This window comes from Oncorhynchus clarkii, chromosome 4 (genome assembly GCF_045791955.1).
Source record: "Oncorhynchus clarkii lewisi isolate Uvic-CL-2024 chromosome 4, UVic_Ocla_1.0, whole genome shotgun sequence".
Lineage (NCBI taxonomy): Eukaryota > Metazoa > Chordata > Actinopteri > Salmoniformes > Salmonidae > Oncorhynchus > Oncorhynchus clarkii.
This window is the reverse complement of record NC_092150.1, coordinates 57,990,421-58,062,509: the sequence shown is the minus strand read 5'-3', so window position 1 is coordinate 58,062,509 and position 72,089 is coordinate 57,990,421. Positions and strand designations below refer to the sequence as shown.

Genomic DNA, 72,089 nt, shown 5'->3' with positions numbered 1-72,089 from the left:
ATGCAAGTATCAATATCATATTAGATGTTCTTGTCATCCAACAATGGACCTTGTAAAAGTCAAACAGCATGTGACTAATGTTGTCATTTATGTGATTTCATGAAACATCTGATGAATCTTCTGTTCTTTTTTCTAACTGGAATGGATCTAATCACATTTTAAATTAATAATTGGCTACAGTCTCCAGGTAACTAGTCTGTGCATTGCAATTGTACATCATGGACAGGGAAAATAAAATAAAACCACATTTACAGCAACATAAATCAGTTAGGCCCAATCCTCACAATAATACAGATCTAAACTGAAAATGGATCCATGCCAACAGGCAGGCAGGCTCATAGTCAGATAGGCCGGGCAGACAGGTAGACAGGCAGACAGGCAGACAGGCAGTAGGCAGACCAGGCAGGGCCATGGGCTGCAGATCAAATGGGCCTGGGAGAGAGGGCAGATGTTGCATCTGGATGGCTGTGTGGTGGGCTAGGCAGGCCCCGGGCAAGAAGCAGCACCAGCTGGGGAGAGCAGAGCCGAGCAGAGCTGAGCAGAGCCCAGGACCTAGCTGGCTGGCTGGAGTAGTTAGTTCTCCTCTGGCTGGGTTGTCTCCAAGGCCCCTGCCCTCGCCTTGCCCAGCCCAGGTACCCAGCCATCTCGCCTGGGGATGGATGGAAGGGGGGATGGAGGGTGGGATGAAAGGCAGCTTCACAGATGTCACCCCTGCTGGGGTTCACTGGCCCAGCCAGGAAATGTCATGTTCGGCATCTGGTGTGAAGAACCGACTGCATTGCACCTCCTCTTCCCTCCCCCCTCTACCCCCTCTATGTGTCCTCTCCTAAAACACAGTCCAACAGACTCACTTATAAAGACACACATAGACACTGACTGACATACATAACGAGCGCATGGACCAGCACACACAAATGGTTTGTTTTTCATTCACTTGAGTAAAGAAAACCTACTTACTTTACCCATGTATCCCGATCGCAGATCATGGCTTGCGTTGCTATCACGGGAGTCCCCCAGTGAGTGCGTTGGATCGCCATACAACACGCAGTGACACGAAATCCTACTGCTGCATATGACCAAGATTTGGGCCATAGGACATAGAACACCTGAAGAAGTACTTATTTTTTTACCTTTATTTAACTAGGCAAGTCAGTTAAGAACAAATTCTTATTTTCAATGACGGCCTAGGAACAGTGGGTTTGGCAGATTTGTACGTTGTCAGCTCAGGGATTTGAACTTGCAACCTTCCGGTTATTAGCCCAACACTCTAACCACACGGCTACCTTGCCGCCCCAGGGTAGGACTTGTCACTGTAGCAACAAAAACACTGCTTTGACATTGCATAGGGGGCTGTTCGACGCGTGTGGCGTGTGTCTCAGGGAAGTTAGGAGTTTGCAGTGTAGTTTAGTGTAGAGTAGTGTCATAGAGAGAAATCATGATTCATCAGTAGCGTAGCGAAGTGTAGCCTAGTGTAGTGTAACCGAGTGTAGTGTAGCATAGCATTGAGTAGTGTTGTGTAGGTCGTAGAGGAGAAGCAGGGCTCATCATTAGAGTGGCAGCTGCTCAGGCCAGATTCTCCACCATGCGTCTCACCCACAGGGAGAGAGCGAGACAGCATCTGTCTGCCTTTCCCCACGGACACAAACCTCCTGCTACTGTACCAGCCATACCAGCCGGGCGAATTCAGCCTGAAATGGTAACAAGGTCACCTTTACCACCCCCCCGCCCACCTCCTCACCCTGTTTAGTCTATTGCTATTATCTGAATCTGAAATCTGTTGCTTTGTAGAGCAGCAAGTGTTGTGTAGTAAATAAACTCAGCAAGGTCCCTTTTTCAGGACCCTGTGTGTCAAAGATAATTCGTAAAAAATCCATATAACTTCACCAAAAGAAAGATGCACGTCTGGGACCTGTTGGATCGGAGGGTGATGGAAGAACTGGCAAATCTGGTGCAGTCAATGAGGAGGAGATGCACTGCAGTACTTAATGCAGCTGGTGGCCACACCAGATACTGACTGTTACTTGTGATTTTGACCCCCGCTTTGTTCAGGGACACATCATTCCATTTCTGTCAGTCACATGTCTGTGGAACTTGTTCAGTTTATGTCTCAGTTGTTGAATCTTGTTATGTTCATACAAATATTTGCACATGTTAAGTTTGCTGAAAATAAACGCAGTTTCTTTTTTTTTGCTGAATTTAGGTAATCTCAGTTAACACAGAACTAAATCCAATAATTGCAAATCCAATAATTGTATCCTTTAAAAAAAAAAACGTAACTTTTAATGCAGTACTTTTATTGTACGCACATCACATTCTGTCGGTTTCTCTCTCTGGCAGACTGATGGGGTGTGAGAGGATGTTTTGTCTTTGATACTCCGCTCTTAACTCTGTGTCTGTGTTCTGTGCAGTTCTGCTACTCTAAAGCAGACAGCATCCGAGATGAGACGAGATGCGCATCTCTCTCTCTCTGCTGAGTCTCCCTTGAGTCCCCATCTGTTAGTGCCACAGCGGCACCAGCCTGCATAGCATTCAGACAGAGGAGAAAGAGAGACAGCTGGACTCAGGAACTAAACTCTTTCATGTTAGCTTCTGTTCATGTAGAGGTAAAGTCATACAGATCTGAAACATTTCACATTTCCAACAGTGAACAATTGCTTTGCAAAAAACTAAAAGAGACATCAGATGTTTTTTGAAGGAAAATCCAAGAGAATTATGCAGTGGATGTGAAATATCTCACTGACAACCTCAGAATGAGTATTAGTTGAGAGCCACATACTGTAGCCAGTGTGCACAGAATCACACGGTGTGGGGTTGGCAGCTCGTAGGCACAGTGAATCACAGAGGGGCTCGCCGTGGGCAGGGGGGATGAGGTGATGAGGTGGGGAGGATGGAGAATGAAGGGACCAGTGAGGCTGCATGGCTCCATCTGGAGCCGGGGCTGGTAATTATGGGTAAGAGAAGCGCCCTCAGCCTGGTACCATCTGCCAGGGGGTCGACTGAAGGAGTCTGGGGGAGGCTAGGTAGAGGCTGGGGGAGAATGGGGGACACAGTATGGGGGAGGCTGGGGGTGGTAGGGGGCAGCTGGGGGAGGCATTTGGAAGGCAGGGGGTGGGGGTGGAGAGAGGGAGACTGAGCTGCTTTACTGGGGCCCAGAGGAGGCTGAGATCGGGGCTCTGACAGGAGGACCAGCACCTGCCTTAGGGCCAATGGCCAGGCCCTCTCTACACTGCCTCAGACCAGCCAGCGGCCACCACACCAGGCCATCACCAGCAGCCGGACTAGGGGCTGCAGCACGGTGTGAAGGTACTGTAGGAGTGGGATTGACTATCTAACACTATACACTTTGACCTATTCACAATATTATTTATGAAAATTGATGAATGAGAGACCTGCTTCCCAGAGAGCGATTTACAGTGTGTTTGACTACCTGTCAGGACAATAGTGATATAGCCTATAACTAACTGTACATGTGTTAAGCTTAATTTATACTTCACATGACCGATCACATGATCAATCCGAGGAATATACATCTATCTTATAATTGAGCTATACATGCTGCAGGATTGCCATTTTGCGTAGCACATTTTTCAAATAAAATGTTATTTGTAACATGCGCTGAATACAAGCCCTTAACCAACAATGCAGTTTTAAGACAAATACATAAACAAATAAGAAATAAAGGTAACAAATAATTAAAGAGCAGCAGTAAAATAACAATAGCGAGGCTATATACAGGGGTATCTGTACAGAATCAATGTGCGGGGGCACCGGTTAGTCGAGGTAATTGAGGTAATATTTACATGTAGGTAGAGTTATAAAAGTGACTATGCATAGATAATAACAGAGAGTAGCAGCAGCGTAAAAGAGGGGGGGGGGGGCAATGCAAAAAGTTTGGGTAGCCATTTGATTAGATGTTCAGGAGTCTTATGGCTTGGGGTAGAAGCTGTTTAGAAGCCTCTTGGACCTAGACTTGGCGCTCCGGTACCGCTTGCCATGCGGTAGCAGAGAGAACAGTCTATGACTAGGGTGGCTGGAGTCTTTGACAATTTTTAGGGCCTTCCTCTGACACTGCCTGGTATAGAGGTCCTGGGTGGCAGGAAGCTTGGCCCAGTGACGTACTGGGCCATACACACTACCCTCTGTAGTGCCTTGTGGCCGGAGGCCGAGCAGTTGCCATACCATGCAGTGATGCAACCTGTCAGGATGCTCTCGATGGTGCAGCTGTAGAACCTTTTGAGGATCTGAGGACCCATGCCAAATCTCCTGATGGGGAAAAGGTGTCTTGGTGTGCTTGGACCATGTTAGTTTGTTGGTGATGTGGACACCAAGGAACTTGAAGCTCTCAACCCGCTCCACCACAGGTCCTGTCGATGTTAATGGGGGTGTGCTCTGTCCTCCTTTTCCTGTAGTCCACAATCATCTCCTTTGTCTTGATCATGTTGAGGGAGAGGTTGTTGTCCTGGCACCACATGGCCAGGTCTTTGACCTCCTCCCTATAGGCTGTCTCGTCGTTGTCGGTGATCAGACTTACCACTGTTGTGTTATCGGCAAACTTCATGATGGTGTTGGAGTCGTGCAGTCATGAGTGAACAAGGAGTACAGGAGGGGACTGAGCATGCACCCCTGAGGGTCTCCCGTGTTAGGATCAGTTTGGCAGATGTGTTGCTACCTACCCTTAACACATGGAGGCAGCCTGTCAGGAAGTCCAGGATCCAGTTGCAGAGGGAGGTGTTTAGTATAGTGGCCTTAGCTTAGTGATGAGCTTTGAGGGCACTATGGTGTTGCACGCTGAGCTATAGTCAATGAATAGCATTCTCACATAGGCGTTCATTTTGTCCAGGTGTGACAGGGATTGCAATAGAGATTGCATCATCTGTGGATCTGTTGGGGCGGCATGCAATTGGAGTGGATCTAGGGTTTCTGGGATAATGGTGTGGATGTGAGCCATGACCAGCCTTTCAAAGCACTTCATGGTTACAGATGTGAGTGCTACGGGTTGGTAGTCATTTAGGCAAGTTACCTTAGTGTTCTTGGGCACAGGGACTATGGTGGTCTGCTTGAAACATGCTGGTATTACAGACTCAGACAGGGAGGGGTTGAAATGTCAGTGAAGACACTTGCCAGTTGGTCAGCACATGCTTGGAGTACACGTCCTGGATGAGCGTTTTCCTGTTTGCTTATGGCCGTATACACCTCATTGAGGGCGGTCTTAGTGCCAGCATTGGTTTGTGGTGGTAAATAGACAGCTATAATAAAGATTATAGATGCAAACTCTTTCGGTAGATAGTGGGGTCTACAGCTTGTCATGAGATACTCTACCTCAGGTGAGTCAAACGTTGAGACTTCCTTAGATACAAGCTGTTGTTTACAAATATACACAGACCGCCACCCCTTGTCTTACCAGACGCTGCTGTTCTATCCTGCCGATACAGTGTATAACACGCCAGCTGTATGTTATTTATGTCGTCATGACGCCACGACTCGGTGAAACATAAGATATTACAGTTTATAATGTCCCGTTGGTAGTATATTTTAATTGTTGTAATTTGTCCACTTTATTATCCAGCGATTGAATGTTTGCCAATAGTACCGATGGCAAAGGCAGATTAGCCACTCGTCGCCGGTACCTCACAAGGCACCCCGATCTCCTTCCGCGATACTCCTTCCGCGATATCTCCTGTGAATGACGGGGATGAGGGTCTGTTTGGGTGTCCGGAGTAAATCCCTCTCGTCTGATTGATTAAAGAAACAATATTTGTCCAATTCGAGGTGAGTTATCGCTGTTCTGATGTCCAGAAGCTCTTTTTGGTCATAAGAGACGGTAGCAGCAACATTATGTACAAAATAAGTTACAAACAATGTGAAAAAACAAACAAAATAGCACGGTTGGTTATGAACCCATTAAAACCCATCTTCTTCTCTAATTGTAATTGTAGTTCTTTAAATAAACCAACAGTATGAATACGGTAATTTAATTGACAACCTTTATTCTCATTAGTACACTCTTAGAAAAAGTGTTCCAAAAGCATTCTTCGGTTGTCCCCATAGGAGAACCCCTTTTGGTTCCAGGTAGAACCCTTTTGGGTTCCATGTAGAACCCTCTATGGAAAGGGTTCTACATGGAACTCAACAAAGTTCTACCTGGAACCAAAAGGGTTCTACCTGGAACAGTCGAAAGAACCCTTGTTGGTTCTATATAGCACCTTTTTTTTCTATGAGTGTACTACATAACTACATTTAAAATCCTATATGAGGTTAGGGAACCACCTCCATGCCAATTGTCAAAATCTTTACTTTTGCTATAGTGTTGTTTAGTGTGAGTTATTTGAGCGCCGCTATTTGTTTCCCAAGACCAAATCCTGCCTCCATCTCTGCCCATGTGGGTTTTCTAATCCGGCTGGTTCAACAGATTGGTAGAATACAAAATGCAGCAAGGGGCTCTGTAGTGGAGATAAAATGCTCTGCTTTGATCTCTACTCACTTTGTCCCCCCCCCCCCACCCCCACCCCTCGCACATGTGCTTGTCAGAGTCTATGACAGTCAATGGCCCAGTTGTACCTCTGGCTGCTTGAACTCGGGCCAAGCCAGGGTTGTACTGGCAGACTGTCCAGTAGCTCCCTCCAGCAGCTCACCTGGGGATATGAACGAAGTCCCTCAGGTCCAGCTCTCTGCTCTCTCCTGCTGTTCAGCTGTGAATGTTGTGAGGGTTTAGTTGGAAGAGACTCTGCACATGGATGAAAGGATGAAAGCGAGAGATATTCTGTAAGCAGATTTTTTGTGAAAAACTAAAAGTTAACAGGCAAAACAGATACTCTTGATACTGACACAAAGTTAGCATCCATGTGAGCAATTGGGCACAGTATTAAATGCTGTGGTTTTAAGAATCCTAGATTTAGAATGCCCCCTTGTGGCCGTAAAATAGTCTTTCAGCTCACTACTCACAATCCTCAAAATTCCAATCAGTAGCCTACATTGAAATCGAGACGCAATAATCGCATCATTTCCTTGGTACCAGCATTGTCTGCAACATCTCTAGTATGATAACAACATGCAATCTAGCCTCTGATGGTGTGTTCTGTCATTCTGTGTGGACCGGAGTGAACATGGCAGTGCTGCTGTATTCCTGTGTGGTGTGTGGCCCAGGCCCAGACAGATGGCTGAGGTGGTCGGTGGAGAGGCACATGAATTGATTAGGCTTGGTGGTGAACTGTTGCCATGTGAGGCAGCTGCCCACCTGCCCCAGCTGAGTTCCCGTGCCAGGCCATGCGTGGTCCAGGGCGGCAGCACCAGATGCTGCACCCTGTGCCCCCTTTGCTCATGCCCGGTTTAGACCACATGCACCAGATGTTGCCACTTCCTGACTTGGTCTGGGGGAGCCTGTTCGTATCAAGAGGTCCAGCAAGGGTTTTGGTGTCCTCTTCAGATGACTGACTTTAAAGGCGCAGATGCTGGTGGTCTGTCTGTTTACTTTTCAGATGTGGTTATTTCCCAGGTATAAACTTCAGTCATACTTTACTCCAAGTGGTGATAATGTCGCTTTCATCAAGCATGCATTACAATGTTTGTGTAATATAGTCTTACTGTACATGATTTGTAGTCCCCCTGTAAATTGTGCTCCTCACTCTATGAATTATATTAGAGATAACTGCACTGAAACATCATCTTATCTTACTTTCCCTCTGCATCTGTTATGATCCGAAGCCTGTACAGTGCAGATAGCTCATCTCACATTTCATTTTCTGTAATGCCCTGTGGTCTCTCTATGTGAGACATGTGACTACCCCCTACACATGCGCAGGCATTAAAGTACGTGTGTTGTGCATTGTGTCAAACGTTTAACTGAAAGGTTTGTAAAATAGAGTATCTATCGCTACAGAAATACTCAGGCGCGATCAAGCTGGAACTGTGGTCTGTCCAGGAAAAAGTGGCTGTCCATCGGTAGAAACAAAAGCTAAGGAGTGACGAAAAGGTTCAGCAGGGTCTATCTAGGATGCAATGGCCTCATCTGGTCCTGATGATGGTAGAGGAGGACTGAGACTCACGTGCCCAGCCAGTAAGTGCCGACTAGTTTACTCTTGTTCAGTGGAACGTTAAAGGTTGGACGGATTTGAACTCTGAGCTAAGACAATTTACGCTACTTTCACTGAATCCTGACAATATATTCCCGAACGAGTCACATCTAACAGGTCAGCATTCAATTTAAATGGACGGGTACACTTGGTTTTGACATAATAGGAAAACGCATATAAGAGAGCATAAAGTTGAGTTAAAGGTGCAGTTAGACGTTTGTTTAGAAACAAGATACTTGAGTCTTATAAAGTAAATGTGACTGACAAATCAGTGGATGGCATAATGGGACTGAGCATCGAATCTCAGAAAACATTGGTTTGTTATTTTCTCTTCTTATTTGCCTCCTGACGGCTCTACATGGGGACGGGATTCTAGGTCTTTCTCTAGCCACCTGCTACCTAAAATGTAAACTTTTTCTGTGGGTGATGCTATTTACCTCTGTGGAGATTTAAATAATTTTAAACCAAAGAAAGCTACAGGAATTTATGATTTGTCTAATTTTGAAGTCACCTAAATTGTTCCAAATACTATTTGAACTCTTCCAGGCTTGTTTTCAGAATGGCATTATTCCATCTGTATGGTACAAATGGAACAGATATTGTCCTCTTCGTCTGAGGAGGAGTAAGGATCGGACCAAAACGCAGCGTGGTAAGTGTCCATATTGATTTATTCAAAAACACAACTGAACACTGGAACAAAATAATAAACGTGAAATATACAAAACCGAAACAGTACCGTGTGGCCCAAACACCCACGGAAACAAACACCCACAACCCAAAAGTGAAACCCAGGCTACCTAAGTATGATTCTCAATCAGAGACAACTAACGACACCTGCCTCTGATTGAGAACCATACTAGGCCGAGCACAAAACCCAACATAGAAAAACAAACATAGACTGCCCACCCCAACTCACGCAAACAAAGAATAAAATAACAGAACTATGGTCAGAACGTGACAACAAATCCATAATCAAGCCCGATCCCATTGAACTATAGAGGGATAAGTCTTATTAGCACTGTATGTAAATTGTATTCTTGCATTCTAAATAACAGGCTGTCTGGTCAGATTGCTGATGAAGAGAATGGCTATAGGAAAGCCAGAGTGTCACGCCTGCTCCCGCTCTCCCTCTCTGGGACTCGAGGGTGCCAGGCTGTTCTTCATTACGCAGACCTGTCACCATCATTACGTGCTTCAGCACTCATTGGACTCACCTGGACTCCTTCACGTTGTTGATTGCCCCCTCTATATCTGTCTGTTCCTCAGTTTTTTCCCCCATGTCAGCATTATTGTCGTAATGTCGTTTTGTTCCCCCCCTTCCAGACGCTGTTCTTGTTTTGTTTCATGTCCGTTTCCCCATTAAATGTTTACTCCCCGTACTTGCTTCTCGTCTCCAGCATCGGTCCTTACACAGAGTGTGTATATCAGTGCCTTTGGAAAGTATTTAGACCCCTTGACTTTTTCCACATTTTGTTAGGTTACAGCCTTATTCTAAAATCAAGAAAATATTGTTTTTTCCCTTATCAATCTATTTACAATACCCCATAATGACAAAGCAAAAACAGTTTTTTAGAAAAAAATCTAATTTATAGAAAAAAAAACGGAAATATCACAAAAACCTGACCTTTTACTCAGTACTTTGTTGAAGCACCTTTGACAGCGATTACAGCCTCAAGTCTTCTTGGGTATGATGCTACAAGCTTGGCACACCTGCATTTGGTGAGTTTCTGCCATTCTTCTCTGCAGATCCTCTCATGCTCTGTCAGGTTGGATGGGGAGCCTTTGCTGCACAGCTATTTTCAGGTCTCTCCAGAGATTTTTGATCGGGTTCAAGTCCGAGCTCTGGCTGGACCACTCAAGGACATTCAAAGACTTGTCCCGAAGCCTCTCCTGCATTGTCTTGGCTGTGTGCTTAGGGTTGTTGTCCTGTTGGAAGGTGAAACTTTGCCCCAGTCTGAGGTCCTGAATGCTTTGTTCATCTTTGCCTAGATCCCGACTAGTCTCCCAGTCCCTGCTGCTGAAAAACACCCCCACAGCATGCCACTGCCACCAACATGCTTCACCGTAGGGATAGTGCCAGGTTCCTCCAGACGTGATGCTTCGCATTCAGGCCAAATAGTCCAATCTTGGTTTCATCAGACCAGAGAATCTTGTTTCTCATGGTCTGAGAGTTTTTAGGTGCCCTTTGGCAAACTCCAAGTGGGCTGTCATGCTTTTTACTGAGGAGTGGCTTCCGCCTGGCCACCTTATCGTAAAGGCCTGATTGGTGGAGTACTGCAGAAATGGTTGTCCTTCTGGGATGTTCTCCCATCTCAACAGAGGAACTCTAGAGCTAGAGTTTCCAACCCCTTACGGTGTAAAGCAGAGAGACTTACTCTCGCCCATATTATTTGCTCTAGCCCTACAAATCAAACATGCTAAACTTGAGGCTGAAGTTGTGGATACATTCCTGGGCATCTTGTTGTACGCTGATTAAATAGTTCTTCTTCCTGAGACCGAAGATGGCCTCCAGAATATGTTGAATATTGTTAATTTATCGTGTACTAAATGGAGACCAGTGATAAATCAATAGAAGACCCAGATTGTTCATTTCAGAAAGAAGGGCGTGCAGAGAAGTGCACAGAACTTTTGCTTTGGTACAACTAGTGCTGTGGCAGTCAGCCGGTGATTGTCAAGCAAATAACTGCCGGTCTCACGATAATTGGCCTGTCAAATATCATAAACATGTTTAGCATCTCCTGGCTTCCACGCAGAGCCAACAAGCCACTGATGCAGACCTTTGGAACATATACATTTTAAAAAGTAGAATAAATCAATTTAATATAGCCTACACAGTCACAATAAATACATGATTTATTTTAGACAGGTCTAAAGAAACATAATATGAACAAAATATAGTCTATTTCAGAAGAACAGAATAGCATACTCTGAGTTGTCCTTATGTTAGATCCTGATCTGGCTATGCCAAATGAATGTGGGCTACACTAGTTAATTTAGCAGACAAGATTGGCTTAGAATTCCGTGGCATTATTTCACATTATTTTATAGTATGAAGAATACAATTGAACATAGCTGAATAAAATAGAAAGGATATTTTCTCCGAACGATTTCCGAGGGAGTGAGCACATGCTGCAATTCTGTGTTGAGCGGTTAAAGAAACAGGTCCTCCTATATCTTTAATTTATGCAACTTCAGTATTGAGAAAAATGTTGGTCTATATGTTTACATTTTTAAAACATTCTATGGCTGCATGATGTGACTGTAACGATGATTTGAAAAAAAAGTTGCATGACAGGCATGAGCCCGGGGGGACTTTTTATTTTTTGTTTCTTGTGCAGGCTGCACACACTTCATCAGTCTCTCATTCAAAATTTGACAAACACTTGATAATATTCTCACAAGCCTCAAATTTCCCAGCGGCATTCCCTTTGTGTGGCCATAATGCCCCCTAAAAACATCCATGCCTTTTGCGGCAAAGTGGCCGTTGTGCCCTTGGGATGAATATGATAATTATAATGCCCTTCTCCCGGCTGCCAATCGACCGTGACCTGAAGCACCTCTCACTCACATGGCTCTCTCAGATATCGCACTTCTTATTTGCCAATGCCCGTCACGTGATCAGGTCCTTCTCACCTGCATCTCAGCTCCAGAGTACGCTCCAAGTGAAGACAGACACAGCGGGGACGCAACTGCGTACGTCCTTCTTATCGAATTTCGAGGCGCATATTGAAGATGTTAGAAGAATTGTCCACATTTACTTTTCCTCAGCCAACAAGATGAGTAGGCATAACAAACAGGAAAAGCACTAGCCTATGTCAATGTACTATACCCCAATAGTACAAAAGTTGACCTATTCTATTGGTCAACTTGTCCTTCTGTGTGAGAAATAAATATGCCAAACACACTCTGGGACAGTTGTGGGATGCGATAGATCCAATATTAAAACAACCACTAGCATCAAAAAAACATTTTAAAAGCAATGAAGCTGCTGCAACAGATCAGCATGTAACAGATCAGCATGTTTAGCTTAAAATGTTGATACTATTAAGCTATTTTTCACATTATAAGCGCAGCAATGCGCACACGACAGTAGGCTATCAGCACAAATGTTCCAAAATGGGGGTATGCCAGTTAGGCTCTACACCGATTGTAAAGCGGATTAATTTGCTTAATTTTAAGAAGTTATTTGGCCACTTTAGTTGTGATACAAACCTTATCAAAACATATAGGCCTATGGGCTAGGCTAAATGAGGTGAGTGACTGTGATTAGAAAAAGTCCCCCCAAAAAGGCATGTGCAGTTTCTTGCCTTACTGCAGATGCTGGGCATCACTCCTCTTTCTCCTATAGAGCTCCATTTTTATGGAACGGTCTGCCTACCCATGTCAGAGACGCAAACTCGGTCTCAACCTTCAAGTCTCTACTGAAGACTCATCTCTTCAGTGGGTCATATGATTGAGTGTAGTCTGGCCCAGGAGTGGGAAGGTGAACGGAAAGGCTCTGGAGCAACGAACCGTCCTTGCTGTCTCTGCTTGGCCGGTTCCCCTCTTTCCACTGGGATTCTCTGCCTCTAACCCTATTACAGGGGCTGAGTCACTGGCTTACTGGGGCTCTCTCATGCCGTCCCTGGAGGGGGTGCGTCACCTGAGTGGGTTGATTCACTGATGTGGTCATCCTGTCTGGGTTGGCGCCCCCCCCCCCCCCCCCTTGGGTTTAGTCGTGGCGGAGGTCTTTGTGGGCTATACTCAGCCTTGTCTCAGGATGGTAAGTTGGTGGTTGAAGATATCCCTCTAGTGGTGTGGGGGCTGTGCTTTGGCAAAGTGGGTGGGGTTATATCCTTCCTGTTTGGCCCTGTCCGGGGGTGTCCTCGGATGGGCCACAGTGTCTCCTGACCCATCCTGTCTCAGCCTCCAGTATTTATGCTGCAGTAGTTTATGTGTCGGGGGGCTAGGGTCAGTTTGTTATATCTGGAGTACTTCTCCTGTCCTATTCGGTGTCCTGTGTGAATCTAAGTGTGTGTTCTCTAATTCTCTCCTTCTCTCTTTCTTTCTCTCTCTCGGAGGACCTAGGACCATGCCCCAGGACTACCTGACATGATGACTCCTTGCTGTCCCCAGTCCACCTGGCCGTGCTGCTGCTCCAGTTTCAACTGTTCTGCCTTATTATTATTCGACCATGCTGGTCATTTATGAACATTTGAACATCTTGGCCATGTTCTGTTATAATCTCCACCCGGCACAGCCAGAAGAGGACTGGCCACCCCACATAGCCTGGTTCCTCTCTAGGTTTCTTCCTAGGTTTTGGCCTTTCTAGGGAGTTTTTCCTAGCCACCGTGCTTCTAAACCTGCATTGCTTGCTGTTTGGGGTTTTAGGCTGGGTTTCTGTACAGCACTTTGAGATATCAGCTGATGTACGAAGGGCTATATATATAAATAAATTTGATTTGAAATTTGATTTGATCATTCACAAGTGATAATACATAATTTAAAAGTGAAAGGCTAATATTGTCACCCATCAGACTAATCTTAATTTATTATTGTCTTCACATATACTAAATAATATATGTGTGAAATTAGTTTTGATTTAGAATGGACCATTATCAGGCATCTGTCTTGGAACAGGGGCAGTGGGAAAAAATACATATATGCACTTATGCCAGCCAGTTAGGCTATACTCCTGTTGTTAAGCAAAGAATGGTGCTTCATATTAGCAAAGTTGAGAAATAAATGTAGTAGGCCTAGCCTATAGAAAGCTGATAGGATTCTCCTCTTTTTAACAGAGGCCATCAAAGCTGTTTTCATAATTGCATGCAATTGCATAGCCTATAGAAATATTGAACAACATGAGCTCATGGGCTCTCATGAAGTGTTTGATTCGATTTTTTATTACATTTGCATTGATGTCAGAGTGATTAGAGGGACAACATAGTGCTGAGTACCAGGCAGGTAGCAAGTTTGGTAGGCTACTAATGACTATCAGCAGCATCAAAACTTAGAGAAGGCAAGTTACCGTGACTAAATGGTCACATGGAATTTTACTGTGGTCATGACTTGTGACTGTCGGTGTCGGGGCAATAGGTACAACCGCATTATTCTACACTGGACTGTATAAATACCTTGGTTTCACTCTGGATGAGGACATGACCTTTGAAGATGGCATTAGATCACGGCAGATTCTGCAGGTAGCGCCTTGGGGTCAGTGTTTTGCAAAATTGAAATATGTAAGAATCTTGGTTACTGTGCTTCTTCTCAGCTTTATACTGTAGATCTCATGTGTATCCAGTGATGGACTGTACTGCTGGGGTATGGGGAGCTACGACTGGGACGTTACTTATAACTATCCGTGGGCTAGAGAATTGTTATCTATTATTAGTAAAGTAGTAGTATATATCCAGGAACAAATTACCATGTGGTGTTAACCAAATCAAGGCCAAGTTTTTTTCTGATGCACAAGGAAAAATTGGCAGTTGATGTTTAGTTTAAACCTAAACTTAAAACGTACACTCTCATCAAAGAGATCTACACCCCTGAACCATATGTCCGCCTGAACCTAACAAAACACCAAAGGTCAGTTTGTGCACAAGTCAGGTCCGGAACCCTTACTGTGACTATAGATATGGGTAAAATTAACAGGGTGCCTGGAGAGGAGAGAATTTACCTACTGTGTGATCTTGGGGAAATCAAAAACAAAATTGATTTTGATTTTCCCTCTGCGTGACGATCTGAGATGTTATTTTTTGAAAAAATATTGGTGATAACCCTGAACTATTCTGGTTAAGGGCCAAGCAGAGGCTTGAATTCTGTTTCAGACAGAGCGTGTTTGAGATTTCTCTGTTTGTTCACAATGCCTGGAGAAGGAGAAAAGTACTTTTGTGTAGTGTAGCTAGATGGTAGCTGTACTCATCATGATTATTGTATGCACATAGTTTGTGTAATTTATCAAATGTTATTTTCTTCTGTAGTGTCTTGTAAGCCCATGTGGGCTAAGCACCGGTAGGTGTAATGACACTTAAATAAATCATATCAATCAATCAATCAATCAAATCAATCAATCATATAGGCTCTCTGTCAATATAACAGCTTAGCTGAGGTTGGTTGTATTGAAGAATCTCACACTACCTCCCCTGACAATGCTAATCACCTCAGCTAACAAACCTCTCAAATCCACTATCAAGGCCTTTATTTGAGCTACTCAGGGACAGTGAAAAATTATATTTGTCATATTATTACATACAGTATGTAATGTTTATCGTATTGTATTCACAGTACTTACATTTATATTCTTAAGAATATAGATTTGGAGTGTCTTATTCTCATTGTTTATCGTTTATTGACAGTACATATGAGAAAAAGAATGATGAAAAAACCCACTCTCTGAGTTGTGCAGGTACAGTAAATGGTATGCTTATCAGTCTGCTACTTCCCTGAACACTGAGGAGTTAAATATCTAATCAAATAAAGCATCCAGGTCTAACTTTTCACCCCTCAGTAGACAAGTAGATTTGGGATTCTAAGGCCTACACCAAGGTTACGTTCCAAATGGCACCCTATTCCCTATATCATGTGTCACAGGTGTGGAGAATGCTTGATTCATTGAGTGATGTGATTGGCTCCCTGTTTTTCTGTCCCTTTTTAACCCTTGTTTCCTTTGTTTGAGGTGCAGCCATCCAGGGAAAGACGCAGGTGAGAGGGATGCGCCGTTTATGTGGCAGCTGTGGCAAAGCGCCTTTGAAGCCTTTAGTATTTGATTGGGATCGCCAATTGACCACTACCATGGCAGCGGCTACTCTTCCTTGGGTCTGAACAGGAAAAGAAACAACACATAACATACATAACATCATTTACATGTCACTACATAATAGTGATGGTAAACTAAGCTTCCTGAAGCATTGACGCTTTCCAGTCAATTGTGTCAAATAGGTTCATTACTCAAGGTTTTAATCAACAGTACACTAGTGGCAAATGTTGGTCAAAGTATTTTAGAGCAGGCAAATTATTATCGATGACGACCCACGTGCATTAGACTTTTTGTCTTCTACAGAAACCAATGCCAAGCCAATCAGGTGGTTGTTCGACGAAACAAAGCGTCGGACATCATTGATCACCTTATGATAAAGTGATACAGGCATCGGCACACTGCTTCAAAGAAAACTGCTTAGCAATTTCGACCCATGCCTCGGAGCTCTGGTATCCAACGTAACATCATTACTATATAATACTGCATACATAATCTCCTGCCTCTGCCTCACACTTCAGAAACAGGAGATTGCTCCTGCCCTATGAGACACTTTGGCTCGCACAAGCCAAGGCTCATCTAAGGCCACCCACTTACACAATACAATACAACATTTATAAAAATGGCTGTGTCTTCACAGTCCCTGTTATGCTGTGAGGTGTTCTTTTATGGGGTTTTATCTGTTTTTGTTGCTAGCTTGAGTCACCTGGGGTGGTAGAGATTTCCTTGAAGTCATGGCTCTATTTAACACTATGTGTTTCCCAGCCTCCACCTGGTGACTGTGAAGAGACCTCTGATTGCATGTCTTGTGTGGTACCGATGAGTGTCCAAACTATGTACCAACTGTTTGAACAGACTGTTCGTTACCTTCAATACCTTGCAATCAGAGTTCTCTTCACAAGACCAATAGTCAATCTCTCAACTTTGAGCCAGGAGAGATTGACATGCATGTTACTGACATGTACTGCTCTGTTCTAGACCAACTTCACTTCTTGACCTGTCACTCTTTGCGACATCTGACAACTGTGTGCGACAAAGCTAGGGCCTGTAGGACCTGTCTTCAAGAAAGCAGAGAAATGCCTTATCATGGACAGACCTCTTACCAACCATTGATTATATATGTTTTGACCATGACAGCTTGCTATCTAGGGTTACACCCAGTAGTTTAGTCTCAACCTGCTCAATCGCCCCATTATTCAACAATTGACCTAAATGAGGTTTGACATTGACTGAGTGATTTGTGCAAAAAACAATGCTTTTAATTATTGAGATATTTAGCACCAGCCTATTGCTAGTTACCCATTCTAAAACTGACTGGAGCGCTATGTTAAGGGTGTCAGTTATTTATCTTACTGTCATAGCCGATGTGTATACTGTTGAGTCGTGAGTGTACAGTGCATTTATAAAGTATTCAGACCCCTTGACTTTTTACACATGTTGTTACATTACAGTCTTTATTCTAAAATATATAAAATATTTTTTTCTCATCAATCTACACACAATAGCCCGATAATGACAAAGTGAAAACAGATTTTTTGACATTTTTGCAAATTGATTACAAATACAAAACAGAAATACCTTATTTAGTATTCAGACCCTTTGTTATGAGACTCAAAATTGAGCTCAGGTGCATCCTGTTTCCATTCATCATACTTGAGATGTTTCTACAACTTGATTGGAGTCCACTTGTGATACATTCAATGGATTTGACATGATTTGGAAAAGCACACACCTGTCTATCTAAAGTCCCACAGTTGACAGTGCATGTCAGAGTAAAAACCAAGCCATGAGGTTGAAGGAATTGTCTGTAGAGCTACAAGACAGGATTGTGTCGAGGCACAGATCTGCGGAAGGGTACCAAAACATTTCGGCAGCATTGAAGGTCCTTCAGAACTCAGTGGTATCCATCATTCTTAAATGGAAGAAGCTTGGAACCACCAAGACTCTTCCTTAGAGCTGATTGGGGGGGGGGTGGGGGGTGGGGGGGTGGCCTTGATCGGGGAGGTGACCAAGAACCCGATGCTCACTCTGACAGAGCTCTAGAGTTCCTCTGTGGAGAAGGGAGAACCTTCCAGAAGGACAACCATCTCTACAGCACTCCACCAACAAGGCCTTTATGGCCACAACTCAGTAAAAGGCACATGACAGCCAGCTTGTAGTGTCATACCCAAGAAGACTCAAGGCTGTAATTGCTGTATTTGAACTTAGTTCCATTTGGAACTAACTTAATCAATCCCATCCTAAGTTAGACTTTACAAACTACAAATTGGCTAGAAATTGAAGACATATCCACAGTTTTTATTTTATTCACTCAAAGCACAACCAAGACTCACTGCTACCAGAACAAGCAAAATGTTATTTTTTTATTCACAGTATAAAAGTGGCATTACAAACAAATGTACAGAATTTAAGCATCTGAACAGGAACCAAACGGAACTCATGTATTTTTTTATTTGTATTTATTTACTCTTCCTGGGGTCCAGCAAAATTAATGTAGTTATGCAATTTTAAAAACATTACAATACATTCACAACACATTAAGTGTGCCCTCAGGCCCCTACTCTACTACCGCATATCGATAACACAAAATCCATGTGTACGTGTGTGTATAGTGCGTATGTTATCGTGTGTGTATGCATGTGTCTGGGCCTGTGTTTGGGTTGCTTCACAGTCCTTGCTGTTCCATAAGGTCTATTTTTAAATCTAATTTTACTGCTTGCATGAGTTACTTGATGTGGAATAGAGTTCCATGTAGTCATGGCTCTTTGTAGTACTGTGCACCTTCCATAGTCTCTTCGGGATTTGGGGACTGTGAAGAGATCTCTGGTGGCATGTTTTGTGGAGTATGGATGGGTGTGCGAACTGTGTGCCAGTAGTTCAAACAGACAGCTTGGTGCATTCAAAATTTTATATCTCTCACAACTACAAATAGTGATGTCAATATCTCCTCCACTTTGAGCCAGGAGAGATTTACATGCATATTATTAAAGTTAGCTCCAAGCCGTGCTGCCCTGTTCTGAGCCAATTGCAATTTTCCTAAGTCCCTCTTTGTGGCAACTGATCACACAACTGAACAGTAGTCCAGGTGCAACAAAACTAGTGCCTGTAGGACCTGCCTTGTTGATAGTGCTGTTAAGAAGGCAGAGCAGCGCTTTATTATGGACAGACTTCTCCCCGTCTTAGCTACTGTTGTATCAATATGTTTTAAACAATGACAGTTTACAGTCCAGGGTTACTCAAAGCAGTAGTCACCTCAACTCTCTCATTTTCCACTTTATTCACTACAAGATTTAGTTGAGGTTTAGGGAATGATTTGTCCCAAATACAATGCTTTGAGTTTTTGAAATATTTAGGACTAACTTATTCCTTGCCACCCATTCTGAAACTAACTGCAGCTCTTTGTTAAGTGTTGCGGTCATTTCAGTCACTGTAGTAGCTGACGTGTATAGTGTTGAGTCATTCGCAAACTTTACTGGCTTTACTGAAAGCCAGTGGCATGTCGTTAGTAAAGTTTGAAAAAAGTAAGGGGCCTAGCCACCTGCCCTGGGGAATTCCTGATTCTACCTGGAATATGTTGGAGGCTTCCATTGAAGAACACCCTCCGTTCTTAGGTAGCGGAATTACTTCTGCTTCCCTCAAGGCTTAAATTGAAAATATGGCAAATTGGAGTGGCAATATCATCCACTATTATCCTTAGTAATTTCCCATCCAAGTTGTCAGACCCATGTCAGACCCTGATGGGGGTCATGTGCACAAATGCTACAGTAAGTTGTTCTTCGTGCAGTTTAAATGCAATATTTTTACACAAAACCCCCTAAATACAAAAAACACACATTACAGATGGTTCTGACCTAGACATCTTAAGGGATCATTTTGGTTGCATTTGTCTCACAATTGGGAATAAGCCAATTTGCCTATTCTCCCCCAACACACACTTCCTCACTGCTCAGATAAGTCTGCTAATTTGCATTGACCCAATTGCTGCTTTAATTTTGGACCAGGATATGTTGGGCCCATATTTGGAGTCTGATGCAATTGACCAGGTTTTGTGTAGGAATACCATGAAATGACCTGAAAAGAGCAGTACATTTCAAAATGAAACAAATAATGTCATGGTAATACCGCCATATTAATCTTGTTACCTCCGTATACACAAAACAGTGTGATAGAATACCTTTACACTTTTAAAACCCAAAATGTACATTGTCATGTCACAGAATTATTTAAAGTAAAGCTACTGTTCTGATAAGCAATTAAGTCTCTCTAAACATAATTGGTGTCAAGGGGTAACAGAACAATGCTAGTACATATGTAACAAATTGTAGGTTAAATAACAGAACATATTTGGAATGTACAATAATAAATAAGAGCATTTTGGTAAAAACAAAGGGAGTGTGAATCAATTACACTCATATCAAAGTAGACTGTAAAGGAATTTTATGGGACTTTGGCTACATCAACAAGTACATTGTCTAATATAAGGTAAGTTGAACTCATTCATTTAAGGGGTAAAGGGTTTCACTGCTAGAATAATGGACAGAGGTTGAACTGCTACAGAAGGGGTTATTTGGTGGACATTAAAGCTTGCTACCAGGGTTGGGGTCAATTCGTTTTCAATTCAGTCAATCGAGGAAGTAAACTGAAATTCCAATTTCAAATGTTTCCCATAGAGAAGCATTGAGTAAATTTGAAATTGGGAATGTTAACTTCCTAAATTGATTGAAATGAAATTGACCCCAACCCTGCTTGCTACATCTCGGCTGCCTGTATGCTCTGTTTATTCTACTGTGTTTGATAGAAATACTGAGAGATCAATGTTCTGTTCCCTCCAAATATACCAAACGTCTATTTGCAGGTCCACAAAACAAGAGCCAAGATAGCTACAAGACAACAAAAAAAACATAACCTTGAACCCGACACACATACATAATCCCATATTGAGAATATCTTCCTTCCAAGCCCTCTGAAGTAACAACCAACATTGATTGACTGGTGCTATGTTCGGTTCTCTCCTCTGCAGGCAGAGCCCTTCGTAACACATGGAACATCACAACAGAACCACAGAGTGAGTGCCCTCTCAACCCAACATGCTGGCTGTATTCCTCATCCACCTGCACTGCTCTGCCCCAGCGACCAATCCACCGATCCCTAAGAGTCCTCTGAGCAGGTGGGAGGGAAAAAAAACCCATACGGCGTGGATGACTAACCAACCACCAAGTTCACCAACAGGCCTGGTGCCCCTGTCTGTCAGGTAAGCTGGCATGACTGTGCCCAGGGTGGGGTTGGTTAGGTTGACAGAGGGTCGTCATCCCCTTTACTGCATTTACACTTGCAGCACAGAATGAAGGATGAGGCTAGAAGGAGGAAGAGAGACGCCAACAGCAAGAGCAGCACGAAGACAGCGAATATCCCCACCACCTGGAGAGAGATGTGGAAGTGTGCTTTTACTATATACCCTCTTCAACCCCAATATACCCTCTTCAACCCCAATATACCCTCTCCAACCCCAATATACCCTCTCCAACCCCAATATACCCTCTCCAACCCCAATATACCCTCTCCAACCCCAATATACCCTCTCCAACCCCAATGAGCAAGTACATTTATCGAAGACCTTTTTAGATCACTAGTTGTAAGATGGGATTCATAATGTGCTTGTTTTAACCCAAACATCACAGAGCTATATGAGAGAAGTGATGTACAGTACAATGGTGCACCAACACAACATTTATTCACTCTCATTTGCCTGACTATCCACAAGGGGGAAGTAGTTCCCCAAACATAAAACATAAAATGTACAGTGAGACAGGGCTGGTGTCCACAGTGTTTATGACACCGAATCATCTTTTTGCTTTTTCCCCTTTGATGTCAAAGATATATACATACATCACTTAGTGTCCATGACAATAAACAGCCATTAGGCAACATCATTGTGTTGAGTCTAATCGGAGCAGAGCTTTTAACAACCCCTTTAAAATATTGATGAAGCAGTTAGGGCATCCCTGTAGTGGCGTTAAACCTACGTAAGACCTACAGAGGAACTAGTGGGGACAGATATATTCACACACTTATCAATACTATTTTTTTTAAAGTTCATCCATATTTTGTCTGAGACTTTCTCCTAGACCTCCTTCCGTGACAGACATAACTTTAAATTTACATGAGTGGCTGGATTTTTTTTATGTCACTTAAGTACCCATTTGTGGTAATCATTTTTCCTTTTTCTTTTCAATGACATACAGGTCCTCATTTTCAAAATATCTGTAGCTGTACTATAGGACATATAGTAGATACTAGTAGATACTGCTGCCACAGCTAGCCCGTGTGACTGACTGGGTTCTAAACCTGGGACTCCAGCATACCAAAAGCCTGTGTTAACCCGTTGAGCTAAAGTCAACTAACGTGTCATTTTTACAATACAGTACCTGTGTCCGGTGCCAGATAACTGAAGCTCTGGAGAGGCCCAGTTTGTTTCTGCACGGCCCTTTGTCATAGTGGTTCAGGAGGAGGTCATCCTGGAGAGTGAGAGAAGAAATCACTATCATGGTTATATCCTGGACTAAATGTGTTATGTCATGGTTAAATGTGTGGGCAGATCCACTGGAAAAATTGACATTGGCCAAGATATATACATGTACTGTACGTAAGTAAGTTTATATAAAATCAGATTCTTAAAAAAAATAAAAATACATTGCATCATATGTGGCATGTGCTTCATAAACTTTGTTGCTTGGTCACTTTGTGCAGGTCCCAAACAATTCAATAGATCACTAGAGTGTTAGTATTAGGGTTTTCTATTGCAGGCTCAGGAAGTACCAGCAGAAGGGTGTGTGTGTCTGTTCAGTGTTGGTTGGTTAACTCACTTCAAGAGACCCCGGGCAGTACCAACAGAAGGTACGCTTACAGCTCTTGCACATCATCTGAGCACATCCCTTGTCCCTCTCGATGTACACCTTACATGATGGGCGTGTCGCCATTGCTCTTGTAGAAGGAACTGAAAGACAAGAGACAATAAACGTCAAGGTGGGACGTATATAGACCAGTACATACTGCACTGTCAAGAATAACAAGAGCAATAAGAACAGCTAAAAATCACCGCGTCATTCAGTCTTTGTTGGGCTGTGTTATTGAGCCCATTCAGATAGAACCTTCCCACTTCACTCCGTTTCGAAACGTTTTCTTCATACTGAACCTACCCTGTGTAGTCCTCCTGAGTGTTGTTGTATCAGTAGTCTACAGTAGGTAAGAATGTTGTGTTATCCAGTGTTGTAGGAAGGTGTAACAGTGTATATTGGTCAGGGGTTGGAACCAAAATTGTTCCGTTCCAAGCAGAACCCCTATTTCGTTCGTTCTGTTCCGGTGTTCCAACCAGAAAGTAAAGTTCTGAAACGGTTCAACCAACTCCCCCCCCCCCCCCCCCCCAAAAAAAATACACGGTTCTTTATATAGTTCCTTTTCATAAAAAATGTTACCTGTGAAATCAACAATGTTTTTACATTTAGCTCATTAATTTACTTCACCAATTTGCGCAGAAGCGACCAAAATTTCTCAGGTGGGGAGGGAGCAAGAGAGGGGTGGACATAGAACATCATGACATGCATTGGAATGCACTTAGGTTATTACTAGCTTTATACTTCACAGAATAACAGAATTATATACTAGACATTAGGAATATTTTTGTAATGAAAAATAATATTATTAACAGGTTCTCAAGATTTGAAAAAAATATATTCTATTCCAGAACAGATCATTTCCGGTTTTCTGTTCTGTTCCCTGACCGGTTCCAACCCCTGGTATTGGTGTGATAGTGTACAGTGTTAGTGTATAGGTATGTATAGTGTACAGGTGTGTTGCAGTAATATCCTACCTGGTCTCCCCGGGTCGGAAGGTGTTGTCCTGGCAGGCATGTTCTTTATGCCAGCTGTTCCGGCAGGCCGAGCAGAACTCCAGCCTGCACACAGAGCACTGGACCAGCTGTGGCAACTCCATCTCCACCTCCTTCAGCTGGCCCATTGCCTGGCACGACGAGGACGGGCACCAGGTCCGGCATGGGTCCGACAGCACCTCTGTGGAACACACACAGGGACCGGACTGTATTCATTACATAGCAAAATGTTTTGCAATGGAAAACTTAAATGAGGATATCTTATTGGACAAGTTCAGGTAATCCCTCTACCTTCAGTCCATTACTTACTTGTTCTCCCATCACACAGGGACAGAGCTGCCTAGCATCATAGAAATATAATTACTGGTACACTCAATATGGCCGCCGGTCCACTCATCACAGAACATACTAGTCATTCTATATCTACGGCTGGGACCTCATACCTCAATGGGGGAACATGGGAACGGAACACCCAATAGAAGTAGAACAAGACTACTAGCACAGCTTTTAAATACTTTTTCAATTCATAATCTTTGGCATCTTAATAAAAGCTATTCGGAGAGACAGTATGATTCTTTGTCCTGGTTTGATCTCTTTTATCACGATTATGCTAATTTCTTGGAACTCTTCTGGGGACAGGAGTCAAAATAAAAGCCTCACTCATCCAGTACAGGATACATAACTGCTGTGGGTGTGTGTGTGGCTCCACTGAAATTAGAAAGTGCTCATCCACCATTATTCATGAGCCAGATGTCTTGGGATTGTCTTTCTGAGGATGTTGCCAATTAAATCCAACACAAACCCGGTCAAACTGAATTTGATTAGTTAAGATGGAGAGAAAACGCTGCCAGCCTATCACTGTCTCTTCTTCTCTCTGAGAGCCTTATACCTTTTAAGAGAGGTTAAGGCAGGCCTAAAAAGTGGAAGGAGAAAGCTGAATAAACATTCAAGTGTCTCCATTCTCTCTACTTCTACAGCCTTTGTATGGTAAAGGTTAAGGTTCAAGGGTCACTGGGTCAGCAATCACAGCTGTGACCTGTCCAGTGTCCACTCTCAGTGTCTTCTATTATGTTTCAGAGGTTAAGATAGGTCTACAGTGAAGGAAGGAGGGAGTCACATTGATGAATAACCAGTGACTCCTCTCATCTATCTCACCACTCCCACAGCGTGTCAATCAAATGTATTTATAAAGCCCTTTTTACATCAGCAGATGTCACAAAGTGTTTATACAGAAAGCCAGCCTAAAACCCCAAAGAGCAAACAATGCAGATGTAGAAGCATGGTGGCTAGGAAAAATTCCCTAGAAAGGCAGGAACCTAGGAAGAAATCTAGGATGTTGCCTGTCCACTCACCTCACTCAAACTGCAGCCTCCTGTATCTCTGCGTGCGCTCTGCTGCCACCATGCATTCCATCTGCGAGAGAAATACATAGAGACAAACACAGATATGGATTAAGTCTCTCATCACCCTGCTTTATGGCTTCAAGCATCTGCACTCCTGAACTGTTGATGACCCATACAGGCTAGGCTGTATGGCGAATGGAGTCAAATAGCTACAGTACATGGGGATCTCCGTGGTGGTGTTCCAAATGGCACCCTATTCCCTATTTAGTGCACTACTTTTGACCAGGGCCCATTGGTCCATATATCACTCTGTTCTGGTCGAAAGACTCTGGTCAAAAGTAGTGGACTACGTATGGAAAAGGGTGCCGTTTGGGCTCTGGTCAAAAGTAGTGTACTATAAAAAAAAAAAGTGAAATATACAACGCTGGAACGTAGGTATCTAGAATTAGGCCTACTGTTGTCTAAACAGGGAATTAGGAATTAGAATAGTAGAATCGACCTGAACCTTCTTATGACCATATAAAATTTGTAAATTCTAGCCGTATAAAACTAGCTGAATTGAAATTTGTCAGTTAGCTTACTAGCTAGTTCCAACTTGTAACCATAACAACATGGCTACTGAGGCAGGCTAGCAGCCTAAATAAAAATCAGAGAAACGGAATAATCCATTTTAAAAACACAGAATTCAGAGGGAGTCAATCTGGCCACTGAGGCAGGCTAGAGAGTCAACGCGGTGGGTTTGGGCGTACTCCATTTGAGACTCAGGGGACTCGGCATTGACTCACATTTGAGTCCGAGTCGATCTCAAATGTGAAAACTTCCAGGATGTATAGACTACTTTAATTGAAAAGCAAATCTATAAAATAAAATGTATAATGTTAAATATTCTGTAGTATAATGTAAAACAACATTCTATAGGTTGAATGATCAGGGTTTGTTTCCAGCTGAACCCCATATCAAGTGATGTGCTCTGCAAGACATGTCTTATTTTTTTGTCTCTCCACCCTCAGCCTCTCTGATGGACTGTCTCCACCTTCCACCAAATACTCAAAATGTAAATCTGAAGGCTGGCACTCTGAGCCTAAACTGGTGTGGCTGGACAGTAAAGGAGAGTCTCAAAATGTGAAAACTGTTCAAGGGTGTGTAGCCTTTCACCCATTGATTATTTAAGAAAAAAAAAGTTATTAATACTTGTTGAGCTTAGTTGAACTGTTCTTCCCCTTCAGAACAAAACATAGGCCTGTTTAACTGAAAACAAACACTGTATAGCCTCAAAACCCGGTTAAAACTAATTTTAATATAATAGATGGCCAGTCCTTGCATCCTGAGCCGGATGTAACTATCCTAACCCATAACCCTTACCTTATACATAACCAAATCCCTTACCTAACCTTAACCATTTTAAAATGTCATCTTCAATGTCAACTGACCAATAAGCATAGTTCTCTCTCGATCTGTTTGACTGAGTGTTGAAATTCAAAACCTCTATGGTTGCTGAGTTGATGTGCTTCCTATTTGAGGTCTGGATTGTGAAATTAAGAAATCACCCTGATGTGTTATCACATTAATACACAGATAAGCGATGAACGGGTGGGATGGAGGGAATCTTACATTTGGAGGCAGCAGGCCCATTATGAATGTAGACTACCAGGCTGTCACCTGCAGTAATAGAACAGGAGCACTGAGAGGCCAACACACATTATATTCAGCTCTCATTTTTAAATCAATTTATCAACGTCTCCGTAGTCAAATTAATGAATGCTGTGTGTGTGTGCAGATGAAGGCTGCCCTGCTTAGGCATATTGGAATACGTTATTATGGGACTCATGTTATCCAGTAAAGTCATTATTCACTTTGCAAAGGAAACAGATTCACCAACAGCACAAATGGGAACACAGAACAGTGAGAACGAAATAGCAACACATAACGGTGTGAGAACGCAGAAACTTTGTTTGCCGACTGCTAACAACAGGACTGTTACAAACCTGTCATTTTACACAGAACACACTACAGCCTGACATACAGGTGTAACCAGGCATTTCAGCTATACAACAAAGAAAGTCCTCTGTAAGGGAAGGCAAATGCACATTCGAGGACAGTGAAAAGGACCAGGAAAACAGGTTCCAGAACAGCACTGTCATGGTCCAGGGCAGTGAGGCTGCACTCAACTCTTTTGTGCAGGACTTCTCCACCCTGGGGAGACAACAGCGGAAACGAAAGAGGACAAGGACAGCACCCCAACCTCTATCCTCACCTCAGCCACTCCAGGCCCAGGCCCAGATCCACGTCCATCCTCCCCCGCCTCCCTACGACCACCAGAGCCGAGACCACACCACCATCAGCCAGCTGAGAGACAAACTCGCTCTGCTAGAGATATGGTTTACTGAGGTAAAGGAGCAGCCCCCCCAGCTACACCATTTCCAGCCCAGACACAGAGCTTCTACAGAACCAGTGCAGGACCCAGCTGAAGAACTCTGTCCAGGAGCGGAGAGCGAGCCTGACCACAGTGCTTGAGGTACTGTGGAGCTAGCACAGATAAAGGAGGAGATGGCAAAGAAACAGTCTGTCATCAAGAGGGTCCTGCAGCACAGAGAAGACTGTAGATCCCTAGAGAAGCTGCAGTCCCTCACCACCCCAAACACCCTCCCCCAGTCAACAACAAGGCTCAGATGGGGACACCTACTCCAGAGAGAGCTCTCTGGACCGGCCCTGGCACATATTATTGTTCACACACACACACACACACCTGCTGAGAGGAGCAGGAGAGAGAGTAGGGCAGCCTGGTCAGCAGAGTCGTTCCCAAACTCCTGCATCACCATCTCCCCTCTGCTGCCCAGGAAAGACTTTCATCTCCGTACCATCCAGAAAGTCATTGCTGACATCACAAGAGGGTGTGCCCTACTCCAGAATGTGCACGTTGCGCACCACTCAACAATCACAGAGGACAGGAGAACTCCGTAGGATTAAGTGAGATTAAACAGCTCATCCAGTACATCTGCACTAAACTGCACACAACGTTTACTTGTTCAATTAATACAAATAAATAAAAGAGAACAAATGTTTGCTGTTATCCATTGTTTATCTCACTCAAGAATTTAGTAGTTACTGTATTTTTGTAACATGAAATTGCTATCATTTAACAAGTGGAAGATTCAGGGCCTGAACTCATCAACCTAAATGAAAAAATATGTTGATGTCATCATTCTGCAGGAGACATGGTGTAAAGGCGTCCGCATGCTTCCCAGCCGAAACAGTTCAGAACAGTTTGTGCATACATTAAGACAACATTTTTGCTTTTGTTCCACACAAACATTTTTCCTGAGACAAGCCGAAGTAGGTAGCCGAAGTCTACGGCTAGTCGTCTGTGATTGGTCAACAGCAGGGATTCTTCAGTAGTCTTTGTTGTCATTCAAGGAGAGAAGACTCATTTTCATGCAATTCTTTTCCATTTAGAAATACTGCACCAAACATCTTAGTTAGTGGTGACATATGTACAACTCATTTTAAAAACTCTACCACACTGTTTAAATTGATGCAAACGCAGGACAATGGCAAATTCATGAGAGGTTGAATGGATTGGAAAAAGCGATAAGAGGACAATCAAAATCTGAGCAAGAGCTCTATAAGAAACTTCCAATTTAAAAAAGCATGCAAAGTGATGGCATCCTAAATGAGATGCTCAAATTCACTTGCGCAACATTTCTATTGGCTATACCTATTTAATTTGATCCTGAGTGTAGTTTTTTTCCCTGACATCTGGAACCAAGGACTCATAACCCAAATCTTTAAGAACGGAGGAACATTTGACCCTAACATGCTGACCACACCGCCCGCGTCGCAAAATAAATGTACACATATATATTCAATCATTGCATCCATACTGCTCATCTGCGTAACAAGGCGCTAAAATATAACTTGGTTCTATTTGTGACGCATTGCAAGTCCCACCTCCCCCATCTCCTCATTGGTTTTTAGGAGCATATACCCACGTAGGTGATTGAAAGATGAACCGCCATATAAAGTCCAAAGAAGAAGAAGCCTGACGGAGGAGAGATTACTAGAAACTAACTCGGTTTGGTTCAGAGTTAGTTTTGATATTTCAACCTGCGTGTCCTGATCAGATCTGGTGTGGGTGGACAAAAGCAACATGTGTGTGCCCGGTTTAGTCAGCATGTTACAATTAGAGGCATTTGTGTATACAGTAACCTGGGGAATTTTTTTTGTAATATTATAAATGTAAGAGTTCTAAACTTCCTTAATAAGCACAATGTCTTCAGTAAAAGTCAAATTTGATTTGTACCAAAAACATTGCACGACCGATCATATTTAAATCCTGATAGATAAACATGTCCACCAAAATAAGACATAATTGTATGCTTGCTTTATTGACTTTGGCATATAGGACTGTTTTACAAACATTTTTTAAATTTAACCTTTATTTAACTAGGCAAGTCAGTTAAGAACAAATTCTTATTTACAATGAAGGCCTACCCAGGACGATGCTGGGCCAATTGTGCACCGTCCTATGGGACTCCCAATCATGGCTGGATGTGAAGCAGCCTGGATTCAAACCAGGTACTGCAGTGATGCCTCCTGCACTGAGATGTAGTGTCTTAGACCACTACACCACTCGGGAGCGCAAAACATATCACATAATTAAATCAATGTATACTGGCAATACATCCAGCATCAAAATTGTCAAGAAAAAAATATAATTATTTAACCATAACATTATGGCAGCAAGTTGTGGGGTCCACATGAGAAAAACTAGATTGCACCCCATGGGACAAACACCTCATTGAAACCCTGCATGCAGAGTTGTGTAAGGGCAGAATTAGTCTAGGCCAATGTTCAAGTTTAAATACGAATTTGTTCTTAACTGACTTGCCTAGATAAATAAAGGTTAAATAAAAAATAAAATACCAAGGGTGGGGCCTTTGCCAGCGTTGCTATCTCAGTCCCACGCTCTTCAATACTGTCGTTCTGCCCCTGAACAAGGCAGTTAACCCACTGTTCCTAGGCAGTCATTGAAAATAAGAATTTGTTCTTAACTGACTTGCCTAGTTAAATAAAGATACAATTAAATACAAAAAATACAATTGGCCACTATTCTAGAAAAATTCCCAGTCCCTGGTGTAAATCTCCACAAATCAGAGGATAAATGCATTTTCTTCGCAGATGACCTGTGCCTGCAGTCACCCCCAGCCTACACCAGAGCCTGGACCTGCTAGAGTAGTAATGTCAGTCATGGGCCCTGGCAGTAAACCCCAGAAAAACTAAAATAATGTTTTTTCCAGAGAAGATCCTGATCTCAGGAAATTAGACCAAAGTTCTCAAATGGTAAAAAAATATATCACACACACTACAATTACTTAGGGTTAAAAATAAGCTAAACTAGACGCCTAAATGAGGCAGCGAATGAACAGAGAACAGAGATTCTACACCAAACCAATTAAACTTTAAATGGGAGCAAGTTGTGGGGTCCACATGAGAAAAACAAGAGTATCCCATGTGGTGTAAACACCTCATTGAAACCCTGCATGCAGAGTTGTGTAAGATTTTCCCTGCATGTCCAGAGGAAAACTACAAACAATGCATGCAGGGCAGAATTAGGACAATAATCAAATTCAAAAAAGAGCAGCCTGCCATAAGATGAGGGACAGTGTCTGACAGACCAACCAACCGGGCACCTGTCCTCTATGCCTCTTGTTATTGTATGGTTCTTTTTTACTATTGATTGTCTTTTACTGATTGACCCATTGACAATCTTTATTATATTATTTTAATTGTCTTAATATTGTAAATTAATCAATTACAGTGCATATTACTTGTTATACAATTGCTCAGAGAAAAATGTTGTTTTAGTATATTATAATTTCTCCATTTTCTGCAGCATTCATATATTCAATTTCAAAGATTTTACTGAGCTACAGTTCATAGAAGGAAATCAGTCAATAGAAAAAAATTCATTAGGTCTTCATCTATGGATTGCTCATGACTGGGCAGGGGCGCAGCCATCGGTGGGTCTGGCTCCCCAGTGGGTGGACCTGGCTCCCAAGTGGGTGAGCCTAGGCCCTCCCCGGCCCACCGATGGCTGCGCCCCTGCCCAATCAGAATTCATTTTCCCCCACAAAAGGGCATTATTACAGACATAAATACTCCTCAGCACCCCCCTTCCCCCTTCTCAGACGATCCCGCATGTGAAGAAGCCGGATGTGGAGGTACTGGGCTGGCGTGGTTACACGTGGCCAATCATTTTGGTCGTGACTCTAGATAGATCGCTAGAGAGATCCCGAAGGAAGCTCAGCAAGAAAGAGAGAGGAAGTGCAAAGCGGGAGAGAGCGATATGTTACAAATGAGTGTAAAGCATAGAGAGGGACATAGAGGGACAATAATCAGATGAGGGAGGGGAAAGGAACTGTGTCTGATAGCTGGAGTCTGACCTACGCCAGTCAGAATTAACAAGTCTGACCTACACCAGTAAGAATTAACAAGTCTGACCTACACCAGTCACAGTAGCGGTCGGTGCAGTTCAAGATGAGGGAGGATGTTTTTTTTTATTTCTATTACTGCATATTAGATGACTATCATTCATATTACATTCACCCCCCTCAAATGTATAAATCGATAGGTTTAGGCTACTACTAGAATTTTCCTTGTACCCATCATGAGGTTGCTACAACCTAGCCTATGAATGAACATTTCCAACGTACATGTAGGTGCACAGGTCGATAGAATTTTGACAGACAGTGACACATTCAATACCTTGCACTGCATCTAGCCGATCTAGGGTGTAATCATTAGTCCATGAGTTGGGGGCGCTGTACTGCAGCGCCAGCTGTGCCATCAGAGACTCTGGGTCCGCGCCCAGGCTCTGTCGTAACTGGCCGTGACTGGGAGGTCCGTGGGGCGACGCACAATTGGCCTAGCGTCGTCCGGGTTAGGGAGGGCTTGGCCGGTAGGGATGTCCTTGTCTCATCGTGCACCAGCGACCCCTGTGGCGGGCCGGGCGCAGTGCGCGCTAACCAAGGTTGCCAGGTGCACTGTGTTTCCTCCGACACATTGGTGCGGCTGGCTTCCGGGTTGGATGCGCGCGGTGTTAAGAAGCAGTGCGGCTTGGTTGGGTTGTGTATCGGAGGACGCATGACTTTCAACCTTCGTCTCTCCCGAGCCGAGTTGTAGCGATGAGACAAGATAGTAGCTACTAAACAATTGGATACCACGAAATTGGGGAGAAAAACGGGTAAAATGTAAAAAAATATATTTAAAAAAAATCTCCAGTGTTCCAGTGATGGATAGCCATAGCCAATTAGCTAACATACAGTAGCATCCCTCTTGGTTTGAGCAGGGTGTTTGAGTAGGCTAAACTCACTAGTTGCATTCGATGCTAGCTAAGTAAGTGAAAAAAATATATACTACAAAATACAGCCCTCTCTCTTGCTTCTCCTTAATTTTGGAAGAAATTAATTTGTTAAAAACTATGGTCTTTCTCTTCGAGTTAACTACTCACCACATTTTATGCACTGCAGTGTTAGCTAGCTGTAGCTTATGCTTTCAGTACTAGATTCATTCTCTGACCCATTGACTGGGTGGACAACATGTCAGTTCATGCTGCAAGAACTCTGATAGGATGTCCTCCAACCTCTAAGTTGTCATGACTTACTGTGTAAGTCTATGGAAGGGGGTGAGAACCATGAGCCTCCTAGGTTTTGTATTGAAGTCAATGTACCCAGAGGAGGACAGAAGCTAGCTGTCCTCTGGCTACACCATGGTGCTACCCTAAAGGGTGCTGTTGAGGCTACTGTGGACCTTCATTACAAAAAAAAGCATTTTAATCAATTATTAGGTGACTTGAATATATCTAAAAACGCCAGATAAAAATGGTGAACCATTAAAGTTATTAAATTCACTGAGGACGATGGTCCTCCCCTTCCTCCTATGAGGAGCCTCCACTGACCTGGCAGAATTAACAAGCTGCCAGGCTAGCCAGGGCTTTCTAACCAATCCTACCAGTATCCCTTGAGAAAGGCAGCAGCTGAATTACCACTACACACAGTGTAAGTAGCTCCTTTCTGAATTATATTGATATCAATAACGGCAAAGACTAAGCAAGGACAAAATGTATTGTTAGGGTCATTCCATTCTATTTCAATCACTATTTGATCGCACCCCTTTCAGGACCCGAAGGCCAAAACATTCAGGAGATAAGAGGTGCCCAAAGTTCCCATTTGCTATACCCCACCATACCATGAGACATACCACACTCCACCACTGTTTTGAAAGACTCCCCTCTCAGCCTTTCGCTGCCAGAAGGCCCGGTTCAGGAGTTTCATCCCCACAGCTATAAACACACAACAGCTAATGGACTATATTCTACTGTTTATGTGCAGTCTTAGTCTTCGGTCTGTTTAATCTGCTGTCTTGGGCGTAGAGAAGTTTGGTTTGGTATTGTAAATATTATGCTGGGTGTATTGGTTTGTTGGTGGTCTCTATGTACGAGCATGTGGAAATGTATTTCCTCCCCAGAGAACAATAAAAATCCAGTCTTATCAAATCTAAACAATACCCCAGGGAGCTTCTCTATGTCTCTAGGACATCTGGACAATTTCCCAGAGCCTTACTAGCCTAGAGCAAGACTCCATTGACTTATTGCTGAGTACAGACTCCGTGCACAAAATAACCTACGAAGATACAAATACTAGAGGCAATTACAGAGAGACCATTTTAATTATAAAAGGTGTTCTCATCTCTTCTCTCGAGTCTGCGGGCGAATTGACTGCAATTGCTTTTTTTTTGCCTTTTCAGAGATCAACACAAATACAGTCATGCGAGATCTCTCCCTTTCTGAATCACTAACACACTGCAGGGAGTCTGTCCTTTCTCCTCAATCAAGTGAAAAGTTCAGCTAAAGTTAAAGCCTTTTGTACAGTAATACAACATTGTGTGCTGTAGCGTTAAGATGTCCCTTCACTGGAACTAAGGGGCCTAGCCCGAACCATGAAAAACAGCCCTAGACAAATATTCCTCCTCCACCAAACTTTACAGTTAGGACTACGCATAGGGGCAGGTGTTCTTCTGGCATCCGCCAAACCCTGATTCCTCCGTTGGACTGCCAGATGGTGAAGCATGATTCATCACTCCAGAGAATGAGTTTCCACAGCTCCAGAGTCCAATGGCGATATTACTCATGGTGATCTTAGGCTTGTGTGCAGCTGCTCGGCCATGGAAAACTATTTCATGAAGCTCCCAACGAAATGTTATTGTGCTGACGTTGCTTCCAGGGGCAGTTTGGAACTCGAGGTGAGTGTTGCAACCAAGGGCAGACATTTTTTATGCGCTTCAGCGGTCTCATTCTGTGAGCTTGTGTGGCCTACCACTTAGCATCTGAGCCATTTTTGCTCCTAGAGTGTTCAGGATTCAGCACTGGAACCCTGGCCTATCTCACTACTCATGAAATAAACATTCTTCAGCTCCATTTACACGAATACAGCTGCACTGCCCTCCTTCACTAAAGATACTCCACTTCCCTGCATGGTTGGTTGATGGTTGTTGGAGATACACTACCAGTCAAAAGTTTTAGAACACCTACTCATACAAGTGTTTCTCTTATTTTTTACTGTTTTTACATTGTAGATATCAAATCTATGAAATAACAAATATGGAATCATGTAGTAACAAAAAGTGTGAAACAAATCACAATATATTTTATATTTGAGATTCTTCAAAGTAGCCACCCTTTGCCTTGATGACAGCTTTGCACACTCTTGGCATTCTCTCAACCAGCTTCACCTGGAATGCTTTTCCAACAGTCTTGAAGGAGTTCCCACATATGCTGAGTACTTGTTGGCTGATTTTCCTTCGCTCTGCGGTCCGACTTATCCCAAACCATCTCAATTTTAGCTGAGGTGAGGTGATTGTGGAGGCCAGGTCATCTGACGCAGCACTCCATCTCTCTCCTTGGTAAAATAACCCTTACACCACCTGCAAGTATACTGTAGAGAATCACTGTACCATTTAAACTGTTGTGAAATATATTTTCCATAACCCCAAATATTGTATTTTCAGCTGTTTGAAGCTGGTGTACAAAACTCAAGGTGAAAGATGCAAAAACAAAACTTAAGCACTGTATGGGTTAAATGCAGAAGACACATTTCAGTTGAATGCATGCAGATGTACAGCTGACTAGGTATCCCCTTTCCTTCAATGACAACAGCAATAGGCTTACATCCTTAATGGAATAAGAAAAAAACATTAGGCTACATTCCGTTAAGACCAGAGACTCAAACATGCAAACCTATTCTGTAACATTTACATTGCAACAACATGTTATGTATCCAGGTTTACCTTGGATTCAGACTTTCGTTTGTCAATTTTCTTGAGGAATAACATGAGCCTTGTTTTCCATCCAGACTATCCTTTTCAAACGTCCTTTAATCGTTGCAGTTTGGCTCAATTATTATTTACATCACATTGAAATACTATCTCGCATTCAAAATAATTAATAGAACGCTCCAGGGGTTGACGTGCTCATCAAAATCAGCTGTTCTGCGTGAGTCTGGAAAGACGCCACTTGCATGCCTTTAGAGAGCTGAGAACTAGTGTTCTGCAAGCAGCACCAAAGATGACGAATCCTTCAAAATAAAAGGCCGCATTTCAAAACATTGCTATGTGGATAACTAACTCAAACGGTATTATATTTTAAATCAATGTCCATTTTTATTGTGCTTACAAGCAAATGCAAGATTGACTTTACGGAAAAGAAAATCACAAATATGCTTACATTTTTTTGGGGGAAAAATACAATGTTCAGAACATTGGGCTTTAGAGATAAAAACTATTATACATGCCGAAGTAAAAGTGGGGTTGGGATTACACAGTAGGGTCTGTAGAATCTATATATGGTGGCTAAAATACCCAGCAGCAGGGTAGCCTAGTGGTTAGAGCATTGGACTAGTAACCGACCGGTTGCAAATTTTAATCCCCAAGCTGACCCTGCCCCTGAACAGGCAGTCAACCCACTGTTCCTAGGCCGTCATTGATAATCACAATTTGTTTTTAACTGACTTGCCTAGTAAAATAAAGGTAAAAAAAGAAGAAAATGTATAGGCCCCAATAGTGTATTGCATTGGGACCAATGGGTGGAGTAGAAAGTGCTGCTGGGTATTTAACCCATACTATGGCAAAAATAATAGTTTTTTCTCTATAAGCCAATAAGTTACTCATGTACAGTGTATTGCATTGCAGACAATGGAGTGGGTGGAGTAAGGAGTCACAAGCACTCTTTAATTAAACCTGTTGGTCGTCACGAGACCATTTATGTTTTGCAAACTGTTGAGTAATTGTAATTACGTATATTTGTATTTTATTAAGTGTATTTCTTTAAATATAGCCTACACAGTATATTTCAACATACCAGTATGTGTGTAAACTTTCAAAAATAATGGTGGTATAGATAATACAATTTTGAAAATTAAAGTGTGTCAAATTATCCATTTATTTATTCAAAGGCAGTTGCAATACTGTGAAAAACAATTGTTTTGCACCATAGTGCTACAAAAACAACAAGCCTGCATAATATCCTGCTGCTAGCATAATGGTAGTGGGGCATCATGAATAGGGTTTTCCCTGACTATAAATTATGTAATTCTTTCCAGTGGTTGGATGGAAAACCCCCTAAAACAATTAACGTAACACTACTGCCACCTGCTGTTTAGATGGGGTCGTATTATGAAATAATTATCGTGTTTTAGGGTGAATTCAGACCTGAGTTACGTGCTGGTAAATTGAGCTTTACTGCCATTTTATGCACTTTTCTCTCTACAGAATTCTTACCTTGAACACAATGGTCCAATGAAGCCATTTTTAACTCAATATCAAATCATGTGATTGTTTTAATAAATAATAATACAAAAAAATTGCTTCTTAGCAAAGATACATTTCTCAAGCAAGAATTTTGCTAGGACTGTCTGGGAGTGGCCTGAGTGTGGAGGGGAAAACTCTCTTTTGGCAGAGGGGTATGGAACTCTCTTTCGTGTCACAAGGCAGGTCAAAACTCTATCCCACCAAAACAGGCTGAAATTCCAGGGGGTCTTTTCAAATAACTCTTACACTAAAAGGGCACTATCATCATTTTCATAATTTCACAGATTTATTCTAACATCATAGTGTGGAAATATAATGGGCATGTAAGCATGAGGAAACATGTGACAGCCAGCTATTAGTTTGGGACAGAGACAATAGAAATGGAACTGTGGGAGAGGTGTGTCCACAGATACTGTACGCCATATTCTGACCTTGACTTAATTCCCCTCATGATTCACCACCCTATGAGAAAGGAAACCATGAAAACAATTGAGTACCTGTCAGTTCCAAGTCGAAAAACATATACTATTTCCGATAATAAAACCATTCTCCATGCACTGTAATGTATGCATTGATAACAGCTAGGTAAAAGAGTAATCCGTTTGGAGAAGAGGATTGTAATTACAAATAGCAATTTAGACCATTTTTCCTTGTGATCGCTGCAGAATAATGTAAATCCAGTCATATGGAAGCAAACTGAAATCATATCAACATGACATCTATTAATTTGTGGCCCTTTTTCCACAGTGAAGTAGGCTATATATAGCCGTGCCATTATTCAGAACTTTAATTGTACGTCCTCATAATTTGCTGGTATGAAATTTGGAGACCCTATCTATAGGCTTCCGTAGCACTGAACCCACCAAGTTGATTTATGCTCTCTATGTTTTAATTATATGCCCAGGCTTTTCTGTTTTTTTTATTTACATTTTTTACAATTTGTATCATGCTAGATATTAGCCATTATTGGGAGCCACGATCACTGTAACACCCACATACAACTGTCACTTTTTTAGTTTCCCTTAATTTGTAGACTACATTTTGCATCATTCAAGTACATTATATTCCGTTTACCTTTCTTTCCTCAGTCACGCGGTGTAGTTGTTCTTGAGTGTCGCTAGCATTAGTGGATCATATTAGGCTAACATTGTGCAAACATTTGGTACATGTAGCTAGCCTGTTTGGTTCCTTATGGAACTCAGACTCGTAGCAGTTTAAACCTGGAGCTTGGCGCATGGTTCATGACGACTGGATCACTGTCATTACAGTTTCATGATTAGTGAGGATTAGGGTAGATTTATAGGACTATTATTAAACTCCTTTTGTACACTTTTCTCATCTTCCAATATTTAATAGAATGACAGAGTGATCTCCAGCCTTGTCCTCGTCAACACTCACACCTGTGTTAACGAGAGAATCACTGACATGATGTCTGCTGGTCCTTTTGGGGCAGGGTTGAAATGCAGTGGAAATGTTTTTGGGGGATTCAGTTCATTTGCATGGCAAAGAGGGACTTTGCAATTAATTGCAATTCATCTGATCAGTCTTCATAACATTCTGGAGTATATGCAACTTGCCATCATACAAACTGAGGCAGCAGAATTTGTGAAAATTAATATTTGTGTCATTCTCAAAAGTTTTGGCCACGACTGTACATATGAGATGAGTGATGTAGGATATGTAAACATTACTAAAGTGGCGTTATTTAAAGTGACCAGTGATACCTTATTAAGTCCATTTATTTAAGTGGCCAGAGATTTGAGACTGACTGACTGATAGCGGGGTGAACAGGCAGTGGCTTGGGTGGTTGTTGTCCTTGATGATCTTTTTGGCCTTCCTGTGAGGGCGGTTCGTTGCTCCAGAGCCTTTCCGTTCACCTTCACACTCCTGGGCCAGACTACACTCAATCATATGACCTACTGAAGAGATGAGTCTTCAGTAAAGACTTAAAGGTTTAGACCGAGTCTGCGTCTCTCACATTGGTAGGCAGACCATTCCTTAAAAATGGAGCTCTATAGGAGAAAGCCCTGCCTCCAGCTGTTTGCTTAGAAATTCTAGGGACAATTAGGACGCCTGCGTCTTGTGACCGTAGCGTACGTGTAGGTATGTACGGCAGGACCAAATCAGAGAGATAGGTAGGAGCAAGCCCATGTAATGCTTTGTAGGTTAGCAGTAAAACCTTGAAATTAGCCCATGCCTTAACAGGAAGCCAGTGTAGGGAGGCTAGCACTGGAGCAATATGATCAAATTTTTTGGGTTCTAGTCAAGATTCTAGCAGCCATGTTTAGCACTAACTTAAGTTTATTTAGTGCTTTATCTGGGTAGCCAGAACGTAGAGCATTGCAGTAGTCTAACCTAGAAGTAAAAAAAGCATGGATACATTTTTCTGCATCATTTTTGGACAGAAAGTTTCTGATTTTTGCAATGTTACGTAGATGGAAAAAAGCTGTCCTTGAAACAGTCTTGATAGGTTCGTCAAAAGAGAGATCAGGGTCCAGAGTAACGCCAAGGTCCTTCACAGTTTTATTTGAGACGACTGTACAACCATTAAGAGTAATTGTCAGATTCAACAGAAGATCTCTTTGTTTCTTGGGACCTAGAACAAGCATCTCTGTTTTGTCTGAGTTTAAAAGTTGAAAGTTTGCAGCCATCCACTTCCTTATGTCTGAAACACAGGTTTCTAGCGATGGCAATTTTGGGGCTTCACCATGTTTCATTGAAATGTACAGCTGTGTGTCATCCGCATAGCAGTGAAAGTTAACATTATGTTTTTGAATTACATCCCCAAGAGGTAAAATATATAGTGAAAACAATAGTGGTCCTAAAACGGAACCTTGAGGAACACCGAAATTGTCAGGACAAACCATTCACAGAGACAAACTGATATCTTTCCAACAGATAAGATCTAAACCAGGCCAGAACTTGTCCGTGTAGACCAATTTGGGTTTCCAATCTCTCCAAAAGAATGGAGTGATCGATGGTATCAAAAGCAGCACTAAGGTCTAGGAGCACGAGGACAGATGCAGAGCCTCGGTCTGATGCCATTAAAAGGTCATTTTCCACCTTCACAATTGCAGTCTCAGTGCTGTGATGGGGTCTAAAACCAGACTGAAGCATTTCGTATACATTGTTTGTCTTCAGGAAGGCAGTGAGTTGCTGCGCAACAGCTTTTTCTAAACATTTTGAGAGGAATGTGTCATGACGTTGTATTAGTTAATGTGACGACTGTTGTTCATCGAATGATTAAAGTTTCTAATTGCGTTATTAACTGAATCAAGCAATTATTAACTCATTAACCTGGGGCACCATGGGAAAACTAGTTTTTATTGAGTTTCTATTTCCCAAATTAACTCAAAGAATATCAGAATATCGATTTTACAACAGCCGCTAATTAACCAGTTGCCTCTACCAATCTCGTTCTGAACGTCGTATAGCCCATGAATCTGCACGGACCCGGGTCTCACCAATGAGTTCTTACAACACCAATCTTAGTTGAATATTTATTTCCTAAAAAGCTAAAATGCTGATAAAAGATACACATAGACAAAACACATTTTAGGCTATTGATTAGAACTTAGTACAACGAGCCAACACACTATGGCGCGTGTTACCCACTCTCTAAAGAGAGAGAAAAAAGAAAGTACACGAGAAATATACATTTGGGTGAATTTGTCAGCTATGCTATTCTAACCCTAGCCTTGCCCCAAACTGCCGCTCTTATGGGTCAGAATATAATGATGTAATTACGTGGGGATGATCTCAGAGGATTCTCTGCGTAGGCCTTCAAGCTGCTCGATGACGCACTACTCCGGCGCACGTCTTTGGTCGTCCTCCCGATGTCAGTGTCCTTTTGGCTTAGGAGTCTGTTCCCTCACCCTTTGCTCTGGAAGGGGTCTTCTGAGGACAGACAGCTCTGTAGCTCAGAGCTCACAGCATCGGAATGAAACCCTTTAGATACCACGATTCGATGGGAGATGGAGGCTAGATGGTTCGACTTGAATTCACCCGCTTAGACACAGCTACTCATCCGTAGCTTGGGTAGAAAATTATTTCTTTGTCTTCAAACTTGCGTTGCATTCTGGGTTCGTTGACTTTTTAGACCTTGCTGCTGCTTGGGTCACATAGTCTTCTCTGTGAATTCTTTACTCACAGGTTTTATACCCTTGGGTCAGAAGTGGGCGTAACCACCTTTAGGGCAATTCTCTGGGCGTACCAAGTTAATGAGGGCAAGGTCTAGATTTCACTAAAATCCAATTTTAGACAACTTAACATTTCATCTTCCCCCAAACATTGCCTTTGATTTGGAGATTTTCCACAAAAAGTACAATGTATAAACATGAAACATATACTAGGAAATCTCTTCATGTTACAATGTTTTCGTAATAACGTCATCTATTAACCTTTAATAACAAAACAAAAATGACATACATTCTCATATTCCATCTATCGTCATGACCACCATTGTGGCTGACGGAAACCATTGTTCCAAAGTCGCTTTATTTCAAGTTTAATGTTCTGGGGCTGGTTCTCCATAGTAACAGGAAAAAGGAATTTGTCTGTGGCCTGAGATTTACCAGGGGCGTGAGGGGTCATAAAGCCCCCCATATCTTCAGACCCCTAGATCTCTCCTCCTCTGTTGGGGTTGAGAGATAATCCGTAGGGTTGTGGTCTCCTGTAACCTGACCTGGTCAGGACAGTCATGACAAATGGAAGATTCGATATAGGCCAATTATTTTGTATATTTTCTGGGTCAAGGTTTGGCTTTTTCAAGAGAGGCTTTATTACTGCCACTTTTAGTGAGTTTGGTACACATCCGGTGGATAGAGAGCCATTTATTATGTTCAACATAGGAGGGCCAAGCACAGGAAGCAGCTCTTTCAGTAGTTTAGTTGGAATAGGGTCCAGTATGCAGCTTGAAGGTTTAGAGGCCATGATTATTTTCATCATTGTGTCAAGAGATATAGTACTAAACACTTGAGTGTCTCTCTTGATCCTAGGTCCTGGCAGAGTTGTGCAGACTCAGGACAACTGAGCTTTGAAGGAATACGCAGATATAAAGAGGAGTCCGTAATTAGCTTTTTTTCCTCAAAGAAGTTCATGAATTTATTACTGCTGAAGTGAAAGCCATCCGCACTTGGGGAATGCTGCTTTTTAGATAGCTTTGCGACAGTTTCAAAAATAAATGTTGGATTGTTCTTATTTTCCTCAATTAAGTTGGAAAAATAGGATGATCGAGCAGCAGCGAGGGCTCTTCGATACTGCACGGTACTGTCTTTATAAGCTGGTAGGAAGACTTCCAGTTTGGTGTGGCGCCATTTCCGTTCCAATTTTCTGGAAGCTTGCTGTATTCCAGGGAACTAGTTTCTTATGAGAAATGTTTTTATTTTTTTAGGGGTGAAACTGCATCTAGGTTATTGCGCAAGGTTAAATTGAGTTCCCCAGTTAGGTGGTTACCTGATTTTTGTCCTCTGACGTCCATGGGTATGCAGAGCGAGTCTGGAAGGGCATCAAGGAATCTTTGTGTTGTCTGTGAATTTATAGCACGACTTTTGATGCTTCTTGGTTGGGGTCTGAGCAGATTATTTGTTGCAATTGCAAATGTAATGAAATGGTGGTCCGATAGTCCAGGATTATGAGGAAAAACATTAAGATCCACAACATTTATTCCATGGGACAAAACTAGGTCCAGAGTATGACTGACAGTGAGTAGGTCCAGAGACATGCTGGACAAAACCCACTGAGTCGATGATGGCTCCGAAAGCCTTTTGGAGTGGGTCTGTGGACTTTTCCATGTGAATATTAAAGTCATCAAAAATTTGAATATTATCTGCAATGACTACAAGGTCCGATAGGAATTCAGGGAACTCGATGAGGAACGCTGTATATGGCCCAGGAGGCCTGTAAAACAGTAGCTATAAAAAGTGATTGAGTAGGCTGCATAGATTTCATGACTAGAAGCTCAAAAGACGAAAACGTCATTTTTTTTGTTGTAAATTAAATTTGCTATCGTAAATGTTAGCAACACCTCCACCTTTGCAAAATGCATGGGGGATATGGTCACTTGTGTAACCAGGAGGTGAGGCCTCATTTAACACAGTAAATTCATCAGGCTTAAGCCATGTTTCAGTCAGGCCAGTCACATCAAGATTATGGTCAGTGATTAGTTCATTGCCTTTGAAGTAAGGGATCTAACATTAAGTAGCCCTATTTTGAGATGTGAGGTATCACGATCTCTTTCAATAATGGCTGGAATGGAGGAGGTCTTTATCCTAGTGAGATTGCTAAGGCGAACACCGCTATGTTTAGTTTTGCCCAACCTAGGTCGAGGCACAGACACGGTCTCAATGGGTATAGCTGAGCTGACTACACTGACTGTGCTAGTGGCAGACTCCACTAAGCTGGCAGGTTGGCTAACAGCCTGCTGCCTGGCCTGCACCCTATTTCATTGTGGAGCTAGAGGAGTCTATGTTGCTAGATAAGATGAGAGCACCCCTCCAGCTAGTATCGAGTCCGTCACTCCTCAGCAGGCCAGGCTTGGTTCTGTTTGTGGGTGAGTCCCAGAAAGAGGGCCAATTATCTACAAATTCTATCTTTTGGGAGGGGCAGAAAACCAGCGATTTTCAACCAGCGATTGAGTTGTGAGACTCTGCTGTAGAGCTCATCACTCCCCCTAACTGGGAGGGGGCCAGAGACAATTACTCGATGCCGACACATCTTTCTAGCTGATTTACACGCTGAAGCTATGTTGCGCTTGGTGACCTCTGACTGTTTCATCCTAACATTGTTGGTGCTGACGTGGATAACAATATCTCTATACTCTATACACTCGCCAATTTTAGCTTTAGCCAGCACCATCTTCAGATTAGCCTTAACGTCGGTAGCCCTGCCCCCTGGTAAACAGTGTACGATCGCTGGATGATTCGTTTTAAGTCTAGTACTGCGGGTAATGGAGTCGCCAATGACTAGGGTTTTCAATATGTCAGAGCTAATGGTGGGAAGCTTCGGCATTTTAGATCCCGTAGCGGGAGGAGTAGAGACAAGAGAAGGCTCGGCCTCTGACTCCGACTCGCTGCTTAATGGGGAAAACCGGTTGAAAGTTTCTGTCGGCTGAATGAGCGACACCGGTTGAGCATTCCTACAGCATTTCCCTCCAGAAGCCATGAGAAAGTTGTCCGGCTGCAGGGACCGTGCGAGGGGATTTATACTAACGTTACTATCTGTACTTACTGGTGGCACAGACGCTGTTTCATCCTTTCCTACACTGAAATGACCCTTGCCTAACGATTGCGTCTGAAGCTGGGCTTGCAGCACAGCAATCCTCGCAGTAAGGCGATCGTTCTCCTGTATATTATGAGTACAGCGACTGCAACTAGAAGGCATCATGTTAATGTTACTACTTAGCTTCGGCTGTTGGAGGTCCTGACGAACCACGTCCAGATAAAGCGTCCGGAGTGAAAAAGTTGAATGAAAAAAAGTTGAGGGAAAAACAAAAAATATAAACGGTAATTAAAAAGTTACAACTGTAAAGTTGTCAGGTAGCAAAGTAAGGTTGGCAACAAAATGCACAAAACGCATAGCAACAAGTTTGCAAGTTGTGACCGGAAATGGCGTCCGGTCATATAAGAAGTGGGATAGGGCAGTGTGCAGTGTGGGATAAGGCAGTGTGATGCCGATTGCATCGTCAGTGGACCTTTTGGGGCAGTAAGCAAATTGGAGTGGGTCTAGGGTATCAGGTAGGGTGGAGGTGATATGATCCTTGACTAGTCTCTCAAAGCACTTCATGATGACAGAAGTGAGTGCAACGGGGCGATAGTCATTTAGTTTAGTTACCTTAGCTTTCTTGGGAACAGGAACAATGGTGGCCATCTTGAAGCATGTGGGGACAACAGACTGGGATAGGGATTGATTGAATATGATTGATTGAAAATGTCTGTAAACATTAGAGATACAGGCCTCAGAAATTGCAACCCAAATAAACGCTTTAGTGTTCAAGTAACAGACATATCTCAACATCAACTGTTCAGAGGAGGCTGCCTGAATCAGGCCTTAATGGTCGAATTGCTGCAGAAACCACTACTAAAGGACACCAATAATAAGAAGAGACTTGTTTGGGCCAAGAAACATGAGCAATGGACATGAGACCGGTGTTAATATGTCCTTTGGTCTGATTAGTTGAAATTTTAGATTTTTGGTTCCAACCGCCGTGTCTTTGTGAGACACATAGTAGGTGAACAGATGATCCCTGCATGTGTGGTTCCTACCGTGAAGCATGGAGGAGGTGTGATGGTGTGGGGGTGCTTTGCTGGTGACACTGTCAGTGATTTATTTAGAATTCAAGTCACACTTAACCAGCATGGCTACTACAGCATTCTGCAGCAATAAGCCATCCCATCTGGTTTGCACTTAGTCCCACTATCATTTGTTTTTCAACAGGACAATGACCCAACACACCTCCCGGCTGTGTACGGTCTATTTGACCAAGAAGGAGAGTGATGGAGTGCTTTATCAGATGAACTGGCCTCCACAATCACCCGACGTCCACCCAATTGAGATGGTTTGGGATGAATTGGACCTCAGAGTGAAGGAAAAGCAGTCAACAAGTGCACAGCAATATGTGGGAACTCTTTCAAGACTGTTGGAAAAGCAGTCCAGGTGAAGCCGGTTGAGAGAATGCCAAGAGTGTGCAAAGGTGTCATTAAGGCAAAGGGTGGCTACTTTGAAGAATCTAAAATATACAGTGCATATACAGTGCTGTGAAAAAGTATTTGTCCCCTTCCTGATTTTATTTTATTTTTGCACATTTGTCACAATTAAATGTTTCAGATCAAACAAATTTAAATATTACACAAAGATAACCCAAGTAAACACAAAATGCAGTATAAGTGATGATTTTATTTATTAATGGAAAAAAAGCTATCCAAACCTTCATGGCCCTATGTGAAAAAGTAATTGCCTAATAACTTGTTGTAACCACCCTCAGCAGCAACAGCTGCAATCAAGCATCTTTCACATCGCTGTGGAGGAATTTTGGCCCACAATTCTTTGCTGAATTGTTTTAATTCAGCCCCATCCGAGGGTTTTCGAGCATGAACCGCCTTTTTAAGGTCACGCCACAGCATCTCAATCGGATTCAAGTCCGCACTCCAAAACATTCTTTTTTTTAAAAGCCCTTCAGAGGTGGACTTGTTGGTGTGTTTTGGATCATTGTCCTGCTGCAGAGCCCAAGTGCGCTTCAGCTTGAGGTAACGAACTGATGGCCGGACATTCTCCTTCAGGATTTTTTGGTAGAGAGCAGAATTCATGGTTCCATCAGTCACAGCAAGTCATCCAGGTCCTGAAGCAGCAAAGCAGCCCCAGACCATCACACTACCATCACCATATTTGACTGTTGGTATGTGCTTTTTTTTCTGAAATCTTGTGTTAATTTTACGCCAGATGTAACGGGACGCACACCTTCCAAAATGTTCAACCTGTCTCGTCAGTCCACAGAATATTTTCCCAAAAGTCTTGGATCATCAAGATGTTTTTTGCCAAAAGTGAGACGAGCCTTAATGTTCTTTTTGGTCAGCAGTGGTTTTTGCCTTGGAACTCTGCCATGGATGCCATTTTTGCCCAGTCTCTTTCTTATGGTTGAGTCATGAACACTGGCCTTAACTGAGGCAAGTCAGGCCTGCAGTTCTTTAGATGTTTTTGTGGCTTCTTTTGTGACCTCTTGGGTGAGTCGTCGCTGCGCTCTTGGGGTAATTTTGGTAGGCCGGCCACTCCCGGGAAGGTTCACCACTTTTCCAAATTTTCTCCATTTGTGGATAATGGCTCTCACCGTGGTTCGCTGGAGTCCCAAAGCTTAAGAAATGGCTTTGTAATTCTCTCCAGACTGATAATGTCAATTACTTTGTTTCTCAGCACAACATGGAAGCAACAGAACATGATAGCAACACAGCATGACACCATCACAACATGGCAGCAGCTTAAACATGGCACAAATATATGACAGTTGTTGGTCAGAAAATGTCTCTGGAGCTACTGAGCTGAAGGAGCGTGTATCAATCCTGCTGTATGACTCATTGAGACAAGCTGCTCAAACGAATGACTAAAATGAACGAGTCACTCAGAAAAATGTATCATGACAAACTGCACTTAAGTAGTTCAGAATTTTTTTAATTGGCTAATAAACAACTCTAAGGTGGCCCAAATTATGTTTCATCAGCAAAAATATGCCTGGTTTTAGATTTTGTTTTGTTTTTCACTGTAAAAATGTAAATTGTTCATAGAAAAACAACGGAATTTGATCTTTTGAGTCCATGACAATGCTTAAATTCCACAAAATTGGGGTGGTCTGGAAGAAAACTGACACTTGTGAGATTTGTTTATGACCGATTGAAGGTGGAACAGGTGAAAATTCCATGTACTTTCAGATTTGTTTGGCGAGCTACTCGTATGTGTGCTGCGAGCTACTGGTAGCTTGCGATTGACCTGTTGGAGACCCCTAACATGATATACACTAGCTAGCTACTTCCCTCTCCTTACAGTCTGTAACAATATTTGAGTGGAAGAAAACTCTGTAGCAGGACTATGCAAGCAGCATAGGCAGGACTCTGTACTACAAGGACTGTCGTTTTACATTACAAAATGTAGCACAATCATTTATTCCGTTGCACTGCATTTGCAAAAGGTGTGTAGACCCCTTTAACATCACTACCTTATCCCCTTCTGGGAGAGCATGTCCCAACACTCCTCTTTACCAAGTTCCTTACACCTCCCCGATGCCCTCACGAGCACTTCTGACACCAATGTAGAGAATTCGTAGCCCCGACCGTGGACTGGAACACAGGTCCAGTGACGGTCAAGCCAGCACATTAACCGTCACGCCAAGAGGTCCGAACCTCTTGACGAGGTCCGAACCTCTTGACGAGGTCAATAGGTTTTGGGTTAAGGTCGCTTATCCATCTGTTAAACCTGCGAAATGCATTGGTTTTTACTTATGTGTAGTTTAGAGCGTAGTTTTGGGAGGTGAGCTTAAAACTTCAGAGGAAACATCTAATTCACAGTTTGTTGCAAATATCACATTTCGAAGTGTTTAGGGTTAAGGCATTAACTCAGAATTCTTATGGTTAGGCATTAACTCTGCATGGTTAAGTTAAGAGTTAAGGTTTGGGATAGGCTTAAAACTAAATATCAAAAACAAGTTTCTACCACTGGATTTGATTATGCAACCTTTGGAATCAGATGCTCACACCTATCCGCCTTCCCCTTCCACACTGCCTAGCAAACCAAAACCTACTTGAAGCTAACAGCGCTCACTGCCCCTAGTGACCAGTTTCCACATCATCTCCCGATGTCTTCAGACATGGATGGATGTGGAATACTGACTTGTATTACGGGTGACCTGCCAGGGACATAGAGCCGGGATCATGCCATTCTGCTCACCTGCATCCAATCTTCATTAGCCAAAAGCCTGCCTCACTCACCTGAATACCCTTGCTTAATCAACCACCTTCATATTATTTAAATGGCATCCATCTTCACTTCTTTGTACATCTGCCTAACAAGCAGTTCATACTGGAAGTTCATGCTGAGCCATTGGCGCACCACCCCATCGAGTTACCCACCAGGCTTCCTGCACAAAGGGGGGCCAGTTTAACCCCGGTCAATGACCGGGGCCTTCCCCGCCAGCAGGAGGGCCAGTACAACATCGGCCTACGGCAGGGGGTTTGCAACCGGGGTATTACCCTACTTGGAGGTCAGCTACCAACACCAATCCACGACCGGGGGCTGGCCTCCCTGACCACCATCCACGCCAAAACTCTCATACAAAAATCTACCAACTACTATCCCTTCCAACATGTTCATCAGATGGCAAGAAGCCAAACTCAATGTAAACAATAAAGAAGCCGTTTTTTCAACTTCTGACTGTCCTCCAAGACTTGCTGAAGTTAGGCTACAGAGCATTCTTAAAACTCTCCATTTTGACTTTAGGAATAGAAAGAAATGCTAGGGCTAGTTGAGTACTAGGAGAGATCAAAAAGTAAGCAAAAACATTCACCTTAAACACATACACCTTGAAACCATTTCTCCTGGTACATGTTTTCATAGTCATAGTGCCTCTGTCAAAGTGCAAAGTACATCAAACTATCTACTTTTTCTTTCCTCAGCCAACATTTTTACAGTGGCTTACCATCTGGCTAGATAGAGGTCACAACTTTCACAGACATGAACTTTGTACCCTGTGATAGACGACTCTCCTTCCCGGTCCTGACTTCCTAAAGAACATTGCATTGGTTCCCTCTCCTCCCATCACCAGAGGCTAACACTGTACAGATATGTCAGGAGCATCAAATGAATCAGACCAAAGCTGGAGAGTACTGTTCAGGGTGTATGCGTGCGTGTCTCACAATGCTGTCATACAGGTAATTATTGGTTGGTTGCATTTGCCTTTGGATTCACTCTCCCTGCTTGCATTCAAAATGTCACCCTATTCCCTATGTAGTGTACTACTTTTGACCAGGGCGCATAGGGCTTTGGTCAAAGGTTGTGCACAATATAGGGAAGAGGGTTCCATGTGGGACACAGACCTGCCTGATACTGTGGAGGTCTTAGATAGAACAGTCGCTAGGGCATGAGCGTCAGAGATTTTTCCAAAACTGAATCCAAGAGCAACAGCTGCCTCAGAAATAATACACCTGATTATATAAGGATTTATTGGCAACTGATACCCTATTCATTGATGAGGTGATGACAGCTTTATTGAGTGTACAGTATGTTTGTTACATTACTGTGATTCTATGGTGATTGAATGTCATGTTCATGTGATTCACTATTTTAGACTAAGGAAGAGCTTCAAGGTTTGCCTACATTCTAGTGCTGTCTGTCATCAGACTTAAAATGAAGAAAAGAAGGCTTTGCTCCACTAGATGGTGCTAAAGAGCTTATTATGAGGACATGTGTTCACTCATTGCCCTACAGAGCAGCACACGGTATGAAAACTAACTCTCTGTTCACTACAGGCAGAGATTGGCATTTTGCACATTTATTTAAACTAGGCAAGTCAGTTAAGAACATATTCTTATTTTCAATGATGGCCTACCCCCAGCGACACTGGGCCAATTGTGTGCCACCCTATGGGACTCCCAATCACGGACGGAAGTGTAACAGCCTGGATTCAAACCAGGGACTGTAGTGACACCTCTTGCACTGAGATGCAGTGCCTTAGACCACTGCGCCACACGGGAGCCCTACATACCCAAGCAGTAGGTCTGGTCAAGTGCAGAATGGAACAAAGGCACGTTGTAACAGGGTGAGATAGTATTCTGCACAGTACCAGCATCTCTACTGTTGTGTAACAATTACACAGTTCCAGAACGGCAGGTACTGAAAGATCACGTATGCTCCTACTGCACCACTAGCCTGGTCGCAGATCTGTTTATGCTGCATAGCCAACTCGCTAACCTGGTCCCAGATCGGTTTGTGCTGTGTGTATATGGCCAATGGTCATAGGAGTTATAGGGCTATGTACAGATCTGGGTCCAAGTGAGTGGTACAGTAGGAACATAATGATCTAGCTGAAGAAGAAAAAAAACTAAAACTAGTATAACACAACACAATCCATTTTCAGACAAAACTGCTCTTGTGTATTAATTAGCCCTCTTGCCAAGACAGAGAGAAAATCTAGGTCTGAGTCCCAAATTGCATTCTAATCTCTATTTAGTGCACTGCTTTTGACCAGGGCCCACAAGGCTCTGGTAAAAAAAATTGTGCACTATATAGGAATATGGTGCCATTTGGGACTTATCCTTGGTCAAGTTGCTGGAGAGCTGATGTCTGGCTCAGGACCAGGGAGAATCAGTGTCCCTGGCCAGAATTTACAACAACAATTTCAATATTTAACTAAACCAACAACAACCAGACAGACAGGAGTAAAAACACTGCATGGGACATTCCACCAAATTAGTACCTTTTCGGTCGTGTAACTCACAATTCCCCCCCTAATTTTAACATTGTCACAAAGAGCATATGTTCAACGTAACAAAAGTCACTTTTCCCATTTAAAGAGGTTAAATAAAATAATTACTGTAAATGCCAAATAAAGGAACTAGTTTGACTGCAACAGGGTTGACAATTTCATCTTAAATCAACCATAAATCCCCATGTGACAATGGGAATGGAAGCTTGTCTGCAACAGTGACGGCCAATTGAATACAAGCTTCATAACATCTTTGAATTGTTAAACCCGCTGATTTGCCCTTCATTTTTTGGCTTGCTCCTCAAAAAATGCTGGTGAAGTCCTTGCCACCACCAAGACACACCCATCTGTCAGTACCTTGCCTTCAGCGGTTTCCCCCCCACTCAATCACAACAAACAATCCAAAAAGCTTTGAATAGGTCAGTAGCCTATAGAGTAATGAGAGAAGAACGCAATTGCTACATTTATGAAGATAATCTAAACTAAGTGTTTTGATAACTTTCATATGTAACAGGTCCCATGTAGAAAAAACAATTGTTTACTCATACCATAGAAGCAGTGTTCTGCTAATATAACAATGTGCACCTTTCATCTTTCATTGTCATTCCCAGCCAATGCAGAGACTGTGCCTATCGGCATTTGGCTCCCGAGTGGCGCAGTGGTCTAAGAAACAGCATCTCAGTGCAAGCAGCATCACTGCAGTACCTGGTTTGTTTCCACATCTGGCTGTGATTGGGAGTCCCATAGGGCGGTGCATAATTGGCCCAGCATCGTCCGGGTTAGGCCGTCATTGTAAATAAGAATTTGTTCTTAACTGACTTGCATAGTAAAATAACAAAATGTAATCTGGTGGTAATTGGGTTACCTTGGCAAACATGCCAGAGTGGTCATATACAGTTGGAAGTTTAAATACACTTAGGTTGGAGTCGTTAAAACTTGTTTTTCAACCACTCCACAAATTTCTTGTTAGCAAACTATAGTTTTGGCCAGTCGGTTAGGACATCTACTTCGTGCATGACACAAGTAATTTCTCCAACATTTGTGTACAGATAGATTACTTCACTTATAATTCACAGTATCACTATTCCAGTGGGTCAGAAGTTTACATACACTAAGTTGACTGTGCCTTTAATTAAACAGCTTTGAAAATTCCAGAAAATGATGTCAATACTTCTGATAGGCTAATTGACAACATTTGAGTCAATTGTGGGTGTACCTGTGGATATATTTCAAGGCCTACCTTCAAACTCACTGCCTCTTTACTTGACATCATGCGAAAATCATAAGAAATCAGCCAAAAATCAGCCGACCTCTACAAGTCTGGCTCTTCCTTGGTAGCAATTTCCGAACGCCTGAAGGTTCATCTGTACAAACAATAGTACGCAAATATAAACACCATTGGACCACACAGCCGTCATGCCTATCAGGAAGGGGACGCGTTCTGTCTCCTAGAGATTAACCTACTTTGGTGCGAAAAGTGCAAATCAATGCCAGAACAGCAGCAAAGGACCTTGTGAAGATGCTGGATGAAACAGGTACAAAAGTATCTATATCTACAGTAAAACGAGTCCTATATGGACATAACCTGAAAGGCCGCTCAGCATGGAAGAAGCCACTGCTCCAAAACCGCCATAAAAAAGCCAGACTATGGTTTGCAACTGCACAAGGGAACAAAGATTGTACTTTTTTGAGAAATGTCCTCTGGTCTGATGAAACAAAAATAGAACTCTTTGGCCATAATGAACATCATTATGTTTGGAGGAAAAATGGGGAGGCTTGCAAGCTGAAGAACACCATCCCAACCGTGAAGCACGGAGATGGCTGCATCATGTTGTGGGGGTGCTTTGCTGCAGGAGGGACAGGTGCACTTCAAAATAGATGGCATCATGAGGACGAGAAAATTATGTGGATATATTGAAGCAACATCTCAAGACATAGTCAGGAAGTTAAAGCTTGGTCGCAAATGAGTCTTCCAAATGGACAATGACCCCAAGCATACTTCCAAAGTTGTGGCAAAATGGCTTAAGGACAACAAAGTCAAGGTATTGGAGTGGCCATCACAAAGACCTGACTTCAATCCTATAGAACATTTGTGGGCAGAACTGAAAAAGCCTGTGCGAGCAAGGAGGCCTACAAACCTGACTCATTTACACCAGCTCTGTCAGGAGGAATGGGCCAAAATTCACCCAATTTATTGTGGGAAGCTTGTGGAAGGCTACCCGAAACGTTTGACCCAATTTAAACCATTTAAAGGCAATGTTACCAAATGCTAATTGAGTGTATGTCAATTTCTGACCCACTGGGAATGTGATGAAAGAAATAAAAGCTGAAATAAATAATTCTCTCTACTATTATTCTGACATTTCACATTCTTAAAATAAAGTGGTGATCCTAACTGACCTAAAACAGGGAATTTTTACTTGGATTAAATGTCAGGAATTTTGAAAAACTGAGTTTAAATGTATTTGGGAAAGGTGTATGTGTAACGCTCGTCTTTGCATGAAGAAGGAGTGGACCAAAGCGCAGCGTGGTACGTGTTCATGATTTATTTAAACTGACCACTGAGACTAAACAACAAAATGGAACAAAAACGAAACAGTTCTGTCTGGTGCAGACACAAAACAGAAAACAACTACCCACAAAACATATGTGGGGAAAAAGCTATATCAGTATGGTTACCAAACAGAGACAACGATAGACAGCTGTCCCTGATTGAGAACCTTACCCGGCCAAAACAAAGAACTACAAAAACATAGAAAAAAGAACATAGAATGCCCACACAAATCACACCCTGACAAAACCAAAATAGAGACATAAAAAGCTCTAAGGTCAGGGCGTGACAGTATGTACATTTCCGACTTCAACTGTACCTTCCTATGTGCTGTCCAGTATACACAGGAGTTCCCTGTTCCTGGTGCAGAATACACAGGGTTTCTCCCTCCCCATATTGACTGATACCATTAATTTCAATAATAAATAAGGAGACACAAGTATCAAGCCCGTCTGTCAGTCTGGACTTCATCACATCATCTTGTAAGTCTCCATGTGCTTGCTCCATACATGTTTCTGTGTCCTATTACCCATGGCAGTTAGGATAGGTCATATCTGACACACAAACATATACTATGTTGAAGTTTGAACAAGTCAGACTGAACCTACGTAATTCTGTTCTCCCTATCGACGACCGTTGGTGAGCAGGCAAGAGGTGAGGCTGGAGGTGAGGCATAGCAGCGTAAATCAGCTCCTGGCCCCTCATCAAAGATACTGCTCGGTCACATATGCATGTGAGAAGTAGAAAATAACAAATAATGTCAGTTTGCATAGATTATCTTTCACAATTGGGTTATCAAATGTATCAAAGTAATGAAGTGGGTTGCCTTCTGTATTTGTATAAGTGATGAGCCTGTGAAAGCTGTTGCCGCTGACAGGTGAAGGTTGTTGGCAGGATGCTTGCAAACATGTGGCTAACTGTTCCATTCATAGGAATGTTCACAGCGAGGGCATGTCTGAATTATGTTGATGAGGGCCCCCTTACTGGTCTTCTCTGTGCTGCATGTTCAGCTACAAACTGGACATCTCTCGAACAACTGCAGCAACCAATCTTGTTGACTGGGAGGGCCCGTGACAGGGTGATATACAGTAATAGACAGCCAAGTGGTAAATTGTATTTTGTTCTAAAGAAAGGACAAAGTATTTTGCTATTGCACTCTACAAGTTGTATCTGCTTGGCTGGGGAATTAGCCTACTAGTTTATCAAGCTCTGTATTTTTCATAACATTTTTCACATACAGTAACACACATTACCTGTCGTAGTTGATGAAGCTGTCTGTGTCATCAGGGCAGTGAACGGGTCACTATTAGAGGCCTCGTGATGGTGTTTTCTTTTCATAGTCGAGGGAGACTTTGAGAACAATGGACGTGTTGTCACAAGGGTACTTGTGTCACATGACACACTTTCATTCTGAGGTCTACACCGGCCAAATCCGGATGACGCTGGGCCAAATGTGTGCCACCCTATTGGACTTCTAATAACAGCTGGTTGTGATACAGTCTGGATTCGAACCAGGGTGTCTGTAGTGACACCTCTACCTCTGAGATGCAGTGCCTTAGACTGCTGCGCCACTCAGGAGCCCTGAATAATAATTACTATCAAAATATATGTAACCAGATACATTACCAGCAGTATATGGTCTAGCTACCGTTATACTCACCACCACTGGGGACCAACAAACAACCACATATTCCGCATTATAGTGTCCTACATGCAAACTATAGTTGTTGGCTGTGCATCCTGCTGGAAGCATGGATTGCATGGTCAATCCGTATAAGGCTTTTCACTCTCAAATGTCTGTGATCCTTTGGGTGCGATGAAGCAACAGACGTGTTATGCTCGAACCCTCAGTTTTTCACCACAAAACACCAGAAAATTGCCAAAAAGAGTGCAACTAGCTTGCTAAAATGTTACTTGAAAAAGAACATCCAGCCAACTTGACACAACTGGTAATGGGAGGGAGACGGCGGACTGAAGATGGCGGTGAGGAATGCCTCATGAGAAATCGCAATAGTCAATATCTCTAAAACTGAGTAGATAGTATCACTACACTGATATATTTACTTGTGGGCAATAACATTCAAGCTAGATAATAACCCCAAAAAACTTACAAGGCTAGTGAAGTTTATTGATAAATATTACGAACGCAGTCAAGGCCAAAACATGAAGGAGAGGAACCAGTGAAAAAAAGGGAAATATATCAATAAAAAAATAACAACAATAGTTATTTTTTTAGATAAAGTCAAGGATGTGTTTTGTATAATTTTACAAAGTCCCAGAAAAAATTTAGGCCAATATCCTATTTTTGTTTCCCTTACAATATAAACATTACAGTGTAATCCATTTTATCAACATTATTTGTAGATTTGATTAGTAATATCGTTACAGTAATTCATAATGCCCAGTTACAGGTTCTTTTGACAAAGTAGAAACGAAAAAGATTGTAATAATAAACATAACCATCCAGCTGCTCAAGTGAAATTATTTGCTGTATTCCTGAACAAAAGCACCAGTGCATGAACAATTGTGAAGGATTCATTTCATAAATATTTGTGGAAATACGTTCATGACCAGATATAAATACAGCCATTTGTTGATTGTATCAGCCACTGTATTGTACCCTTATATCCATGCCTTTACACATGAATCAATTACGTCTTCTCTTTATGCTTCGGTTCCACAGTCAGCAAACAGTTTCTGGGCTTTGTGTGAGCAAGCCCCACAAACAAATTGATTGCACTGAGCACCGTTTCTATGGGCCTTGTTTCGTGTGCACCTGCCGACTTGACATTGTGTCTTCTTTTTCCCAAGTGGGTGCATGGGTGCTTGGGGAAGAGGGAGAGCAAGACCTGTTGCCTTGGCGGACTGCTTGGCTGCTGTAGCTTCTTTCTTGGCGTTCGTGTGGTTCTCATGAAGCTCACATGACAGATCCAGTGGGATGCATGGTGCTGAGGATGCAAACACTGTTATTTATTTCACATCTGTACACCATGAGTGTTGTACTCTCCATCACTGATGTGGAGTACAACTCTGCTGGTATGTTGTTTTGCACAGAGGGGGGCAGATCCCGCCTTGGTTTCTTCACTGTTCAGAGTAGGCTTGTCTTCTTTGCAATCAAACTGCAGAATATTCTCTTTTCAGACACTATATAGAAATAATAATGTTTTACCTGCATATGACTCTGAAGGAGGATTTGATAAAGCAATCCTTTCCCTGAATCTGTCAATTACAAGATGCGCCCATCTCTTCATGTACAATTTGACAACTAATATTGTTGTTAGGAGCTCTGGCGGCTCAGGACAGACGGGAGACCCTGGCGGCTCAGGACAGACGGGAGACCCTGGCAGCTCAGGACAGACGGGAGACCCTGGCGGCTCAGGACAGACGGGAGACCCTGGCGGCTCAGGACAGACGGGAGACCCTGGCGGCTCAGGACAGACGGGAGACTCTGGCGGCTCAGGACAGACGGGAGACTCTGGCGGCTCAGGACAGACGAGAGACTCTAGCGGCTCAGGACAGACTGGAGACTCTGGCGGCTCAGGACAGACAGGAGCCGCCAGAGCCGCCAGCAAGCCAGGAGCCGCTAGAGCCGTCAGCCAGCCAGGAGCCGCCAGATCCGTCAGCCAGTCCGGAGCTGCCCCTCAGTCCGGAGCTGCCCCTCAGTCCGGAGCTGCCCCTCAGTCCGGAGCTACCCCTCAGTCCGGAGCTGCCCCTCAGTCCGGAGCTGCCCCTCAGTTCGGAGCTGCCCCTCAGTCCAGAGGCGCTCCTCAGTCCAGTGCGGCCTTTAAATAGGGTCTTAGGCCCAAGGTCGGAGGCGAGGGTCGTCACTCTAAAGAAGCCCTTGAAGAGGGCAATGACTATGGTGGAGTGGGGTCCACGTCCCGCGCCAGATCCGCCACCGCGGCCAGATGCCCACCAAGACCCTCCCATATAGGTTTAGGTTTTGCGGCCGGAGTCCGCACCTTAGGGGGGGTACTGTCACACTCTGACCACTATTTGCATTGTTTGTTTCTATGTTTTGTTTGGTCAGGGTGTGATATGAGTGGGCATTCTATGTTGCATGTCTAGTTAGTCTGGTTCTATGTGTTTTGGCCTGATATGGTTCTCAATCAGAGGGAGGTGTTTGTCGTTGTCTCTGATTGGGAACCATATTTAGGTAGCCTGTTTTGTATTGTGGTTCGTGGGTTATTGTCTATGTGTAGTTGCCTGTGTCTGCACTCGTTGTCATAGCGTCACGTTCATTTTGTTGTTTTTGTTTAAGTGTTCTTCGTGTTCTTCATTCATTAAAAGAAGAATCTATTCTAATCACGCTGCGCTTTGGTCTCCTCTTTACGACGATCATGACAATGAGCTTATTCTTGAGCCACTCCTTTGTTGCCTTGGCTGTGTGTTTTGGGTCATTGTCATGCTGGAATACCCATCCACGACCCATTTTCAATGCCCTGGCTGAGAGAAGGTTCTCACCCAAGATTTGACGGTACATGGCCCCGTCCATCGTCCCTTTGATGCAGTGAAGTTGTCCTGTCCCCTTAGCAGAAAAACACCCCCAAAGCATAATGTTTGCCATGTTTGTCATCCATGTTTGACAGTGGGGATGGTGTTCTTGGTGTCATAGGCAGCATTCCTCCTCCTCCAAACACTGCGGGTTGAGTTGATGCCAACGAGGTCCATTTTGGTCTCATCTGACCACAACACTTTCACCCAGTTGTCCTCTGAATCATTCAGATGTTCATTGGCAAATGATGCAGACAAATGGTTTGATAGAAGCCACAATCTATCTGCAATATTATGTGTTATAAGTCATAACAGCTGACAACTTGTCATAACACTGTCATGACCCATATATTTACACCTGTTGTGACATATTAAGTCATTTAATGGCTGGTTGTGATATACAGTACATAAGAGTGTCAAAACCCACATTCATTCAAATTTGTTTTTTTTTCCCTTCCAAAAATGTTCCTTTCGTTTGAAAGTATGTTTCTTAAATCCTTTGTTGTAATGTTTTTTTTCCATAATATTACAAAAAATACATATTATGACCATCCTGTTTCACTTTAATTGGACTAAAATTCACTTTATGACACTGTCAAGAAGCATTATGACCATCATAATCATATAAGCCAGGCAGGCCTATCACGTACATGCCCTTATATAATTTTCCTAGGGCACTGGGTTTGGGGAGTCCGAGAAATTAATGTTTTTGACCACTCCTTTCCTTGTGTGATGTTTGTGTTAAATGTGTGTACACCTATAACAGAGCATGGGAGTTTGCCTTTGAACTCAGTATGTACAGAGAAACAACTCAAAAGGGACTATGGTTAGCAATCACTACCATTGACAGTTATTGACGTTCTTCTCATGGTACCACCGTACCAAACTCTGATTTGGTTACTTGGCTTCCTAACTTAAAAATGTAGTTGACTAGTTTTTATTTGGTATCAACCTAGCTGGTGTTCTTTTTATCTGAAAATGGCCCTCCATTTGAAATTTGTCAATCTATCCAGCTAACTAGTTCAATCTAGCTTTGGCTAGCTTCAAGTTCATTCAAGAAAGTAAATAGCTAACTAGCTAGCTAACATTGGTTTTCTCAACAAACAAAAAATGTAAGTCAGGAAAATGTTGTGGCTATTGTGTGGCTATTGTGTATCTTGCTAGTTAGGGTTAGTTAACATCAGCTGCAAGCCTGTTAGCTAGCTAGATAGCTAGGTGTTGTACAGCATGTATCAAATTTGCGAACTAGGCCAATCCATCAGCATGCAGATGTTTGCTACAGTGGTTCCTCCTGTAAAAGTTGCGAGCTGACATCACAGGACCCAGTGTCACGGCTTCATTGCTCCAGACCACAGCAAGGGGGAGTTAGAGCACTCATTATGCATTTGGGTCCCAAGGTTTTTATATGACCAATCATATCGAGTGGTTCCAATGACGAATTTGACGCTATTACACATTAGGCCTACGCAACTGCAAGCCAACACAACTCACATGTGCTAAATGTGCATACACTCAAAACAGTTATTTATGGTTTCAACTTTTGGTAAAAAATTTCCCTCAAGTATTTTGAGTTCTAAACATATCAATTTTTAAGAGAGAGAGCGCGCCTGGGACTTTATTGATTGGTGTAATTTATAACCCTAACTAGACCAGAATGTGAGATGATGGCCATGCACGCACACAAACACCCAACAAGTGATCTGTCATCCCCAGCCTGACAGTGGGCCGATGCTTGTCCGCTCTGGCCCAAGGCACCTCTTCTCCACCCTGCATGATGTTACCAGGGGCTCTCCCCTCCCCTCTCTTCCACCAGGCCAGGATGGATGGGTTGTAGGGGCCATTTGTGGATGAGGTCTGAGTTAGGGTTAGAGCCGGGGCTGTGGCTGATTTGGGTCATGGCTGTCTATCTGTGGAACAGTGTCCAGATAACCTCGTTACCCACCCACTCACTCAGCCAAACCTATCACCTGGAGCTGTGTTTGCAGGCAGCCAAGCCCTGTGTGGGATTATGTTCCAGCCCTGCTACTTTACACACACACACACACACACACACACACACACACACACACACACACACACACACACACACACACACACACACACACACACACACACACACACACACATTAACTCCTCCAGTCTCTTAGGGTTCAAACACACTTTCTCCCCATGACTTCATCCAGGCCAGTCTCTATGGGGTAGGCCAATACCCAGGACCCTGAGGACTTACTGTTTTATGCTATAATTAATGGCTTTAACAGCCGTGTGTGTGTGTGTGTGTGTGTGTGTGTGTGTGTGTGTGTGTGTGTGTGGCCTAGCCAGAGAGTTCTTTCTCAGGCATTGTTATGTTGGTTGATGAACAGTACAGATCTGGAGTGCTGACAGACTCCAAGAATAGGATGAATTAAAGGGTTTGTGCAAGGATTTGTTATTCCTCTGTAACAATACCCCTTTCCTCTCCACAGTTCAGTTGCAGCCTGACTGCCTTCAGACAGACACAGAGAGAGGAGAGGATCATTATTACAGTACTGTTAACTGGATTAGCAGCAGGACAGCCCAATCAGAATGCATCCCAAATGGCACCCTTATCCCTATATAGTGCACTACTTTCTACCAGAGCCCATAGGGTTTCCCGTAGGGCTCTGGTCAAAAGTAGTCCACTCTATAGGAAATAGGGTGCCATTTGGGATTCATCCAGAGTATCCCTTTCCAAGGGACCAGTGGCAGAAAACAGAGGCCCCCATTGTGGGGGCCCCCGGAGCCCCTTAGAGGCCACTCTAGCTCTGATTAGGGTCCAGTCAGCATTGCTCACTCCTAATGATTATTAACCCAAGTAGTAGGGGGGATTCCACACTGTAAAACAGCCTGCACACACACATTGCAAAATAAACAGTCAGATGATGAGTGGAGGTACGGAGTACGGACGGGGTGTGACTGAGAACATGTGTAAAGAAAGACAGAGAGTTGCAGAGGAGAAGATGATGTGTGTGTGTGTGTGTGTGTGTGTTGCTGGTTGATTGAGCATGGGAAACTATGCAGCCTTTGGCCTATATTTGTTGACACGCCCCCCAACTGCACCTCATGCTCCCACTCTGTGAAAGCTCTAGGAATGGTTTTCAGTGGACTCATTGCCTGTGAATGTATGTGTAATACACTGTTAACCATGAAGTACCATGTATCAGAAACACTATGTTTTACGACAACCTTTGCTTTTGAACCTATTTTGTAATTGCATTGCATCAAACAATTGTGTTTACTTTCATGCGCAAACTTCAAAGAAATGACATGGGAATCATTTAAGTCAAGTTGGTTGAATTCTTTAATAATTGGGTTGACATTTACTTTGATCTGAACTAAAGTAACCTGGTTTGGTTTATACAATTAGAAGCCTTGTTGGGTTTTTGCGACAATAGTGCAAACTGAGTTTGCTGTTGCACTGGACTTTTTTGTGGCTCTGGAACTCGTGACTCTGCTCGAGATGTGAGGGGAAGAGATCTGTGAAGATACAAATTGCATTTAGCAAAAATACTTTTACTTATTATAATTACCTTTTACAAGTCTAGAGAAAGTCAAGTTAAATATCTCTATCGAATTTACCTGAAATTGCCTGCTGCTGTGGAGAATATACTAGCCATTGCCGTTTCAACAAGCGCTAGCCTAGGTTTCGTTGAATCAGGTGTTGGGGAGGACGGCCTGTTCCAAGGGAACTGAGGACATATTTTATGATGCTGGACATTCTTTCTGTTGCATGCAGGGCATTTTCCGCCATGGATTGTAGATCGGCATCGTCCTTGGAATTATTGTTTCAGGGAGTTTGCTGCAGTACCGTGAGAACATTTTTAAATTGGGTTCAGTTTCAGTCAGTCATCTTCGGTACAACATACTATGAGGATTCGCACTCTTGGTTGAAGGATCTACAAATCACGCCTGACAAGGCCAATGAACTCAACACCTCGCTGGAAGACCACAGGTGAAAAGCATGAGGCTCGGATTCATTCCTTTAATTATTCCGCTCTTCACCTTGGTGTGAACAGGAACGATTCACGCTACTGTTAACAAACAATTGGAAAATGAGACTGTCCCTTAGTGATAGACCGTGCTCACCCCCTGGACGTTCCGTGCTGAAGTTTTACGTTTTGAACAATTAGTTATTCTTTAATTTGCTAGCGCAAAAGGTAATATGGCTAAGAAAGTGATGGAGACGAAGATGGCTAAGCCGGGTTCGGGGTCGAGATCATTTCTCCGAAATGCTCACTATTTACGAACTGTATATGTAGTTTGTCTCGTTTTGGAACGCACTTAGGTGGTTCTCGCTCAAACCAGTCTGTGTGCGCATTGTCACGTACTGCTTGCAAACTCCCTTGAATGATATGTAGCATTCTTGAGGAAGCTTGGCGTTACTGATGGCGACTATCCTTTCCCGGATGCCGGTACCTCTGCTAGGACCAAGGTGCAGGAAGCAGCGAGAAACTTGGGTCTGTGGTCGGAACAGGTGGAACTAGCATACCAATAGGGAGCTAGTGAGACGGCTAGATTTTATTTTGACCTTTATTTAACTAGGCAAGTCAGTTAAGAACAAATTCTTATTTTCAATGACGGCCTAGGAACAGTGGGTTAACTGCCTACATATTTGTTCTGTTTTTGGGAAAGTTGTGTGAACTCTGGGTTTGCTGATGCACAGGACTTTTTTATGATTCTGGAACTCGTGACTATGCTCGAGATGTGAGGGGAAGAGAGCTGAAACTCTGAAGATACGAACTGCATTTAGCAAAAAAATATTTAGCAAAAATACACTAGGAATGGTTTTCAGTGAAATCACCGCTTGTGAATGTGTGTATGTGTAACACCCTGCTAACCATGTATTAGACACTGTTTTACTACAACCTTTGTTTTTTTTAACCTATTTTGTAACTGCATTGCATCCAAACAATTGTGTTTATTTTCATGTGCAAACTTTTTAAAAATGACATGTCAATTATTTGTCATCTGGAGCTTGGCCACAGGAGAGCCCTACGCAAAGCCCCTGGATAAAATCCGTGTTGTGGCCAACTTTATTCTGCGCATTTCCCAGTGCATTGTTCTGGAACTCAGGAAGAGCATGATGTGGTAGCTGCTGTGGTGGCTCAGTGTCATCTTTTGCTGAAGCTTTCACAGGTGCCAAAGAGGGACAGACAGATGTGCTGTACCTCCATGAACTGATTTCTCCACAGTGTTGTTTGTTTTGGCCCTGGAGGCTGCTCGGGCCCAGTTTGAGGCCAAAAATAAGCATTAGGTGGCACTGTGTGCTTTGCTCCCTCAGAGGTTCGTAGTGGAAACAGGGGGGACACCTTCTGGTAGCCCGTTCGGCTTTTCCCTCTCGCCTTGCATCTTTTCAAAGGTGGTGGAGGCATCTCTGTCACCCGTGAGGGGTCAGTAGCTGATGGTATTGGCCTATCTGGACAACTGGCTGATAGCAGCGGAGTTTAGGGACTCCCATGTGGCGCAGCTGTCTAAGATACTACATGTCAGTGTAAGAGGTTTGGCTGGGGTAGACCGTCATTGTAAATAAGAATTTGTTCTTAACCTTTATTTAACTAGGCAAGTTAGTTAAATAAAACATTAAAATGAATTAGGGAACAAGTGGTGTTATACACATCTGGGCTGGTGTCCCATGTTCAGTTAGACTTGTGCACAAATTGCACCTTTCTATCCCCAGAGAAGGGGTCTGGGTTACAGCTCTGCTTGACCCAATTTCGGTTGGGGCGCACAGTACATTTTCACCAGTGTCTACCGGGGATAATGGCTTCTATGATAGTGGTCATTCCCTGGTACTATTATTGATGCGGCCATGCCAGCGCTGGGCGCTAGCAACACGCTTGTATGCATCTCACCACCTAAACCGGTTGATTCAGGTATCCCGACAGGACTTCGGGCACTGGCTCAGTAGAGGGATCCCTGGCTGCTGTCACAAGGGGTTCTTATGGACCATGCATTGTCCTGCGTCTGTCATGACAGACGCGTTTGCCCAAGGGTGGGTTGCTCTGTGCGAAGGTTACTCAATTCGGGGAGTATGGATGGTGTCACAGAGTGCAAGGATTGCTCAATTCAGATGTTTGGCCGGCATGTGCTGTTCAGATACAACAAGATGATAACGATGGCATATATCCTCAGACAGGGGGACTCGGTCACTCCCCCTTTCACCTTGGCTTTACGGTGGAGAAGTGTGCATTTACTCTCAGTTTGAGTGGTGCGTGTTCTCAGTTGCTTCAACTCGGGTGGGTCTCCTATCTGGGTGGTTGCCCACTCTTGGGTGGTTGCCCAGAGAGGTTCGGCAGGGCAGACGTAGATCTTCATGCACTGCTAGTAAATACTCACTGTCATCTATTTTTCTAGATGAGGGACCCAAGTGCCCCGTTGGGAACGAGTGGCCTCCGACTGTTCTTTCCATGTTTCCGCCAGTGGTTGGAGAGTGTGCACCGGGAGGGCTTATCATTACTTCTTGTGACTCCCCAGTGGTTGGTCCAGGCAGCCTTGGTTCACAGAGATTGTTCGCCCTTTAGGCGGGTACCCATGGTAAATCCTGTTAGGCGGTGACCAGGCGCACGCACAGGTATGACACAAAAGCCCAGATATTTGGTTCCTATGTGCCTGGACCCTGAGAGGGAGTTTACCTCTGAATGTTATTGCTACCTTTCAGTCTGCAAGGGAGCCATCCACAAGAGGGCTGTATGCATATTTGGCAAGCATTTGAGTTCAGGTGCCAAGGGAAAGGAATTGTTCCTTTTCAGTGCTCTGTTAAGAACATCATTATGTTCTTACACAATCTTTTCGAGCATGTTAAAGTGTACATGGCCACAATCGTGTCATGAGGGAATTGACACAGGTACAATACCTGTTTGGTCGCCCGTTTCTGGGCTCGGTGATGAGAGGTATTAAATTGAAGGAATGAATCCGAGCTTCACGCTTATCACCTGCGGAAGGCGGGGCTTCGAGCAAGGCGGGATTTCATTGGCCTTGTCAGGCGCGATTGTAGATCCTTGAGCCGAAGTCGTGAGAGTGCGACTCCCCATAGTATGTTGTACCTTATTTCCCTCCTTCAGAGAACAGTAGTTAGTCATAACGTTATGTTTTCCCATTCATTTGCTGAATCATTCTACCTTCATTGAGCTCCAACGCACGCCAACGTTAGGCTGAGTTTAAGCCTGCACTCTAATACCCAGGGGTTTTCCATTTTTATTTATACATTGTGAAAGATTGTGTTTGTGTTGCCTGATAATTTTTTATTTATATTATATTCAAGTCAAATTGCATTTCATGTGTGGTTGTATTTTTTATTGATTCCTACATTCATTTTTATTACATGGGAGAATATTCTGGAAACAGTAATCTAAGCCTTTATAAATTGTATATGTATCTATTAGTAATATCCCTAGCCTCTCGGCTTTTCCCCCCGAGTGAGTCAATACCATACAAGTTAATTTACTGAGATTTCCTTCCCACCATTATTCCCATGCTGATCCATCCGAGCCTGTTGGTGAGAGGGTTACAGATGAAGAGTTTATTTCTAAAACGCTGTATCCACCAATTTTTCACATTGGTGTTTTTTTCCCCAGAAATGACTTATGGGTACCTTCATGTGTGTGTAAAATATCACTTTTCTCAGATTTACATTAATAGATTTTAGATGTGTATGAAAATTTTTTTTTTTTTTGCAGAACGCTATATATCCGTTGCTTAGCTGGAATGGAATATTCAAATCCTGTATATTTGACTGTGATAAGTGGTTGTCTCACCTAACTATCTTAAGTTGAATGCACTTACTGTAAGTTGCTCTGGTCAAGAGCATCTGCTAAATGAAATATAAACAAATGAGGTATACAGACATATATAGATATCATACTACTGTATTGATTAAAAAAATAATATATATATATTAATATCACAAATGTAGCATTTGTTCAGTTGTTTATTAAATATTTATGTACTTGTTACTTTTCACTGTGTAAAACCTAGCAGTACCTCAAATCAAATCACATTTTATTCGTCACATACACATGGTTAGCAGATGTTAATGCGAGTGTAGCGAAATGCTTATTTATCTGAGTGAGGAATATACCGTATATAGTATTTTGCAAAAAGAACATGATTATTTGTCTCTCTGAAATGAATCCATCATGTGATAAATTTTAGCAAATACATGTCTGTTATTAACAAACCCAATGCCATGATTATATAGTAAAAAAAACATATCTTTAAACAATAAAAGCTCATTTACCAACATTTCCCGAAAATGGATGTATAGCGTTTTGGAATAAAACTCTTCATATGTCGTTCCTTTCCTAGTGCTACAGTTTAAGTCGGAAGTCTACATACACTTAGGTTGTAGTCAATAAAACTCGCTTATCAACCACTCCACAAATTTCTTGTTAACAAGCTATAGTTATTGCAAATCAATTAGGACACCTACTTTGTGCAAGACAAGTATTTTTCCAACAATTGTTTCAGGCAGATTATTTCACTTATAGTTCACTGTGTCACAATTCCAGTGGGTCAGAAGTGTACATGCACTAAGTTGACTGTGCCTTTAAACAACTTGGAAAATTCCAGAAAATTATGTCATGGCTTTAGAAGCTTCTGATGGGCTAATTTACATAATTTGAGTCAATTGGAGGTGTACCTGTGGATGTATTTCAAGGGCTACCTTTCAACTCAGAGCCTCTTTGATTGACATCATGGGAAAATCAAAAGAAATCAGTCAAGACCTCAGAAAACAATTGTAGACCTCTGCAAGTCTGGTTCATCCTTGGGAGCAAATTCCAAACTCCTGAAGGTACCACGTTCATCTGTACAAATAGTAGTATGCAAGTATAAACACCATGGGACCACGCAGCCGTCATACCGCTCAGGAAGGAGACGTGTTCTGTCTCCTAGAGATTAATCTACTTCGGTGCGAAAAGTGCAAATCAATGCCAGAACAGCAGCAAAGGCCCTTGTGAAGATGCTGGAGGAAACAGGTACAAAGGTATCTATATCCACAGTAAAACGAGTCCTATATGGACATAATCCGAAAGGCTGCTCAGCAAGGAAGAAGCCATTGCTCCAAAACCGCCATAAAAAAGCCAGACTAGAGGTTGCTACTGCACATGGGAACAAAGATTGTACATTTTTGAGAAATGTCCTCTGGAAAAACAAAAATAGAACTGTTTGGCCATAATGACCATCGTTATGTTTGGAGGAAAAAAGGGGAGGCTTGCAAGCAGAAGAACACCATCCCAACCGTGAAGCACGGGGGTGGCAGCATCATGGGTTTCTTTGCTGCAGGAGGGACTGGTGCACTTCACAAAATAGATGGCATCATGAGGACAGGAAAATTATGTGGATATATTGAAACAACATCTCAAGACATAGTCAGGAAGTTAAAGCTTGGTCTCAAATGGGTCTTCCAAATGGACAATGACCCCAAGCATACTTCCAAAGTTGTGGCAAAATGGCTTAAGAACAACAAAGTCAAGGTTTTGGAGTGGCCATCACAAGGCCCTGTCCTTAATCCCATAGAAGATTTGTGGGCAGAACTGAAAAAGTGTGTGCGAGCAAGGAGGCCTACAACCTGACTCATTTACAACAGCTCTGTCCGGAGGAATGGTTCAAAATTCACCCAACTTATTGTGGGAAGCTTGTGGAAGGCTACCCAAAACATTAGACCCAAATTAAACAATTTAAAGGCAGTGTTACCAAATACTAATTAGTGTTTGTAGTCTTCTGAACCACTGGGAATGTGATGAAAAAATAAAAGCTGAAATAAATAATTCTCTGTACTCTTATTCTGACATTTCACATTGTTAAAATAAAGTGATGATCCTAACTGACCTAAAACAGGGAATTTTTACTTGGATTAAATGTCAGTTATTGTGACAAACTGAGTTTAAATGTAGTTGGCTAAGGTGCATGTAAACTTCAGACTTCAACTGTATTTGTCACGACTTCTACCGAAGTCGGTTCCTCTCCTTGTTCGGGCGGTGTTCGGCGGTCGACGTCACCGGTCTTCTAGCCATCGCCGATCCATTTTCCATTTGTTTTGTCTTGTTTTCCCACACACCTGTTTTTGATTCCCTCATTATGTGTTGTGTATTTAACTCTCTGTTCCCCCCATGTCTTTGTGCGGAATTGTTTGTTGTAAGTGCTTGTGCACATTTGTTGTTTGGTGCCCGACGCGTTTTGAATCCATACATTGTTATTCTGGATGCCAGTGGTTTTGTATATTAAACTGCTCCGGTTATTACCCAGTTCTGCTCTCCTGCGTCTGACTTCTCTGCCACCAGTTACGCACCCCTTACAGTATTAGTGGGATGCCAATAAACAGAGTTACATATTTTTATCTGGGGGTGTGCATACTCTTATGGAAAGAAATGTATATATTCGATTATAATTCATGCTGTATCTAAGCAAAATTTGCTGTAGAATTTCCCTTTATTTAGCTCCATTTTGCAGATTGAAGTGCTGGGAGTTTTAAGATTATATGTGTCAGATTTAAGATAATTGAAGAATGAATTACAAACAAGATTAAGTTAGAACGTTAAAGCTGTTTTAATCTGAGGTACTTGAGGAGTTACTTGCTGAAGTCTATTTCTATTTTAATCTGAGGTACTTGAGGAGTTACTTGCTGAAGTCTATTTCTATTTTAATCTGAGGTACTTGAGGAGTTACTTGCTGAAGTCTATTTCTGTTTTAATCTGAGGTACTTGAGGAGTTACTTGCTGAAAGTCTATTTCAAGCAGCAAGCACCCTTAAACAGACATCTGTGAGGCGCAGACAAAAACACACTACCCCAGACTCAAAACAGCTGACATGTTCAAGCTACACATCAAGATGCGCCTTGCTTCTGAGGAAGCTGTCTGATTCATCCTTCCGATTCATCCGTTTTATTACCGGATTTCCTTTAGGCTGAGCGGCAGCTTTAGATTGCATGCTTCTAAGTGAGGCCCATGTCTACAAACTATTGCCTTAAATGTCACATTGACTTTTATTTATGGATTATTTTGGAACCCAGAACCAAGTCTCACATATGCAGTCTGTCAGAAGATACTAATTTATGTCTTCATTCTTTTTTTCAAATTTCAAAAGGCACTCGCACATCTGAGCAATGGTTTTTGCAGGTGCATGGCAACAGTTGAACAAGATGAAGGAAAAAAGAAACTGCACACTGCTCTTGATAGTATCACTGATATTTAATAAGCTTACGTATCGGCCTCACCGCCTTCGTCAGAGATTTTTTTGTGTGCATCCCAAATGGCACCCCAACCCAATGGGCCTTGGTCAAAAGGAGTGAAATACATCCTGCGTGGTTCACTAGTCCAGTATTGCTCAAAAAGTATGAAAAAGTATGATAAATGTATGCACTCACTACTGTAAGTCGCTCTATATAAGAATGTCTGCTATGTGACTAAAAAGTAAATGCACATACGGAATAGGGTGCCGTTGGGAACGCAGCCAAAGTCATTTTAAATGTCTGAGATTTGTGGGGATCTGCAAATGGCAACAGAATTTGTACAGAAGTATAGAAGCAAGGTTGTGATTTTTTTAAATTCCCTTTCAGTCAGCATTTATTTCTAAATGTTTCATATGACCAGATTGTCACATCTGACTTCAGTTAGAAAACCATACTGACCACACATGGACACACACACACACATGGACACACGGACACACACATACACACGCACACAGCAGCGATTGCCAACGAAAGGGAGATACATCTACATACCGAGCCCACTGCAAACAAATACATGTCTACTTGTCAGCTTAGTGAAAATATTTCTAGTTAGGAAAGCAAATAATCCTAAGTGATTCCATTACTGGAATTTTCTTGGTGTTTCTTGACTGTGCAATAACAGAGTTTCTCTAACAGCACTATGCAGGCTCTGGGCCATACAGTATGTCCATATAGTCTAACTCTAAGGTTTTAGTGGCTTGGAGCACTGTAATTATGTGTGTCCAAAAAGTCTCAAACCCTAGTTCTAACGAGGTCCAGTTTTCTTGTCTTTTACTTATCACTTGTGTGTCTGACTGAAGAAACTGCTATGACTGCCGTTGATCTTTAAAGGAACTTTACTTTTGGTAGACATGTCAATCGAAACTCTATAGATTGTTTCTCAAACCAAACCATTGGCAGACAGCTTGTCTTATGGCCATCATGGTTCAGCGAACTAGAACCAGGCTTAAGGAGTAGCAGTCTGTTGTGCTTTGTGGCTACTTCCCAAATGGCATCCTATTACTTATGGGCCCTGGTCAAAAGAAAGTTGCACTATAAAGGGGATAGGATGCTATTTGGGATGCAGCCCGTGAGTAGTAACCCGTGACAGATCCACAGGCGAGACGGTGAGCACTGCAGACGGATCCTTTTAAAGTCCCAGGGCTTTAGAGCAGTTCCACCACTGTGTCTGTGGGGCTGATGCCTTTGTCACAGAGCTGCTGAGCTCCCAATGCAAATCCAGAGTGAACACTCCCACTGGACGCAGACGTCAATTCAACGTCTAGTTTTGGTTTTACATTTGGATCATGAATTCCACATGAAAGAAACATAAAAACGACACCATGTCATTGGATTTAGATTAATGCCACACCTATTGCCACTCCCTCTCACCAGAACTCGACGTCGGTCGGTCTACTAACCACCGGCCCTGGCAACCATTATTACGCACACCTGCTCCACATCATTACGCACACCTGCATCCTATCATTACGCACCAGGACTTCATCACCCCCATGATTACCTTCCCTTTATTTATCCCTAAGTAGCCTCAGTCATCAGGTACTACTGGTTTGTTTTCATGTTGATGACGCAGCCCCCTGTTTTGTTCATTTGCCTTGCATCATTGTTATTCAACTCTGCTTCTGCACCTGCTTCCTGACTCCCTGCGCATACGTGACAGTTAAAAAATGTGAAAATCCAATAAGTTTCCAATGTCATCACATAGATTTTTTAAAATAATTATGACTTGGAAACAACATTGATTCAAACAGTTTTTTCCCAGTGGGCTGTGTCACTTCCACTACACATCACCAAGCCTTACTGCCTGGTTACTGGACATAGCAGAGATCGAGAGGGAGGGAGTGAAGGAAGGAGTCAAAGAGGGTTATAAATGGTCTTTATCGGTCTTTCTCTCTTCTATAGAGAAGTGTTGTTATGATGCAGGCCAAGCCAGCAGCAAGGTGACTGTGACATCTTTTATTTATGTGTGTATTTTGTCTGTGTATGTTGGCATACGGTATGCCTGTCTGTATTATGTTTATTGTGTTTATGCTAGCTCTGCTACACATGGTGCCATGATATAGATAGTTACCATGTGAGTCAGGTACTGATGTGTGTCAAGAATGCAGCCAGGACTTCCATACAATCACTGAGAGACACCAAGGATGCGTCCCAAATGGCACCCTATTCCCTACATACAGTGGTGTACTTTTGACCAAAGTAGTGCACTTTGTAGGGAATAAGGTGTCATTTGGGATGCGGACTAAGATTCAATCAAATTAAGTAAGATCCAATCACTCAGCCAACCCCCTGAGGCATTTATCCTCCTTCACAAAAATGTGAAGGAGGATAAATGCTCAAAGTTCAATCTTGACTTCAGACAACTCTGTCTTTCCTTGTCCCCTCTTAGGCCCTCTAACTCCACTCCTCCTCTCCTCCTCCATCCATCCTTTATGGGGTAGGCCGTAATTGTAAATAAGAATGTGTTCTTAAGTGACTTGCCTAGTTAAATAAAGGTTACATTTAAAATATATATATATATATATATATATATATATATATATATATAATTACTCTTCTCAAATCAGGCATTCGATCAAAAGGGTGTCACGTTCTGACCTTGATTTCCGTTGTTTTGTATTTATTTAGTATGGTCAGGGCGTGAGTTGGGTGGGCAGTCTATGTTTGATTTTCTATGTTTTCGGCCTAGGTTGGTTCTCAATCAGAGGCAGGTGTCATTAGTTGTCTCTGATTGAGAATCATACTTAGGTAGCCTGGGTTTCACTGTGTGTTTGTGGGTGATTGTTCCTGTCACTGTGTTTGTTGTCACAGGATAGGCTGTATAGGTTTTCACGTTCCGTTTGTTGTAGTGTAGATTTAAGTTATTTCATGTATCGTTCATTTTCCATTAAAGAACATGAGTAACCACCACGCTGTTTTTTGGTCCGCTTCTCCTTCTACAGACG

General features: G+C 42.8%; 1 protein-coding gene across 1 annotated transcript; it reads right to left on the bottom strand.

Moving 5' to 3' along the window:
- Window positions 1–21,087: 21,087 nt before the first annotated feature.
- LOC139407740 (ring finger protein 144ab) lies at window positions 21,088–35,633 on the bottom strand. Its single transcript, XM_071151596.1, is given in 7 exon segments — window positions 21,088–21,219; window positions 22,227–22,316; window positions 22,665–22,761; window positions 22,763–22,795; window positions 23,669–23,867; window positions 25,039–25,099; window positions 35,374–35,633. Coding segments are annotated over 7 exon segments (657 nt in total). The 5' UTR covers window positions 35,419–35,633.
- Window positions 35,634–72,089: the final 36,456 nt, after the last annotated feature.